A 72089-nucleotide genomic window follows, 5' to 3' on the forward strand; every position below is an offset into this window, starting at 1 on the left:
TACTACTAAATATGACTGGACGACCAGGCTTGTTTTTGGAAGAGATAACCAGTTAGCTCAGGGCAGGCTTGTCGTCTACTGTGATGGACATAAACAGGAAGCAGAGAGGGATGCTGTGAGTGCAAAGACTGCACTACGCTGCACTACGCTGCAGGAGAATGATAAGGAAATGGGATAGTCAGATTTCCCTCTGGGGATGAGCCTAGAGGGGCGTTATAAGAACCACCCGTTGGCATAGGGCCTTGAGCACATTGGAGGATGATGTGGGTAAACAAAACTGCACACACACACACACACACACACACATACACATACACATACACATACACATACACATACACATACACATACACATACACATACACATACACATACACATACACATACACACACACACACACCACTTCAACGTACACCAAGGGGGTTTCTGTTTTCAGTTGTATTTTGTGTGTGGTTATGTGACAGCGTTTATAGAAACTCAATGCCCCACAGAACACTCCAATACTAGATTTTGTGTGTAAGACTTAAATATTTGATGGTCTAGTATGCCATTATTATGGTATAATTTCTCCCAAAATGAAAACGTAAGACTTTGGGATCATAGATAGCTCTTATTGCTTTACAGGATATTTAAAGGTAAAGTACCATAGTGCAGACCTTTCAGTCATAGCAACCTTCCTGTACATAATTTCATTGGATTGGAGATTAACTTTTGTAGAAGGAAAATACAAAACGTACAAGGCTTGCTCTATTTCAGATGTGATCTAATCAATCGCTATCGTGCCAGAGTTGTTGTCAGGTAGATATAGTTCATATTATGAGAAGAGTGTCCATTTTGTTTACGTTGTCTTATCTATTCTCTTCTGACTGCTTCTTTTAGAACTGTCTTGTCTGGCACTTCCATTGTGATTTTACACACACACACAGTTTCATACAGGGAGAATTGAATTCAGCCTGTTGCCTCTGTAAGCCAATAATTCCCCTTAGAGAAAGTCATATTACATAGCAAATGACAGTGTTTTTCAGGTGGACTACTAGTGAGGTATTCATTTCATTCCATTGCGATTTCTGTTCCCCACACACATTCTCAATGGACTGAAATCTATCTGCCTGGTCTAGGCGAATCCGCCAATAAAACCACAGATGATATGCAGCCTCTCTGAGGAAGGAATTAGCTTTCTGCTTTTCTCTCAAATGGAAAAATACCAAGTCATTGTCAACAACTGTGTCCCATGCCAAAAATACCTGTTCAAAGGAAATTAGCTGTTTGGTGGAAGCTGTATGCTGGAATCAATGAATTCATACATCTAGTTCTCCTCAGTGTCATTGTCACAACGTTCACAATGTTTCATTTCATCAAGGAAATGTTTTCTTTTCATTTCTTAAAGTTCTCTTTCTAACCATGTTTTTGTGTTGTCTTCTTCTTTCTATGTAGTGGGATGACATCCCAGTGTGTCTCCCCATCGTTACCTTGTTTAGTCTCCAGAGTTCCTGCTCTCTGTCAGGGGCTAGCCTGCTGATTCCTCTCCACCACCACGTCACGTCACGGGGGGCCGATGCGGCGTTTCGTCTACTGTAAGGTGGTGCTGACCACCTCGCTTGTCTGGGTGCTGGTGGATGTCTTCCTGCTTCTCTACTTCAGCGAATGTAACAAATGTGATGAGAGGAAGGACCACTCACTGCTGCCTGCTCTCAGAGGTGAGCCCTACATTGAATCAACTTTATTAATCCCATGAGGGGAAATTCGGTTTGTCACCAGCAAGACACAAACAACAACAAATGCATACTTGAGACGCATAGACAAAGCATTGATGGTTGGTGAATCAAGCACAACTCATGACTTCAATAGAAGCCAATGGATTTAATACTATAGACTTAAAACCTAATCAAACATACATTATAGTGTTTTCTCTGTAGATATGGGTTGGTGGGTTGGTGGCCCTGTGAAGCAGTCACCATGACTCAGTCTAGATAGACATTTTATTTGACACAGATTTGCCAACTCTACACAGTAGTCCAATACAAACAAGTAATTGTCCAATGTAAACACAGTAGTCCAATACAAATGACACTATTCTCATGCTATTACTTTTGGGAATCAGTTTGGAGAACAAACACCAGAGTAAACTTCAAAGAAAAGCAATGGAGTTACTAATAAACTTGTTGAATCTCAGACTAAGTGCACAATTAAGAGAAAAACACTTGTCCTTGAGAATGAGAAAATAGTTGATTCTCAATGGCACCCTATTCCCTATATAGTACACTACTTTTGACCAGGGTTCATAGGGCTCTGGTCAAAAGTAGTGCACTTTATAGGGAATAGGGTGCCATTTGGGACACATCTGCCTTGATCCAACTGTCCCGAGTGGCGCAGTGGTCTAAGGCACTGCATCGCAGTGCTAGCTGTGCCACTAGAGATCCTGGTTCGAGTCCAGGCTCTGTCGCGACCGGGAGACCCATGGGCGGCGCACAATTGGTCCAGCGTCGTTCAAGGTAGGGGAGGGTTTGGCCGGCAGGGATGTGGGTTTGTTTCCCACGGGGGGCCAGTATAATAAATAAATAAATAAAATATATTTAAAAAAATATAATAAGAAACATTTTTTTTATGCATTCGACTAACTGTAAGTCGCTCTGGATAAGAGTGTCTGCTAAATGACTAAAAATGTAAAAAAAATGTTAAAGCAGCTGTTAAGTAGGAAAAGAGAGCCTTTGGCTATACATCCGTATCCCTGGTTAATCATGCGTATCCACTGGAGTCTCCTTTCCTTCTTTGGCCCAGTATTCCCTTACATGTCCTTTCCAGTAAGCAGGTTTACAAGTGACCCGCTAAGCTGCTTTCAAGGTTAGAATTGGGGAGAAACCACCGCCAGAAAGAGGCTAAAAAGCTATGTGGCCTTCTCGATTCCAGACTCATTTCCATCACAACAGTGCTGAAGTTACATACGAGTTACTTATGCTCTTAGTTTAATTGAAATGGTGTTATTCGGTTTGGCACATGCACTCAGCATTGAGGTCATTTTCAGACTAAATATGTCAGTGTAAGCTTTTGGGAGAATTAATGGCTTAGGCTTTTGGCAGTCTGTCACCCATTCTCTCTGTTGCTTTAAGAGGCTCCAATGAACATTGTCAAAGATATTTGCTTGGCCTAATGGTCTTTGATCCTTGTATTACATATGTTAATATTATTTAGTTTAGGCCTTTTTTGACATTCTTAAAGGGATAGTTCACCAATATGTCATTATGTAATTTGGGTGAATCCCTTTAATAAAGTACAAGTACACTGAGTATACCAAACATTAGGAACCCACAGAACAGCCTCAATTCGTCGGGGCATGGACTCTACAAGGTGTCGAAAGCGTTCCACAGGGATTCTGGCCCATGTTGACTCCAATGCTTCCCACTGTTGTGTCAAGTTGGCTGGATGTCCTTTGGGTGATAGACCAGTCTTGATGCACACGGGAAACTGTTGACTTTTGCAGTTCTTGACACAAACCGGTGTGCCTGGCACCTACTACCATACCCTGTTCAAAGGCACTTCAATCTTTTGTCTTGCCCATTCACCCTCTGAATGGCACACATACACAATCCATGTCTCATTTGTCTCAAAGCTTAACAATCCTTCTTTAACCTGAATCCTCCTCCCCTTCATCTTACACTGATTGAAGAGGATTGAAGTGGATTTAACAAGTGACATCAATAAGGGATCACAGCTTTCACTTTGTCAGTCTGTCATGGAAAGAGCATTCTTAATGTTTGTTTACTCAGTGTATGACTACAATACATTGAAATACTGCAGTTTCTTTGTAGTGTTGTATAATTTATATTCTACTGTGAAGCAAAACATGGCTTTTACACGTGTTGGTTTTAGATTGGATGATTACTTATAATATCCATTTGTTTGAATTATGCAACCAAATGTATTACATCAATATACAAGCCTTACAACAATATTATACAACCATATAATCACCATGCTACGACTAAGGAATTGCAACCTATGAAGTTATACAGTAAGCCATATGGATTGGATCAATCTCATTGCATTATATCTCATTTGGACAAGTGGACGCCGATTCCAGTGTACATAATCTAGTCAATAATGGACTTTTAAAGAATGTTTGCGTTTGATTCCAGATGAGGGCAGGTACACCTCAGCGGTGGCTCGGTCTGTATTGGGTACTGCATTAAACATATGGTCTGACCATAAAGTTATGTTTCAAGTTTTATTAGTCGTGCCGTATGTACAGGATATACATGGTATACACCGTCCAATGAAATGCTTACTTGCAGGTTCCTTCTCGACGATGCAACAAGAAATAAAAGATTCGAATACGAACATAAAGTAATGGGTGCCATTTGACGTTAAACCCAACAAAAAGTTTCCATTACAAATGGGATTCGATGAAAGCTGTGCAAGAGGGTAAGCGTTTGGTAATGGGTAAGCCATTGTAGCAGATGTCAGAAGTATACAGTAGTTACCGAAATCTCCTACTCACTAAACAAATAGCTTATTGATTTTATTAATAATTTATGTATATGTAGTCAGCATGTCAACATTGCTGGTTCCCAGAACATTCTGTGCCATTTCTGGGTGTACAGTAGAACTGAGTAGCTCCTCCTATAAAGAAGATCCTCTATTTTAGACAGCTTCAAAAACAGAAATACATAAAACATTTCCGACCACATTGTGTTTCAAACCTTCTATAATCTTGGAATTGAAGATATACAAAAAAAATGCTATTTTTCCTATCAGTATGTTTTTGTGTAAGCACTACATTTACATTTACATTTTAGTCATTTAGCAGACGCTCTTATCCAGAGCGACTTACAGTTAGTGAATACATATTTTTTTTTTTTTTTTTTTTTTTTTTTATACTGGCCCCCGTGGGAATCGAACCCACAACCCTGGCGTTGCAAACGCCATGCTCTGTCAACTGAGCTACATCCCTGCCGGCCATTCCCTCCCCTACCCTGGACGACGCTGGGCCAATTGTGCGCCGCCCATGAGTCTCCCGGTCGCGGCCGGCTGCGACAGAGCCTGGATTCGAACCAGGATCTCTAGTGGCACAGTTAGCACTGCGATGCAGGGCCTTAGACCACTGCGCCACTCAGGAGACACTAAGCCAGCAGTGTCAACCTCACTTCGTGGAGGTCAGTGGGCCTACTGGTAATTGTTATTTCCTTTTAAGTCGTGCCCAATTAAGACCTAGACAACCAAGTGAGGGGAGTTCCTAACTAATTAATGACCTTAATTCATCAATCAAGTACAAGAGAAGAGCGCAAACCCACAGACACTCGGCCCTCCAGGAATTGAGTTTGACACCCTTGCACTAAGCCAATTGAGAGTGAGTTCACCGAGTGCTAGCCCTGAAACAAACAGTAGCATTGCGTTGTTGTACTGTTATGAAGCTGATTTGGGTTTGGGCTCTTGTGATGTCCTGGCAGCTAGGTCAAACAGGGAAGCAGGAGGCAAGGGAGAGAGAGAGGACAGGAGCTGCCCCCAAAACAGAGTCTTTGTCCCGAATGGAAGCCTATTCCCTTTATAGTGCACTACTTTTAACCAGAGCCCTACGTCCAGTCTCTTAACTCAGCAACCTTGTACAGGCCACAAAGTCCCCTTCCACTCTCCTCTGCAAAGTAAAAAAAGCATAGAAATGGCTTGAGGATGTTGGAAACCAAGCTAAGATAATCAGATAAGATAATCATAGCCGCCTGCAGATCAATGTAATATCCCACATGGATTGAGCTTTTGCTCGCTCTTGATAAGCAGGCTTCCCAGCCTTTCTGGAGAGAATCAATCAGTCCAATTTGAGTTTGAAAATCACATTGGGAACTGCTGATGGAAACCAAAAGAGCACAGTTCTTTTGAAATGGAAAACAAAATCTAAAATGACTTACATTTCCATTTTAGTCATTTAGCAGATGCTCCTATACAAAGTGACTTAGTGCATTCATATTAAGGGGGGGGGGGGGGGGGGGGGGGGGGGGGTCTGCTGTACTAGCTTCAGGGGGAAGCTGGTTCCACCATTGGGGTGCCATGCCAGGACAGAGAAGAGCTTGGACTGAGTGGGAGTTTCCTTCCCGTAGGGGTGGGAGGACCAAGAGACCAGAGGTGGCAGAATGGAGTGCTTGGGTTGGGGTGTAGGGTTTGAGCATAGCCTGAAGGTAGGGAGGGGCAGTTCCTCTTGCTGCACTGTAGGCAAGTACCATGATCTTGTAGTGGATACAAGCATCAACTGGAAGCCAGTGGAGTGTGCGGAAGAGCGGGGTGACATGGGAGAACTTGGGAAGGTTGAAGACCAGGTGGGATGCAGTGTTCTGAATAAGTTGCTGGGATTTGATGGTACAAGCAGGGAGCCCAGCCAACAGCGAGTTGCAGTAATCCAGATGGGAGATGACCAGTGCCTGGATTAGGACCTGCGCTGCTTCCTGTTTGAGGTAGGGTCATACTCTACAGATGTTGTAGAGCCTGAACCTGCAGGAGCAAGCCACTGCTTTGATGTTTGCAGAGAAGGACCGGGTGTTGTCCTGGGTCACGCCAAGGTTCTTTGCACTCTGGGAGGGCGACATTGTGGAGTTGTCAACGTGATAGAGGTCTTTGAGCGGGCAGGCCTTACCCGGGAGAAAGAGAAGCTCAGTCTGGTTGAGGTTGAGCTTGAGGTGGTGGGCCGACATCCAAGCTGAGATATCTGCCAGGCATGCAGAGATGCGTGTCACCACTTTGGTGTCAGAAGGAAGGAAGGAGAAAAGTAGTTGAGTGTCATCCGCATAGCAATGATAGGAGAGACCATGTGAGGATATGATGTAGCCGAGTGACTTGGTGTATAGAGAGGGCCTAGAACTTATCAATGTGTCAAGCTCATTGAGGAACTCTCCCAGGGCACCTGGTGGGCGATAGTTGACATCAATGTTAAGCTTGAGTGGACAAGTGACAGTGACAGCATGGAATTCAAATGAGGAGATGGACAGGAGAGAGGGAGTAAAGAGAAAATCTCCTGTTATGAGAAATTAGTAGCCCTGTGCCACCACCGCGACGACCAGATGCTCTTAGACTATGAGAGAAAACGTAGTCAGATGGAGAGCAGATGGAGTAGCAGTGTTCTCTGAGGTTATCCATGTCTCCGCCATGGCCAAAAAAAATCCAGGGACTGAATGGCAGCATAGGCTGAGATGAACTCGGCAGTTCCAAATGCTGCCAGAGACCCGGAATTCCACAGAGGTTGTGCGCGCAGGCTACACTAAATTAGAAGGTTTGTAGCCAAGGTGTGGGGAGTGTCTGTAAAGCCTTCTGTGAGAGGAGTGTACAGATATAGAAAACACATACTGTAGTTACCAAAACTACAAAAAAGCAAAATGAGATCATCAGAAAATAACTAGGTAAGATACTCAAGCGTGGAGCCTTCCTGTCTTTCCTTCCTCCAACAACTTGACAGAGCGGTCTTTGTTTCGGTGACGAGACCACCACTGACACAGCAACCACTTAGAAACCAGGGGAGACTGAAGTACAAACACTAATTGCTAATTGCCTAGCAGAGGTGAAGAGCACACCTCCCTGTACCAATTGCTGTTTGCCTAGGAGAGGAGAAACCACTCCCCCTCCATTACAGCCACTGATTACCAAAACAAGTCACAAATTGCCCAACCTCAACCCTGGTTGATGTGTCAACAATCTTCTGCAATTTATGAGCAGTCAGCAGTTCACACACCAAGTAGGCTACTGGGAAGACAGGCAGCACTTAAAGTAGATGGCCCTAGCTAGCAAAAAGACAGTACTAGACAACAACAGATAAAGACAAATATATCAGGAGTCCTCTAGCTATAAAATGAAGCACTTACATAGCCACTGTTGCAATAAGCTCTGTCACTTGTGGATTGCAATACTGTATTCATACTTATTTGTCCATTTAAAATACATATTTAATAACTCATCAAAAGTTTAGGTAGGCTAATCGATTAATCTCCATTATTTTTGTCCCCCCCCCCAAAAAAAACTGTAAAGATATGTTTTACAGGAAACAGGTTAAAAGAATAGAGCACTCTTGTTTTTGCTCAACACTATTGAACATCTCTACAGACCCATTGTATATGAGTGTGAAGACCATATAGCAGTAATTGCTGACAAAGTCACTGGACAAGGACTAGGGCAGAAGACCTATGGGCATTAGGATGGATTTGTTGGGCTGAAGAGCCAGAGAAAGGGCAAATACCACAGTCTCGTTATTTATTATTTATAAGCCTGAGGATACTATTGAGCAGTTCAATTGAACTTGTGAGGATACTGTACATGTTTTCATATAGAAATCACAACATTGGTGGGTGAATGGTCACCTGGATCAGTTGGAGGCATTATCTCTCTCTCTCTCTCTCTCTCTCTCTCTCTCTCTCTCTCTCTGAACAACACTGTCGTGAAAAGGGCACGACAATGCCTCTTCCCCCTCGGGAGGTTAAAAAGATTTGGCATGGGCCCTCAGATCCTCAAAAAGTTATACTGCTGCACCATAGAGAGCATCTTGACTGGCTGCATCACCACTTGGTATGGCAACTGCTTGGCATCCGACCACAAGGCGCTACAGAGGGTGGTGCGGACGGCCCAGTACATCACTGGGGCTGAGCTCCCTGCCATCCAGGACCTCTATACCAGGCGGTGTCAGAGGAAGGCCCAAAAAAGGCTCAAAGACTCCAGCCACCCAAGCCACAGACTGGTCTCTCTGCCACCACACGGCAAGTGGTGCCAATGCACCAAGTCTGGAACCAATAGGACCCTGAACAGCTTCTACCCCCAAGCCATAAGACTTCTAAACAAGACTGCTAAATAGCTAATCAAATGGCTACCTGCAACTCTGTTGCACTGGACTTTACCCACAGTCTCACATATACTTACACTGACACCCCAACACACACACACACACACACACACACACACACACACACACACACACACACACACACACACACACACACACACACACACACACACACACACACACACACACACACACACACACACACACACACACACACACACACACCACATATGCTGCTGCTTCTGTCTATTATCTATTCTGTTGTCACTTTATCCCTACCTATATGTACAGTACAATTACCTCGTACCCCTGCACATCAACTCGGTACTGGTACTCCCTGTTATTTTCTACTCCCTATATATAACCATGTTATTTTCTACTCTCTATATATAGCCATGTTATTTTCTACTCCCTATATATAACCATGTTATTTTCTACTCTCTATATATAACCACGTTATTTTCTACTCCCTATATATAACCATGTTATTTACTACTCCCTATATATAACCATGTTATTTTCTACTCTCTATATATAACCATGTTATTTTCTACTCTATATATAACCATGTTATTTACTGCTCCCTATATATAACCATGTTATTTTCTACTCTCTATATATAACCATGTTATTTTCTACTCTCTATATATAACCATGTTATTTTCTACTCTCTATATATAACCATGTTATGTTCTACTCTCTTTATATACTCTCTATATATAACCATGTTATTTTCTACTCCCTATATATAACCATGTTATTTTCTACTCTCTATATATAACCATGTTATTTTCTACTCTCTATATATAACCATGTTATTTTCTACTCTCTATATATAACCATGTTATTTTCTACTCTATATATAACCATGTTATTTTCTACTCTATATACAGTCATGGCCAAAATTGTTGGCACCCCTGAAATTTTTCCAGAAAATGAAGTATTTCTCACAGAAAAGTATTGAAATTACACATGTTTTGCTATGCACATGTTTATTTCCTTTGTGTGTATTGGAATAACACAAAAAAAAACAGGAAAAAAGCAAATTTGACATAATTTCACACAAAACTACAAAAATGGGCCGGACAAAGTTATTGGCACCCTTTCAAAATTGTGGATAAATAAGTTTGTTCCAAGCATGTGATGCTCCTTTAAACTCACCTGGGGCAAGTAACAGGTGTGGGCAATCTAAAAATCACACCTGAAAGCAGATAAAAAGGAGAGAAGTTGACTCAGTCTTTGCATTGTGTTTCTGTGTGTGCCACACTAAGCATGGAGAACAGAAAGAGGAAAAGAGAACTGTCTGAGGACTTGAGAACCAAAATTGTGGAAAAATATCAACAATCTCAAGGTTACAAGTCCATCTCCAGAGATCTAGATGTTCCTTTGTCCACAGTGCGCAACATGATCAAGAAGTTTGCAACCCATGGCACTGTAGCTAATCTCCCTGGACGTGGACGGAAGAGAAAAATTGATGAAAGGTTGCAACGCAGGATAGTCCGGATGGTGGATAAGCAGCCCCAAACAAGTTCCAAAGAAATTCAAGCTGTCCTGCAGGCTCAGGGTGCATCAGTGTCAGCGCGAACTATACGTCGAAATTTGAATGAAATGAAACGCTATGGCAGGAGACCCAGGAGGACCCCACTGCTGACACAGAGACATAAAAAAGCAAGACTACAGTTTGCCAAAATGTACATGAGTAAGCCAAATTCCTTCTGGGAGAACGTCTTATGGACAGATGAGACCAAGATAGAGCTTTTTGGTAAAGCACATCGTTCTACTGTTTACCGAAAATGTAATGAAGCCTTCAAAGAAAAGAACACAGTACCTACAGTCAAATATGGTGGAGGTTCAAAGATGTTTTGGGGTTGTTTTGCTGCCTCTGGCACTGGGTGCCTTGACTGTGTGCAAGGCATCATGAAATCTGAGGATTACCAAAGGATTTTGGGTCGCAATGTAGGGCCCAGTGTCAGAAAGCTGGGTTTGCGTCCGAGATCATGGGTCTTCCAGCAGGACAATGACCCCAAACATACTTCAAAAAGCACCCAGAAATAGATGGCAACAAAGCGCTGGAGAGTTCTGAAGTGGCCAGCAATGAGTCCAGATCTTAATCCCATTGAACACCTGTGGAGAGATCTTAAAATTGCTGTTGGGAAAAGGCACCCATCCAATATGAGAGACCTGGAGCAGTTTGCAAAAGAAGAGTGGTCCAAAATTCCGGGTGAGAGGTGTAAGAAGCTTATTGATGGTTATAGGAAGCGACTGATTTCAGTTATTTTTTCCAAAGGGTGTGCAACTAAATATTAAGTTAAGGGTGCCAATCATTTTGTCCGGCCCATTTTTTGAGTTTTGTGTGAAATTATGTCAAATTTGCTTTTTTCCTGTTTTTTTTGTGTTATTCCAATACACACAAAGGAAATAAACATGTGCATAGCAAAACATGTGTAATTTCAATACTTTTCTGTGAGAAATACTTCATTTTCTGGAAAAATTTCAGGGGTGCCAACAATTTTGGCCATGACTGTATAACCATGTTATTTTCTACTCTCTCTATACAGTGGGGGGGGGGAAAGTATTTAGTCAGCCACCAATTGTGCAAGTTATCCCACTTAAAAAGATGAGAGAAGCCTGTAATTTTCATCATAGGTACACGTCAACTATGACAGAAAAATTGAGATTTTTTTTCTCCAGAAAATCACATTGTAGGATTTTTAATGAATTTATTTGCAAATTATGGTGGAAAATAAGTATTTGGTCACCTACAAACAAGCAAGATTTCTGGCTCTCACAGACCTGTAACTTCTTCTTTAAGAGGCTCCTCTGTCCTCCACTCGTTACCTGTATTAATGGCACCTGTTTGAACTTGTAATCAGTATAAAAGACACCTGTCCACAACCTCAAACAGTCACACTCCAAACTCCACTATGGCCAAGACCAAAGAGCTGTCAAAGGACACCAGAAACAAAATTGTAGACCTGCACCAGGCTGGGAAGACTGAATCTGCAATAGGTAAGCAGCTTGGTTTGAAGAAATCAACTGTGGGAGCAATTATTAGGAAATGGAAGACATACAAGACCACTGATAATCTCCTTCGATCTGGGGCTCCATGCAAGATCTCACCCCATGGGGTCAAAATGATCACAAGAACGGTGAGCAAAAATCCCAGAAACACACGGGGGGACCTAGTGAATGACCTGCAGAGAGCTGGGACCAAAGTAACAAAGCCTACCATCAGTAACACACTACGCCGCCAGGGACTCAAATCCTGCAGTGCCAGACGTGTCCCCCTGCTTAAGCCAGTACATGTCCAGGCCCGTCTGAAGTTTGCTAGAATGCATTTGGATGATCCAGAAGAGGATTGGGAGAATGTCATATGGTCAGATGAAACCAAAATATAACTTTTTGGTAAAAACTCAACTCGTCGTGTTTGGAGGACAAAGAATGCTGAGTTGCATCCAAAGAACACCATACCTACTGTGAAGCATGGGGGTGGAAACATCATGCTTTGGGGCTGTTTTTCTGCAAAGGGACCAGGACGACTGATCCGTATAAAGGAAAGAATGAATGGGGCCATGTATCGTGAGATTTTGAGTGAAAACCTCCTTCCATCAGCAAGGGCATTGAAGATGAAACGTGGCTGGGTCTTTCAGCATGACAATGATCCCAAACACACCGCCCGGGCAACGAAGGAGTGGCTTCGTAAGAAGCATTTCAAGGTCCTGGAGTGGCCTAGCCAGTCTCCAGATCTCAAGTTGAAAGTGTTGAAAGTCCGTGTTGCCCAGCGACAGCCCCAAAACATCACTGCTCTAGAGGAGATCTGCATGGAGGAATGGGCCAAAATACTAGCAACAGTGTGTGAAAACCTTGTGAAGACTTACAGAAAACGTTTGACCTGTGTCATTGCCAACAAAGGGTATATGACAAAGTATTGAGAAACTTTTGTTATTGACCAAATAGTTATTTTCCACCATAATTTGCAAATAAATTCATAAAAAATCCTACAATGTGATTTTCTGGAGAAAAATATTCTCATTTTGTCTGTCATAGTTGACGTGTACCTATGATGAAAATTACAGGCCTCTCTCATCTTTTTAAGTGGGAGAACTTGCACAATTGGTGGCTGAATAAATAATTTTTTCCCCACTGTATAACCATGTTATTTTCTATTCTCTATATATAACCATGTTATTTTCTACTCTCTATATCTTACCATGTTATTTTCTACTCTCTATATATAACCATGCTATTTTCTACTCTCTATACTGTGCCTTGCAAAAGTATTCATCCCTCTTGGTGTTTTTCCTATTTTGTTGCATTGCAATATAGAAATATCAGAAACTTTGAACATCCCACGGAGCACCATTAAATCCATTATTAAAAAATTGAAAGAATATGGCACCACAACAAACCTGCCAAGAGAGGGCCGCCCACCAAAACTCACGGATCCAGGCAAGGAGGGCATTAATCAGAAAGGCAACAAAGAGACCAAAGATAACCCTGATGGCGCTGCAAAGCTCCACAGCGCAGATTGGAGTATCTGTCCATAGGGCCACGTTAAGCCGTACACTCCACAGAGCTGGGCTTTACGAAAGAGTGGCCAGAAAAAAACCATTGCTTAAAGAAAAAAATAAGGAAACACGTTTGGTGTTTGCCAAAACGCATGTGGGAGACTCCCCAAACATATGGAAGAAGGTATTCTGGTCAGATGAGACTCAAATTGAGCTTTTTGGCCATCAAGGAAAACGCTATGTCTGGCGCAAACCCAACACCTCTCATCACCCAGAGAACACCATCCCCACAGTGAAGCATGGTGGTGGAAGCATCATGCTGTGGGGATGTTTTTCATCGGCAGGGACTGGGAAACTGGTCAGAATTGAAGGAATGATGGATGGCGCTAAAAGTCTTCCAGAGATTTGAGACTGGGACAGAGGTTCACCTTCCAGCAGGACAATGACCCTAAGCATACTGCTAAAGCAACACTCGAGTGGTTTAAGGGGAAACATTTAAATGTCTTGGAACGGCCTAGTCAAAGCCCAGACCTCAATCCAATTGAGAATCTGTGGTATGACTTAAAGATTGCTGTACACCAGCGGAACCCATCCAACTTGAAGGAGCTGGAGCAGTTTTGCCTTGAAGAATGGGCAAAAATCCCAGTGGCTAGATGTGCCAAGCTTATAGAGACATACCCCAAGAGACTTGCAGCTGTAATTGCTGCAAAAGGTGGCTCTACAAAGTATTAACTTTGGGGGGGGTGAATAGTTATGCACGCTCAAGTCTTCTGTTTTTTTGTCTTATTTCTTGTTTGTTTCACAAGAAAAAATATTTTGCGTGTTCAAAGTGGTAGGCATGTTGTGTAAATCAAATGATACAAACCCACCAAAAATCCATTTTAATTCCAGGTTGTAAGGCAATAAAATAGGAAAAATGCCAAGGGGGATGAATACTTTCGCAAGCCACTGTATATAACCATGTTATTTTTACTCATTATTCTTAATCATTATTCACTGTGTATTTATTCCTTGTCACTATTTAAATGTTTTATTAAATGTTTTGTCTTGTTGGAAAAGTAAGCATTTCACTGTTAGTCTACACCTGCTGTCTACGAAGCATGTGTCAAATAACATTTGATTGATTTGATTTGATCTACTGTCTCATGAGAAAGAGAGAGGAGGGAGAGACTATATGAACAATGTTCTTTCTCATAAGTCCCTCAGTTGAAGCTGAAATTTTTCTCACCTCCTTATACATTTAGACCCATTTTCAATCAGTGAGGTTGCAAATATAGTATGTTTCAGACAGTATAGCTGGCCTTCAGTTCTTTGTGCACCATATATCTATTGTAGTATCTGTGCAAATAGATTAATGGATGATCTGAGTGGCTGTGGGGAGCATGTGTTAGATGGACAGTTCATTGAATAATCCAGCTCAGCTCTCTCCGCAAGCCCATCAGGTTTAAGCCAATGTCCTAATGGAGGGTGTCACCACCGAGAAGAACCTCGATCAGATCAGAGTCTAAACCTCCACTAGCCCAGCATTGAATCTCCAGAAGGGTTGAATGGGGATGCGTCCCAAATGGCACCCTATTCCCTTTATAGTGTACTACTTTTGACCAAAGCCCTATGGGCCCATTCCATTTGGAATGCAACATGGGAATCCTCTTTCTTGTTTTATTTTTACTTAACCTTTATTTAATTAGGAAAGTCAGTTAAGAACACATTCTTATTTACAATGACGGCCTACCAAAAGGCAAAAGGCCTCCTGCGGGGACGGAGTCTGGGATTAAAAAATTAATAAATATACACTACCAGTCAAAAGTTTGGACACACGTGCTCATTCAAGTGTTTTTCTTTATTTTTTACTATTATTTACATTGTAAACTATGAAATAACACATATGGAATCATGTATTAACCAAAAAAGTGTTAAAATTTCAAAATATATTTTATATTTGAGATTGTTCAAATTGCCACTCTTTGCTTTGATGACAGCTTTGCACACTCTTGGCATTCTCTCAACCAGCTTCATGAGGTAGTCACCTGGAATGCATTTCAATTAACAGGTGTGCCTTCTTAAAAGTTAATTTGTGGAATTTCTTTCCTTCTTAATGCGTTTGAGCCAATCAGTTGTGTTGTGACAGGGTAGGGGGGTATACAGAAGATAGCCCTATTTGATAGAAGACCAAGTCCATATTATGGCAAGAACAGCTCAAATAAGCAAAGACAAACGACAGTCCATCATTAGTTTAAGACATAAAGGTCAGCCAATACGGACAATTTCAAGAACTTTGAAAGTTTCTTCAAGTGCAGTCGCAAACACCATCAAGCGCCATGATGAAATTGCCTCTCATGAGGACCGCCACAGGAATGGAAGACCCAGAGTTACCTCTGCTGCAGAGGATGAGTTACCAGCTTCAGAAATTGCAGCCCAAATAAATGCTTCACAGAGTTCAAGTCACAGACACATCTCAACATCAACTGTTCAGAGGGGACTGTGTGAATCAGGCCTTCATGGTCGTATTGCTGCAAGGAAACCACTACTAAAGGACACCAATAATAAGAAGAGACCTGCTTGGGCCAAGAAACACGAGCAATGGACATTAGACTGGTGGAAATCTGTCCTTTGGTCTGGGTACAAATTGGAGATTTTTGGTTCCAACCGCTGTGTCTTTGTGAGACGCAATGTGGGTGAACGGATGATATCCGCATGTGTAGTTCCCACCGTGAAGCATGGATGAGGAGGTGTTATGGTATGGGGGTGATTTGCTGGTGACACTGTCTGTGATTTATTTAGAATTCAAGGCACACTTAACCAGCATGGCTACCACGGCATTCTGCAGCGATACACCATCCCATCTGGTTTGGGCTTAGTGGGACTATCATTTGTTTTTCAACAGGACAATGATTCAACACACCTCCAGGCTGTGTAAGGACTATTTTACCAAGAAGGAGAGTGATGGAGTGCTGCATCAGATGACCTGGCCTCCACAATCCCCCGACCTTAACCCAATTGAGGTGGTTTGGGATGAGTCAGACCGCAGAGTGAAGGAAAAGCTGCCAACAAGTGCTCAGAATATGTGGGAACTCCTTCAAGACTGTTGGAAAAGCATTCCAGGTGAAGCTGGTTTTGAGAAGGCCAGGAGTGTGCAAAGCTGTCATCAAGGGAAAGGGTGGCTATTTGAAGAATCTCAAATATAAAATATATTTTGATTTGTTTAACACTTTTTTGGTTACTACATGATTCGATATGGGTTATTTCATAGTTTTGATGTCTTCATTATTATTCTACAATGTAGAAAATAGTAAAAATAAAGAAAAACCCTTGAATGAGTAGGTGTGTCCAAACTTTTGACTGGTACTGTATATATAAATATAGGACCAAACTCACATCACAACAAGAGAGACAACACAGCACTACATAAAGAGAGACCTAAAACAACAACATAACATGGCAGCAATACACGACAACACAGCAAGGTAGCAACCCAAAATGAAAACAACATGGTAGCAACTCTTAACCTGGGGCCTGGAGCAAATGTGAATTGTCCCCCATGGATATCACTGCCTCTGGTTTAAGAGATTATTGGAGAGCGGAGCATAAATCCACTGGAGATTATTTACCTTTGGATAATTGTGAAGCATTGTGGAGCAGTGTGCAGCAGAGGCTGCTTGTCCTCAAGGCTTTAATGGATCCTCAGTAATGCTGATTGATCAGAAATATGAGCTGATATTTTTAAACAGCACAGAGGGCTGCTGTTTTAATGCTCTCACTCCTTCCTCATTCATTTTTTATAATGTTTTTATTTTTATTTAACCTTTATTTAACCAGATAAGCCAGTTGAGAACAAGTTCTCATTTACAACTGCGACCTGGCCAAGATAAAGCAAAGCAGTGCGATAAAAACAACATCACAGAGTTACATATGGGGTAAACAAAACATAAAGTCAAAAATACAACAGAAAATATATATACAGCGTGTGCGAATGTAGTAAATTATGGAGGTAAGGCAATAAATAGGCCATAGTGCAAAATAGTTACAATTTCGTATTAACACTGGAATGATAGATGTGGAAAAGATGATGTGCAAATAGAGATACTGGGGTGCAAATTAGCAAAATAAATAACAATATGGGGATGAGGTAGTTGGATGGGCTAATTACAGATGGGCTGTGTACAGGTGCAGTGATCGGTAAGCTGCTCTGACAACTGACGCCTAAAGTTAGTGAGGGAGATAAGAGTCTCCAGCTTCAGAGATTTTTGCAGTTTGTTCCAGTCATTGGCAGCAGAGAACTGGAAGGAATGGCGGCCAAAGGAGGTGTTGGCTTTGGGGATGACCAGTGAGATATACCTGCTGGAGCGCATACTACGGGTGGGTGTTGCTATGGTGACCAGTGAGCTAAGATAAGACAGGGATTTGCCTAGCAGTGATTTATAGATGACCTGGAGCCAGTGGGTTTGGCGATGAATATGTAGTGAGGGCCAGCCAACAAGAGCGTACAGGTCACAATGGTGGGTAGTATATGGGGATTTGGTAACAAAACGGATTGCACTGTGATAGACTACATCCAATTTGCTGAGTAGAGTGTTGGAAGCTTTTTTGTAAATGACATCGCTGAAGTCAAGGATCGGTAGGATAGTCAGTTTTACGAGGGCATGTTTGGCAGCATGAGTGAAGGAGGCTTTGTTGCGAAATAGGAAGCCTATTCTAGATCTAACTTTTGATTGGAGATGCTTAATGTGAGTCTGGAAGAAGAGTTTACAGTCTAACCAGACACCTAGGTATTTGTAGTTGTCCACATACTCTAGGTCAGACCCGCCGAGAGTAGTGATTCTAGTTGGGTGGGACGGGTGCAAGCGGCGTTCGGTTGAAGAGCATGCATTTAGTTTTACTAGTGTTTAAGAGCAGTTGGAGGCTACGGAAGGAGTGCTGTATGGCATTGAAGCTCATTTGGAGGTTTGTTTTACACAGTGTCCAATGAAGGGCCAGATGTATACAAAATGGTGTCGTCCGCATAGAGGTGGATCCGAGCGTCACCACCAGCAAGAGCAACATCATTGATATACACAGAGAATAGAGTCGGCCCGAGAATTGAACCCTGTGGCACCCCCATAGAGACTGCCAGAGGTACAGACAACAGGCCCTCCGATTTTACACATTGAACTCTATCTGAGAAGTAGTTGGTGAACCAGGCGAGGCAGTCATTTGCGAAACCAAGGCTATTTAGTCTGCCAATAAGAATGCGGTGGTTGACAGAGTCGAAAGCCTTGGCCAGGTCGATGAAGACGGCTGCGCAGTACTGTCTTTTATCGATCGCGGTTATAATATCGTTTAGGACCTTGAGCGTGGCTGAGGTGCACCCATGACCAGCTCAGAAACCGGATTGCATAGCGGAGAAGGTACGGTGGGATTCGCAATGATCGGTGATCTGTTTGTAAACTTGGCTTGCAAAAACTTTAGAAAGGCAGGGCAGGATGGATATAGGTCTGTAACAGTTTGGATCTAGAGTGTCACCCCCTTTGAAGAGGGGGATGACCGCGGCAGCTTTCCAATCTCTGGGGATCTCAGATGTTACGAAAGAGAGGTTGAACAGGCAAGTAATAGGGGTTGCGACAATTTTGGCATCTACTTTTAGAAAGAAAGGGTCCAGATTGTGTAGCCCAGCTGATTTGTAGGGGTCCAGATTTTTCAGCTCTTTCAGAACATCAGCTGTCTGAATTTGTGTAAAGGAGAAGCAGGGGGGGGGCATGGGCAAGTTGCAGCGGAGGGTGCAGAGCTGGTGGCCGGGGTAGTGGTAGCCAGGTGGAAAGCATGGCCAGCCGTAGCAAAATGCTTGTTGAAATTCTTGATTATTGTAGATTTATCGGTGGTGATAGTGTTTCCTAGTGCAGTGGGCAGTTGGGAGGAGGTGCTCTTATTCTCCATGGACTTTACAGTGTCCCAAAACGTTTTGGAGTTAGTGCTACAGGATGCACATTTCTGTTTGAAAAAGCTAGCCTTTGCTTTCCTAACTGATTGTGTATATTGGTTCCTGACTTCCCTGAAAAGTTGCATATCGCGGGGGCTGTTCGATGCTAATGCAGTACGCCACAGGATGTTTTTGTGCTGGTCAAGGGCAGTCAAGGCTGAGGAGATCCAGGGGCTATATCTGTTCTTAGTTCTGAATTTTTTGAATGGGGCATGCTTAATTAAGATTGAGAGGAAAGCACTTTTAAAGAACAACCAGGCATCCTCTACTGACGGAATGAGGTCAATATCCATCCAGGATACCCGGGCCAGGTCAATTAGAAAGGCCTGCTCGCTAAAGTGTTTTAGGGAGCGTTTGACAGTGATGAGGGTTCTCATCAATGAGAGAGAGGAGGGCTCGCCCTAAATCTCTGGACAAATCCAGGATTTTCCAACAGGCCCAGATGATGCTTGACAAGGAGGACATGACTGTATGGCAGATGATACGAATAGTAGTTAATGAATCCAGAATGCTTGGTGAAGCTGCATCAGTGTCAGACTGATCAGCATGTCATTGGCTGGAAGGGACATTTTAATGACCTCAGCGTTCAAAACCTGATGATGTGGCATATTCCATTTTACACTGATCTGAGGCCAGTCTTTCTCTGTTAGACAAAGCCTGATGATGTGGCATATTCCATTTTACACTGATCTGAGGCCAGTCTTTCTCTGTTAGACAAAGCCTGATGATATGGCATATTCCATGAAAAAAATATATATACACTGCTCAAAAAAATAAAGGGAACACTTAAACAACACAATGTAACTCCAAGTCAATCACACTTCTGTGAAATCAGACTGTCCACTTAGGAAGCAACACTGATTGTCAATACATTTCACATGCTGTTGTGCAAATGGAATAGACAACAGGTGGAAATTATAGGCAATTAGCAAGACACTCCCAATAAAGGACTGGTTTTGCAGGTGGTGACCACAGACCACTTCTCAGTTCCTATGCTTCCTGGCTGATGTTTTGGTCACTTTTGAATGCTGGCGGTGCTTTCACTCTAGTGGTAGCATGAGACGGAGTCTACAACCCACACAAGTGGCTCAGGTAGTGCAGCTCATCCAGGATGGCACATCAATGCGAGCTGTGGCAAGAAGGTTTGCTGTGTCTGTCAGCGTAGTGTCCAGAGCATGGAGGCGCTACCAGGAGACAGGCCAGTACATCAGGAGACGTGGAGGAGGCCGTAGGAGGGCAACAGCCCAGCAGCAGGACTGCTACCTCCGCCTTTGTGCAAGGAGGAGCAGGAGGAGCACTGCCAGAGCCCTGCAAAATGACCTCCAGCAGGCCACAAATGTGCATGTATCTGCTCAAACGGTCAGAAACAGACTCCATGAGGGTGGTATGAGGGCCCGACGTCCACAGGTGGGGGTTGTGCTTACAGCCCAACACCGTGCAGGACGTTTGGCATTTGCCAGAGAACACCAAGATTGGCAAATTCGCCACTGGCGCCCTGTGCTCTTCACAGATGAAAGCAGGTTCACACTGAGCACGTGTGACAGACGTGACAGAGTCTGGAGACGCCGTGGAGAACGTTCTGCTGCCTGCAACATCCTCCAGCATGACCGGTTTGGCGGTGGGTCAGTCATGGTGTGGGGTGGCATTTCTTTGGGGGGCCGCACAGCCCTCCATGTGCTCGCCAGAGGTAGCCTGACTGCCATTAGGTACCGAGATGAGATCCTCAGACTCCTTGTGAGACCATATGCTGGTGCGGTTGGCCCTGGGTTCCTCTTAATGCAAGACAATGCTAGACCTCATGTGGCTGGAGTGTGTCAGCAGTTCCTGCAAGAGGAAGGCATTGATGCTATGGACCGCCCGTTCCCCAGACCTGAATCCAATTGAGCACATCTGGGACATCATGTCTCGCTCCATCCACCAACGCCACGTTGCACCACAGACTGTCCAGGAGTTGGCGGATGCTTTAGTCCAGGTCTGGGAGGAGATCCCTCAGGAGACCATCCGCCACCTCATCAGGAGCATGCCCAGGCGTTGTAGGGAGGTCATACAGGCACGTGGAGGCCACACACACTACTGAGCCTCATTTTGACTTGTTTTAAGGACATTACATCAAAGTTGGATCAGCCTGTAGTGTGGTTTTCCACTTTAATTTTGAGGGTGACTCCAAATACAGACCTCCATGGGTTGATAAATTTGATTTCCATTGATAGTTTTTGTGTGATTTTGTTGTCAGCACATTCAACTATGTAAAGAAAAAAGTATTTAATAAGATTATTTCATTCATTCAGATCTAGGATGTGTTATTTTAGTGTTCCCTTAATTTTTTTGAGCAGTGTATATATATTATTTATTATTTTACCCCCTTTTTCTCCCTAATTTCGTCATATCCAATTGGTAGTTATAGTCTTGTCCCATCGCTGCAACTCCCGTACGGACTCGGGAGATGTGAAGGTCGAGAGCCATGCGTCCTCCGAAACACAACCCCGCCAAGCCGCACTGCTTCTTGATACAATGCATGCTTAACCCGGAAGCCAGCCGCACCAATGTGTTGGAGGAAACACCGTACACCTGGCGACCGTGTCAGCGTGCATGCGCCCGGCCCACCACAGGAGTCGCTAGAGCGCAATGGGACAAGGACAACCCGGCCGGCCAAACCGTCCCCTAACCCGGATGATGCTGGGCCAATTCTGCGTCGCCTCATGGGTCTCCCGGTCGCGGCCGGCTGCGACACAGCCCGGTATTGAACCAGGATCTGTAGTAACGCAGCCTGATGACCACTGCGCCACTCAGGAGGCCCCCGGCATATTCCATTTTACACTGATCTGAGGCCAGTCTTTCTCTGTTAGACACACTCTATTTCAGGGATATTCAACTCTTACCCTACGAGGTCTGCTGGTTTTCTGTCTTACCTAATAATTAATTGCACACACCTGGTGTCCCAGGTCTAAATCAGTCCCTGATTAGAGGGGAACAATTAAAAAATGCAGTGGAACTGGCTTCGAGGACCAGAGATGAGTTTGAGGGCTCTAGTCTATAACATGGTTCATTTGCTCACGGTTCATTTTAGGTTTATTTGCCTTCCACAGTACTATACCTTTAATAATAGATACGCTATAATAGTTCTAGCTACATTTAGCAGATTTCAGTAGCTGAATTTGTATGTGTGACCTCCCGCTTCCATTGAAATAACAGTGAAATATAAAATATAACACAGATGTATAAAATATGCAACATGTCTCCCTATTGGTTTGCAGCAGTCATGTCACGAGCCCACGAGGGCCCAGGCGAGATGGGGAAGGCAGTGGTTATTGCAAAGGACGAGCAGGAGAAAATGAAGGAGCTCTTTAAGATTAACCAGTTCAATCTGATGGCCAGCGACATGATTGCTCTCAACAGGAGTCTGCCGGACGTGAGACTGGACGGGTGAGTGAGCTTGGCCTTTTCCCAGACACACACTGTGAATTACACTACTGACCTCTTTACTCGGCACACCACCCACTTTAACAACACTGTATCCTACCACCACTACTCCTCAGAAGCCCTAATACCTCCACTTCACTTGGCAACATGCTCCGGTTCTCAAAAGTTCTGACATTTTGAATCTACTTTCTGCCTTTTTCACTAGTTGTTGTTTTTAGTCTAGAAACTTCAGCTGAAGTCACTGGAAACCGCACAACGCTGACAGCACAACGTTGAGAATTACAGCATGTTGTTTAATTTTAGGAGCAGCCTCAGGCGGATTATTAACAGCAATGAGAAGCAAAAGAGACTATCTACCAAATAACTAAGGTCCAACAGAACGTTTTTATATAGTTTGTAATAAACCAGTTTGTTAACTTTGATTAAAACACCCATTAGGACAGAATGAAAGGAGATCTTAAAGGCTTCACTCTGCGCCTCACCCCTTTCAAGTCCTCGGACTCCTCAGGGTTCATTCCATTATGTAACATACTCTAATTCAGTTGTTGCTGGTGAGGGGACGAGGGCTCATAGGAATGACTGGAGTGGAATAAATGGAGCGGCATCTAACTCATGGAAACCATGTGTTCGATGTTTTTCATACCATTCCATTCATTCGGTTCCAGCGATTACAATGAGGCTTTTACAGTGAGATTTTAAAGTGCCACCAGACACCACTGCTCTAATTGAAGAACATTAGACTTAAAGAGATTATTTGCTCGTGTTGGATCCATCACATTCTTCGGGTGTTTACATCAGCCGTGACGGTCTGAATGGGAGAAGGGCTTTGTTTAATGTCGCCCAAGACCAACTAGAGCTGGATAATGAAAACCCAAAGAGCAATTTGTGTGAAAATATCTTAAGCAGCTGATCTAGAGGCAGTCTTCTCGCCTGGAGACAACCCAGTGATTTCATGTTTATGTATTCCTACAGAACATTACTTATCAACTGTTCTTTAGAAAGTGCTCTGCACTGCAGTCCAATATATCTCCTGTTGGAGGAAAATAGGAACATTTTCAATACAACAATATAAAAAGTGATGCAGAGAATATACAGTAGCAGTCAAAAGTTTGGACACACCTACTCATTCAAGGGTTTTTCTTTATTTTTACAATTTTCTACATTGTAGAATAATAGTGAAGACATCAGAACTATGAAATAACCCATATGGAATCATGTAGTAACCAAAAAAGTGTTAAACAAATCAAAATATATTTTATAGCCACCCTTTGCCTTGATGACAGCTTTGCCTGGAATGCTTTTCCAACAGTGTTGAAGGAGTTCCCACATACAGTGAGGGAACAAAGTATTTGATCCCCTGCTGATTTTGTACTTTTGCCAACTGACAAAGAAATTATCAGTCTATAATTTTAATGGTAGGTTTATTTGAACAGTGAGAGACAGAATAACAACAACAAAATCCAGAAAAACCCATGTCAAAAATGTTATAAATTGATTTGCATTTTAATGAGGGAAATAGGTATTTGACCCCCTCTCAATCAGAAAGATTTCTGGCTCCTAGGTGTCTTTTATACAGGTAACGAGCTGAGATTAGGAGCACACTCTTAAAGGGAGTGCTCCTAATCTCAGCTTGTTACCTGTATAAAAGACACCTGTCCACAGAAGCAATCAATCAATCAGATTCCAAACTCTCCACCATGGCCAAGACCAAAGAGCTCTCCAAGGATGTCAGGGACAAGATTGTAGACCTACACAAGGCTGGAATGGGCTACAAGACCATCGCCAAGGAGCTTGGTGAGAAGGTGACAGCAGTTGGTGCGATTATTCGCAAATGGAAGAAACACAAAATAACTGTCAATCTCCCTCGGCCTGGGGCTCCATGCAAGATCTCAACTCGTGGAGTTGCAATGATCATGAGAACGGTGAGGAATCAGCCCAGAACTACACAGGAGGATCTTGTCAATAGGAACATTGGGCGGCGCACAATTGGCCCAGCGTCGTCCAGGGTAGGGGAGGGAATGGCCGGCAGGCCTGTAGCTCAGTTGATAGAGCATGGCGTTTGCAACGCCAGGGTTGTGGGTTCGATTCCCACGGGGGGCCAGTATAAAAAAAAATATATGTATTCACCAACTGTAAGTCGCTCTGGATAAGAGCGTCTGCTAAATGACTAAAATGTAAATGTAGAATGTCAATGATCTCAAGGCAGCTGGGACCATAGTCACCAAGAAAACAATTGGTAACACACTACGCCGTGAAGGACTGAAATCCTGCAGTGCCCGCAAGGTCCCCCTGCTCAAGAAAGCACATATACAGTCCCGTCTGAAGTTTGCCAATGAACATCTGAATGATTCAGAGGAGAACTGGGTGAAAGTGTTGTGGTCACTAACTGTAAGGCGCTCTGGATAAGAGCGTCTGCTAAATGACTAAAATGTAAATGTTAATGGTCAGATGAGACCAAAATCGAGCTCTTTGGCATCAACTCAACTCGCCGTGTTTGGAGTAGGAGGAATGCTGCCTATGACCCCAAGAACACCATCCCCACATTAAGGTCCTGAAGTGGCCTAGCCAGTCTCCAGAACTTAATCCCATAGAAAATCTGTGGAGGGAGCTGAAGGTTCGAGTTGCCAAACGTCAGCCTCGAAACCTTAATGACTTGGAGAAGATCTGCAAAGAGGAGTGGAACAAAATCCCTCCTGTGATGTGTGCAAACCTGGTGGCCAACCACAAGAAACGTCTGATCTCTGTGATTGCCAACAAGGGTTTTGCCACCAAGTACTAAGTCATGTTTTGCAGAGGGGTCAAATACTTATTTCCCTCATTAAAATGCAAATCAATTTCTAACATTTTTGACATGGGTTTTTCTGGATTTTGTTGTTGTTATTCTGTCTCTCACTGTTCAAATAAACCTACCATTAAAATTATAGACTGATCATATCTTTGTCAGCGGGCAAACTTACAAAATCAGCAGGGGATCAAATACTTTTTTCCCTCACTGTATGCTGAGCAATTGTTGGCTGCTTTTCCTTCACTCTGCGGTCCAACACATTGTGGAGGCCAGGTCATCTGATGCAGCACTTCATCACTCTCCTTCTTGGTCAAATAGCCCTTACACAGCCTGGAGGTGTGTTGGGTCATTGTCCTGTTGAAAAACAAATGATAGTCCCACTAAGTGGAAACCAGATGGGATGGCGTATCGCTGCAGAATGCTGTGGTAGCCATGCTGGTTAAGTGTGCCTTGAATTCTAAATAAATCACTGACAGTGTCACCAGCAAAGCACCCCCACAACATCACACCTCCTTCTCAATGCTTCACGGTGGGAACTACACATGTGGAGATCATCCGTTCACCTACTCTGCGTCTCACAAAGACACGGCGGTTGGAGCCAAAAATCTCAAATTTGGACTCATCAGACCAAAGGACAGATTTCCACCGGTCTAATGTCCATTGCTCGTGTATCTTGGCCCAAGCAAATCTCTTCTTAATGTTGGTGTCCTTTAGTAGTGGTTTCTTTGTAGCATTTTGACCATGAAGGCCTGATTCACGCAGTCTCCTCTGAACAGTTGATGTTGAAATGTGTCTGTTACTTGAACTCTGTGAAGCATTTATTTGGGCTGCAATTTCTGAGGCTGGTAACTCTAATGAATTAATCCTCTGCAGCAGAGGTAACTCTGGTTCTTCCATTCCTGTGGCGGTCCTCATGAGAGCCAGTTTCATCATAGCGCTTGATGGTTTTTGCGACTGCACTTGAAGAAACGTTCAATGTTCTTGACCTTCATGTCTTAAAGTAATGATAGACTGTGTCACGATCGTCAGGGAGAGACCAATGCGCAGCGTGATGAACGAACATGTTAACTTTATTATCTTTAGTGATAATAGAAACAATAAACAAAACAAGAAACGACTCGTGAAGTCCACGGTATCAATGACCGAACACGGAACAAGAACCCCCAAACACAAAGGGAAAACAGACAGTTTAAATATGGCTCCCAATCAGAGACAACCAGCCAACAGCTGACACTCGTTGCCTCTGATTGGGAGTCACTCAGGCAAACATAGAATAAAACAAACTAGAACCCCCAACATAGACATATAACACATAGAATAAACACACCCTGGCTCAACAAATAGAGTCCCAGAGCCAGGGTGTGACAGTACCCCCCCCTAAAGGCGCGGACTGCGACCGCGCCTCAACTAAAGCAAAACAGGGGAGGGCTGGGCGGGCATACCTCCTCGGCGGCGGTTCTGGCTCCGGCCTTGACCACCACCCTCCAATAAACCCCCCATAGCGCCCCTGGTCCAGTCTGGCCCCGCTGGCTGGAGCTGAACTGGACGTAGCAGGAGCGGTTAGCTTCAGCTCCGTAGTGGAGCAGTTGACCGGTACCTTCCCAGGCACCGGTGACCCAGGCACGGGTTGTGCCGGACTGACGACGCGCACCCCTGGCCTGGTGCGTGGAGGAGGTACGGGCCTTACCAGGCTGACGACTCGCACCCCTGGCTTGGTGCGTGGAGGAGGAACGGGCCTTACCAGGCTGACGACTCGCACCCCTGGCTTGGCGCGTGGAGGAGGGACGGGCCTTACCAGGCTGATGTCTCGCACCCCTGGCTTAGTGCGAGTGGCAGGAACAGGCCGGGCCGGGCTGGCGACGCGCACCGTAGACTTGGTGCGAGTGGCAGGAACAGGCCGGGCCGGGCTGGCGACGCGCACCGTATACTTGGTGCGAGTGGCAGGAACAGGCCGGGCCGGGCTGGCGACGCGCACCGTATACTTGGTGCGAGTGGCAGGAACAGGCCGGGCCGGGCTGGCGACGCGCACCGTAGACTTGGTGCGAGTGGCAGGAACAGGCCGGGCCGGGCTGGCGACGCGCACCGTAGACTTGGTGCGAGTGGCAGGAACAGGCCGGGCCGGGCTGGCGACGCGCACCGTAGACTTGCTGCGAGTGGCAGGAACAGGCCGGGCCGGGCTGGCGACGCGCACCGTAGACTTGGTGCGAGTGGCAGGAACAGGCCGGGCCGGGCTGGCGACGCGCACCGTAGACTTGGTGCGTGGAGCAGGGACAGGCCGGACTGGGCTGGCGACGCACACCGTAGGCTTGGTGCGTGGAGCAGGGACAGGCCGGACTGGGCTGGCGACGCACACCGTAGGCTTGGTGCGTGGAGCAGGGACAGGCCGGACTGGGCTGGCGACGCACACCATAGGCTTGGTGCGAGGAGCAGGAACAGGCCGAACCGGGCTGTGGAGACGGATAGGAGACCTGGAGTGAAGAGCGGCCACAACCCGTCCTGGCTGAATGCCTACCCTCACACACTCTGTGTGAGGCATCCGCACAGGACGTACAGGGCGGTGTACCCGTAACCTGGTGGCCTTCTGAATCCGCCCCTTTTCTGCCTCCGTCAGCCCCGTCGTCCATGCCGTGTGCCCCCCCCTAAAAATGTTCTGGGGTTGCCTCTCGCCTGTCCGACGTTGACCCGTTTGGCGCCGCTGCTCCTCTCTACGGCGCGCCTCCACCGTCTCTTCCCACGGACGCCGATCCATCCCGGCCTGTATCTCCTTCCAAGTCCAGGATCCTTTCCCGTCCAATATCTCCTCCCATGTCCAGGATGCCTGCTCCTGGACACGCTGCTTGGTCCTTGTATGGTGGGTTTTTCTGTCACGATCGTCAGGGAGAGACCAATGCGCAGCGTGATGAACGAACATGTTAACTTTATTATCTTTAGTGATAATAGAAACAATAAACAAAACAAGAAACGACTCGTGAAGTCCACGGTATCAATGACCGAACACGGAACAAGAACCCCCAAACACAAAGGGAAAACAGACAGTTTAAATATGGCTCCCAATCAGAGACAACCAGCCAACAGCTGACACTCGTTGCCTCTGATTGGGAGTCACTCAGGCAAACATAGAATAAAACAAACTAGAACCCCCAACATAGACATATAACACATAGAATAAACACACCCTGGCTCAACAAATAGAGTCCCAGAGCCAGGGTGTGACAGACTGTCGTTTCTCTTTGCTTATTTGAGATGTTCTTGGCATAATATGGACTTGGTCTATCTTCTGTATACCACCCCTGCCTTGTCACAACACAACTGATTGGCTCAAACGCATTAGGTAGGAAAGAAATTCCACAAATTAACTTTTAAGAAGGCACACCTGTTAAATTTTATGCATTCCAGGTGACTACTTCATGAAGCTGGTTTAGAGAATGCCAAGAGTGTGCAAGCTGTCATCAAGGCAAAGGGTGGCTACTTTCAAGAATCTCAAATATAAAATACAATTTCATTTGTTTAACACTTTTTGGGGTACTACATGATTGCATATGTGTTATTTCATAGTTTTGATGTCTTCACTATTATTCTACAATGTAGAAAATGGTAAAAAATAAAGAAAAACCCTTGATTGAGTATGTGTGTCCAAACTTTTGACTGGTACTGTAAGCATATGCCAATGCTGTAAACATTGTCTATATTGTTTATATATTGAATATACATTGGTACCTACTGCCTTGAAACTCAATTGTATGACTGTCCCCCATGGGGCTTACATTACTATAACATTTTATATGAAAAGTTATCACAAAAAGGAACATTTTCAATATATGTGAACACTGCATGCACTCCATTTCACACATGTACCAGGATTGTGCTAAGTTTAATGCTTGTAGATTTAGCTAATTATGAATTCCACTTGAATGAACTAGTCATATAGTATATTGAAGAATTTGTACAAAATGGAGAGCAAACAAACAGTAAATCTAAATTGTGATCTATTGATTTTATTTCACCCCTAGAGAGTGCAAAGCTGCATAATCATACTAATTGCATCTCTATATTTTCCTCAGTACACCTTGGAACGTTATTAAAGAAATAAGCTTTGCTTTGCAAGACTGTGAGAGAGAGATATTGTTGTGTGGTGTAGTAGCCAGTGGTTGAAACAAATAAGATCATCGCTCAGTGGCTAGTAGCTAGCTACCCTGCTGCTCCCATTCTGTCAGTCTGTCCTGTCACCCGTAGTGGGGTGAATGGGATAACCCTACTGTCTGCTCCACTCACCTGTCGCCTCCTGTCACCTCCCACTTCCACCCCGGCTGCCTCCTCTCTATCTCTAATGCACCACCCTCATACTTTATTTAACATTACAATCTACACTACATGACAGGCTTCCCCTGCCCTTGGTCTGTATCTCTGGGAGTATGTGACTACGTCCCAAATGGCACCCTATTTCCTGCAGTGCCTTCAGAAAGTATTCATACCCTTTGACTTATTCCACATTTTGTTGTGTTACAGCCTGAATTCAACATTTTTCTCAACTATCTACAAGCAATACCCCATAATGACAAAGTGAAAACATGTTATTAGATTTTTCAGAATTTAAAATGAAATACAGAAATATCTAATTTAGTCAATACTTTGTACAAGCACCTTTGGCAGTCTTTCTGGGTAAGTCTCTAAGAGCTTTCCACACCTGGATTGTACAACATTTGCCCATTATTCTTCAAGTTCTATGAAATTGGTTGTTGATCTTTGCTAGACAACCATTTTCAGATCTTGCCATAGATTTTCAAGTAGATTTAAGTCAAAACTGTAACTAGGCCCCTTGGGAACATTCACTGTCTTCTTGGTAAGCAACTCCAGTGTAGATTTGGCCTTGTGTTTTAGGTTATTGTCCTGCTGAAAGGTGAATTAATCTCACAGTGTCTGGTGGAAAGCAGACTGAACCAGGTTTTCATCTAGGATTTTGCACCATTCAGTTTATTTTTTTTATCCAGAAAAACTCCCTAGTCCTTAACGATTACAAGCATACCCATAACATGATGCAGCCACCACTATGCTTGAAAATATGGAGAGTGGTACTGGATTTGCCCCAAACATAACACTTTGTATTCAAGACAAAAAGTGAATTGCTTTGCTACATGTTTTGCAGTACTACTTGAGTGTCTTGATGCATGTTTTGGAATATCAATTAGGTTAGTATTATGGAGTAACTACAATGTTGTTGATCCGTCCTCAGTTTTCTCCTATCACAGCCATTAAACTCTGTAACTGTTTTAAAGTCACCATTGGCCTCATGGTGAAATCCCTGAGCGGGTTCCTTTTTTAGATTTTACCCATCTACCAGTAAGTGCCCTTCTTTGTGAGGCATTGGAAAACCTCCCCGGTCTTTGTGGTTGAATCTGTGTTTGAAATTCACTGCTCGACTGAGGGACCTTACAGATAATTGTATGTGTGGGGTACAGAGATGAGGTAGTCATTCAAAAATCATGTTCAACTCTATTATTGCACACAAAATGAGTCCATGCAACTTATTATGTGACTTGTTAAGCACATTTTTTCTCCTGAACTTATTTAGGCTTGCCATAAAAAAGGGGTTGAATACTTATTGACTAAAGGCATTTCAGCTTTTCATTTTTAATTAATTAGTAAAAATTTCAAAAAACATCATTCCACTTTGACATTATGGGGTATTATGTGTATGTCAGTTTTTTTAAAAGTTCAATGTAATCCGTTTTAAATTCAGGCTGTAACACAACAAAATGTGGAAAAGGTGAAGGGGTGTGAATACATTCTGAAGGCACTGTATATGGGCCTTGGTCAAAAGTAATGCTCTATATAAGGAATAAGGTGCCATTTGGGACACAGCCTGTGGAGCAGCATGCCATTTAGCAGAGCACAGTGTTTCCCCTATATACATGTCATTTCTAGACGCGCTTTTAAATGGATTGTCATTTAATCAATGACTGGAAATCTATGGGAAAACCTAGCATGTCGTTGTGCTAACGTCTAGTAGCAATGCACCCCCCTCTACCCTTGCCACCACTGCTAGGGGAAACACTAGGGGAAACACTGGCACATTTACATTTACATTTACGTCATTTAGCAGACGCTCTTATCCAGAGCGACTTACAAATAGGTGCATTCACCTTATGCCACAGCGTATACTCAGTCTTGTCAACTTTGGCTTTGTTTGAAAGCAGTTAATTTTGTTACAATGCTCTGAGGTAAATTTCAGCCACAAATTGTACACCCACAAGCATGTCACACAACTATGCTCACTGTTGATAGAACTCTACTGTAGACAAGCATCAGGAGTAGCAGCACATTTTGATCTCTCAACCAGAACTCTTGTTGTCTGTCCATTAGTTGCAAGACGAAGGTGTATTCGGATGATCTCCCCAACACAAGTATAGTGATCGTGTTCCACAACGAGGCGTGGAGCACCCTGCTCCGCACTGTCCACAGTGTCATCAACCGCTCGCCACGGCACCTGCTGCAGGAGATCCTACTGGTGGACGACGCCAGTGAGAGAGGTACTGTAGCTGGGTCCAGCCTAAACCTAAACCATCAACTAACTAGCTTCACTGGGTTTAAAGGGGCACTCTGGGATTAATACATGCAGTTCTTAGTATTGGGTGATAATATCTACCACATTAAAGTTTGAAAGACAATCGGCCCTTGATAACTGTGAATTAATAGGAAAAACAACACTGCATAATGAAGTTCTATGGGAGTTTGAAACATGTCTGTTTAACCATGCAATTCTTAGTATTGAAGGATAATAATATACCACATTTGAAAGGAAATCGGCCCGTGTCTTGATAACTGTGAATGAACGCGGAAAAACACCAAAAAATTAAGTTATTTCGCCGTTTGAAACATGTCCTCTCTGATGTGTCCTCTTCTGTCAGACTTCTTGGGAAAGAAGCTAGAGAACTATGCTCGGACCCTGGAGGTTTCTGTGCGGGTCCTGCGGATGGAGCAGCGAACGGGGCTGATCCGGGCCAGGCTGAGGGGGGCAGCTGCCACACGGGGACAGGTTATCACCTTCCTGGACGCCCACTGTGAATGCACCGTGGGCTGGCTGGAGCCTCTGCTGGCCAGGATCAAAGAGGACCGGTAAGGAGATTCACCATCACCCCTCTCAATGTAAATGGAACACACAGCACTGGATAGACATGGGTGGTGCTGATGCTCATAGCAAATCATCTCCTCTCTGTTCTCTTCCTGTTGCCTCATTGAGATGCTAACTCATTAGCATTCCGCTTGTCTTCTGTGTCATCTGAAAACCGATCTGATGTTAATGGTAGACACTATCTCGACTTTATAGCAGACAACGACACCAATGCCCGTGACAGCTGTTGTGCCTCTTTTCAAAGGCAGCCATAGCTGAGTGGCAGCTTGTTTTGTCATGATGCTGTCTGTCACTTCTTTATACCGTAGTAGATACAGTTGAATGTGATTGCACTGAATCTGTTGATGATGGCTATTTTAAGTGACAGCATGGCTTAAAACCTATTATTTGGAATCTGTGGTTATTTTAATAAAGTAATAGTGTGGTAATTCTAATCCTGTTTCAGGATTGCACTTGCATGTTCGGTGGGTGAAGGGTTCCTTCTACATAAAAGGGAGAAAATGTAGATGGACTGAAAATTAATTTGCCCCTCCTTGTATCTCTCTTATCTGGTGTCAGACATTTACCCATTTTGCCTCAGGTGCCAGGCAGAAATTAGTTTTGTATTACAGAGGAGATTATATTATAGAGCCATTATACTTTTATGACCCTGCACGTTTATTGATGTGTAAAAGTATGTGCAGGAGCATAAAAGTGCACAAAGACTGATTAGATTTAGACCAGGAAGTGAAGTGGATGCTGAGTGAAGGGGATGTGTTGAATGAATTCCCTGCAGCACATAGAGCCTGAGTCCCAAATGGCACCCTATTCCCTACGCAGTACACTGGCTTTGACCAGGGCATTTCCTTACATAGTGCACTACTTTTGACCAGAGCCCTGGTCAAAAGTAGTGCACTAGGGAATAGGGTGCCATTTGAGATGCAGCCTTAGGGTTACCTTCAGCTTTACTATAAAACTCCTACTGAAGAAAACAGTCTGAGCCCATATATCCATATACTGTATTGTCATTGTCAACATAATCTACATGCATATAATCCATTATGTTACCTCCGGTCAGTGTTGTTATGCTAATAGATATGTTTATAATGGGTATGGACCAGCCGATGATTTACTAATATTGAAATAATCTCATAATGAAGCTGGGGATAATGCCACCGCTATAGAAATGCATGGTCAGCAGTTAGCTATTTTCATCTCTCACGGCGCTCACCTGAAGAATGAACAGTTATGGCACCATTAGTTTAGTAAATTATGATTCATTTATTATTTATTTTGTTGATGAATTAATGCTGTTGGCTCTGCCAGCCAAGCAGTTTAATATAACCAGACATGGAATATTATTATCGGAAATAACACACATTTTTGGGGTTTAAGGGAAGAAAGTTAATTAATTGTAGAGACTGCATCACAGTTCTACAAAGTAATTTTTTTAGGGATTTCTTTCACTATTTCCTGTAAAACTAATGCTTTCGATTCCTCCATGGTTGTTTAGGCTCTCTCTGTATTTCTTGTCAAATGAATGCCTTATATTTCTTTCCATGGTTGTTTAGGAGATCTGTGGTGTGTCCTATAATCGATGTGATCAGCGACGAGACGTTTGAATACATGGCAGGCTCAGACATGACCTACGGAGGATTCAACTGGAAGCTGAATTTCCGTTGGTACCCCGTGCCTCAGAGAGAAATGGACAGGCGCAAAGGGGACAGGACATTACCTCTCAGGTACACACAAGACACATACTGTACATGCCTTTATCTGTGCCCGAGTTGAAAAGAGTTTATTTGGCACCCTATTCATTTTATAGTGCCCTACTTTTGTAAAAAATAGTGCACTATAAAGCAGGGGTGCTCAACTCTTACCATACGAGGTCCGGAGCCTGCTGGTTTTCTGTTCTACCTGATAATTAATTGCACACACCTGGTGTCCCAGATCTAAATCAGTCCCTGATTAGAGGGGAACAATGAAAAAATGCAGTGGAACTGGCTTGGAGGTCCAGAGTTGAGTTTGAGGGCTATAAAGGGAATAGGGTACCATTTGGGATGCATACTTTGTTATCACTGTGCAGTGCTGTCAAGCCAGGGGCTGGTGAGTCAGAGGCAGCAGGGGGAGGACTGTAACATTAAAGAACAGTTTACTGAAAAGACTCATAAGACAACAAATGTTAGCTCTAGCTTTCTCATTTCAGCTGAGAATAGGTTGTTTGTAGTGCTGGGAAGTTGCAGAGCTGACATCATTGGTGTGGATTTCTTTAGAAGCGCTCTTCTCCGATAGCTGTCAAAGCTGTCATCATTTAGAGATAGCAATAGATTGGATATCTGTATTATACTGGCCTAGCTGCGAGGCAATTTTTTATGGTTTGTTATTTGATACAGTAGTTGTAGTTTCATGGTGTAGCTTGTTTCATTTTGGAATACAAAGAAATACTAAAGAAGGACTTGCATCAATGGAGCTGGTGCTGCAAAAATATTGACAAAGTTCTCCATCAATTATATTTTATTGGACAGAGCAACAACATGGTATTATGATGGTGTCACTCAATGCTTCATAAATCAGATTTTCATTATCTTAAAAGAAGATAATCATCTCCAAGACCTAGCTGTGTCTGTTTGCTTCTCTTTAGCAGAATGGAAACGGCAGAGAGTGGATCAAAGAATGAAATAGTCATTTTTGCACTGAGATTGTCAGTCTAGGTCAGGTTTTTATTGTGTGAAATAGTAGTGTCCAAAGTGCTAATTTGTTTGATGAAGAGCTAGGCGATTAATCATATATTGCTGTCTTATTTCCGAAGCAAATAAAAGCAGAGATTCTGCCCCCAGACATTGAGCAATATTGTTCAGCAATATTACTGTATGATATTGATTATTTGTAAGCTGATCTGTTTCTCACTTTGTAAGAAAGGTGTCTCTTGTAAAATGTATTTCTTTATCCACTCTCATTGTTTTTCTCTTACAGAACCCCTACTATGGCTGGAGGGTTATTCTCTATTGACCGGACATATTTTGAAGAAATAGGAACATATGATCCAGGGATGGACATTTGGGGTGGAGAGAACTTGGAGATGTCTTTCAGGGTGAGTGGTTAAGAATAGAGGGCTCTGCTGGGTTATTATGACAATGATTGTGTGTGTGTGTGTGTGCGCGCGTGTGTACTTGCATGCATTTGTGTATGTGTGTGTGACCACTTGTGTGTGTGTGACCACTTGTGTGTGCAGATCTGGCAGTGTGGCGGCTCGCTGGAGATTATAACATGTTCCCACGTGGGTCATGTGTTCCGGAAGGCCACCCCATACAGCTTCCCTGGGGGAACGGGCCAAGTCATCAACAAGAACAACAGGCGATTGGCTGAGGTGTGGATGGACGGCTTCAAAGACTTCTTCTACATCATATCACCAGGTATGCTACCACGCTTCCATTTTAACCTGTTGTCTCTCAGCGGGTGGGAATGCATATGGAGTGGGAATGCAAACCTGGGTTCAAATACTATTTGAAATCATTTAAAATAAGCTGGGATTGATGGACCCACTGGGCACAGACGTCAATTCAACGTCAATTTCATGTTGGTTCAACGTCATTTCATGAAATGACGTGGAAACAACGTTGATTCAACCAGTGTGTGCCCAGTGGGGAGTTTCCTGGCGCAATGGAACCAATAGAATTATAGGAAAACGTCAAACCCCGCCCACCTGGCACTCCAGGCAGACTAAAGCAAACTTTAAAGCGTTGTAAAATATTTCAAATACTAGTTAAACTCAGGTCTGATGGAGTGGCAATGCATATGGTCTCAGTGTAAATCGCTGAGCTCTGAGCAAGTACTTTAAGGTGAAATCAGCCTCTAGCTATCATTTTGGGTATAGACTGGTTGGTTGTTTAGCAACAAAATCGACTGGTGAGCAACTATGGGGCAAAACAGACTGGGTTGGCTAAGATTGTTGACATGTAAACTCCCAGCTAGCACATAACGTTCTGAGAACCATATGTTTCTTAGAGTTTGGTGAGAGTGTGGTTGTCCTATGGTTATTTTGCATACAACCTTCCCACAACGTTCTGCGTATGGTGCAGGATGCCCAGCTCAATGACGCCATGACACAAGAAAATATTAATGTGTTTGGATGATTAATGCCTAAGCAAATTAATTTCCATGTGTCCTATGTGTGCTTGGAGTTCACAGTTAACCTAAGCTAGCAGTGTTATTAAAAGTCTAATTGAAACATGTTCTCAGAACGTTATTTAATTACCTTCAAATAACCTTTAATTTCCTGTCTTATAATGTTAATAAAACCTCCCAGGAAAACTTTCAGGGAACCATAGTAAAACTTTTTCTGCAACCTAAAAATTCACGTTCCCAGAACAGGTGAAATGTTCACTTCCGTTCTCAGAACAATTAAAAAACGTTCAGTTTTACTAGTCAGGAAACACGTCTTCGTTCCCAAAACCAATGGGAAACTAAAAACGTACAGTACGTTCCCACAACTTCCAAGGAACCAAATGTGATAGCTGGGCTATATTTAGTCTCAATGTTTATTGAAAACATAAATACATTTGCACAATGAGCGCTTGTTGTCTCTCATGCATTGTTACAGTTGTTGGTTAGCTAGCTAGAGAATTTGAGCCATACAGTGGCTTGCGAAAGTATTCACCCCCCTTGGCATTTTTCCTATTTTGTTGCCTTACAACCTGGAATTAAAATCGATTTTTGGGGGTTTTGTATCATTTGATTTACACAACATGCCTACCACTTTGAAGATGCGAAATATTTTTTTTTTGTAAAACAAACAAGAAATAAGACAAAAAAAAACAGAAAAATTGAGCGTGCATAACTATTCACCAATCCCCCCCCCCCCCCCAAAGTCAATACTTTGTAAAGCCACTTATTGCAGCAATTACAGTATCAAGTCTCTTCGGGGTATGTCTCTATAAGCTTGGCACATCTAGCCACTGGGATTTTTGCCCATTCTTCAAGTCAAAACTGCTCCAGCTCCTTCAAGTTGGATGGGTTCCGCTAGTGTACAGCAATCTTTTAAGTCATACCACAGATTCTCAATTGGATTGAGGTCTGGGCTTTGACTAGACCATTCCAAGACATTTAAATGTTTCCCCTTAAACCACTCGAGTGTTGCTTTAGCAGTACGCTTAGGGTCATTGTCCTGCTGGAAGGTGAACCTCCGTCCCAGCCTATAATCTCTGGAACACTGAAACAGGTTTCCCTCAAGAATTTCCCTGTATTTAGCGCCATCCATCATTCCTTCAATTCTGACCAGTTTCCCAGTCCCTGCCAATGAAAAACATCCCCACAGCATGATGCTGCCACCACCATGCTTCACTGTGGGGATGGTGTTCTCTGGGTGATGAGAGGTGTTGGGTTTGCGCCAGACATAGCGTTTTCCTTGATGGCCAAAAAGCTCAATTTTAGTCTCATCTGACCAGAGCACCTTCTTCCATATGTTTGGGGAGTCTCCCACATGCCTTTTGGCGAACACCAAACGTGTTTGCTTATTTTTTTCTTTAAGCAATGACTTTTTTCTGGCCACTCTTCCGTAAAGCCCAGCTCTGTGGAGTGTACGGCTTAAAGTGATCCTATGGACAGATACTCCAATCTCCGCTGTGGAGCTTTGCAGCGTCATCAGGGTTATCTTTGATCTCTTTGTTGCCTCTCTGAATATTGCCCTCCTTGCCTGGATGCGTGAGTTCTGGTGGGCGGCCCTCTCTTGGCAGGTTTGTTGTGGTGCCATATTCTTTCCACTTTTTAATAATGGATTTAATGGTGCTCTGTGGGATGTTCAAACAACTTTGTCCCTGACCTGTTTGGACAGCTCCTTGGTATTCATGGTGCTGCTTGCTTGGTGGTGCCCCTTGCTTAGTGGTGTTGCAGACACTGGGGCCTTTCAGAACAGGTGTATATATACTGAGATCATGTGACAGATCATGTGACACCTAGATTGCACACAGGTGGACTTTATTGAAGTAATTATGTGACTTGTGAAGGTAATTGGTTGCACCAGATCTTATTTAAGGGCTTCATAGCAAAGGGGGTGAATACATATGCACGCACCACTTTTCCGTTAATTATTTGTTCGAATAACAAGTTCTTTTTTTCATTTCACTTCATCAATTTTGACTATTTTGTGTATGTCCATTACATGAAATCCAAATTACAAGTTGTAATGCAACAAAGTAGGAAAAACGCCAAGGGGGATTAATACTTTTGCAAGGCACTGTATCACTTATAGGAATATCCTCCAGATTTTTAATTCCACAGTCAATTCCTCATTACTGTACTGTATGCCATGAGCTCTGTAACTAGAGTATATGTAACAAAATAGTTTGAAAGGGAAGCAACCTGTACTGTATCTTGCTATATTTGACCTCCCTACTCTGGCTCATGTTGCTTCTCCTCATGGTCTCACTGAGTCTCAAGTACAGTATGTCTTTGCTCTACTGTTCCTTGCAATAGTCTTCCATTAAGTTCTATGCTGCTCTTGACATGCCAAACAAGGCAGGGCATTGTCCTATGTTCAACTGCATTTCTCCACACTTTCTCTGATCTTTTATTCATTGGAAAGCACTGTACTAAGTATCTTTCAAGATGTTCGACTGAAGATTTCCTGAAATTGCGTTCACATATTCATGGGAGACGTTGCTGTTCATGATCTCATGGGAAGCTCAAACAATGTTGTCACCACAGCCTAGCGACGCAATAGGATTGGCAAGAGATTGGCAGCTGAGTATCCAAGTAATGTTGGAGCCAAGTTATGAGATTAGATTTATGCAGTGCCTCGCCATTATCTAGTTACATTTTGCATGAAAGGCACCCTTTCCAAGTTTCCAGAATGCTCTTTAGTCTGTCTTCTGAGGAATAGGGGTGGGGGCCCAGTACCCTAAGTGATTCCTGAAAAAGCATACTCGCAGTATCCTCTGAAGGCTGCAGGCAGGCAGCAGAGAGAGAGAGAGAGAGACAGTACTGGGGCTGTGATAGATGAGCCTCCCTGTCTAATTTAGCCCGGTTGGCATTGAGTGTCTGCTCCTCCAGGATATTACAGGGGATGATCAGGTCAGGCCAGCTCCACTGTTAAGGTGTGTCCCAAATGGCACCCTATTCCCTTTATCAGGAGTGGGCAAACGTTTTTTGCTTGCAGGACAGAAAAAGGGCAGTTATTTGAAAATATATAGGTCCATTATCATTTCTACATAATTTCTATCTATTCTGAACAAAAATGTAAACGCAAAATGCCAAAATGTCAACGATTTTACTGAGTTACAGTTCATATAAGGAAATTGAAATAAATTCTATGGATTTCACATGACTGTGCAGGGTCGCAGCCATGGGTGGGCCTGGTAAGTCATAGGCTCACCCACTGGGGAGCCAGGCCCAGCCAATCAGACTGAGTTTTTCCCCACAAAAGGGCTTTTATACAGCCAGAAATACTTCTCAGTTTCATCAGCTGTCCGGGTGGCTGGTCTCAGACGATCCCGTAGGTGAAGAAGCCGGATGTGGAGGTCCTGGGCTGGTGTGGTTACACGTGGTCTGCGGTTGTGAGGCCGGTTGGACATATTGCCAAATTCTGTAAAACGATTTATGGTAGAGAAATGAACATTACATTCGCTGGCAACAGCTCTGGTGGACACTCCTGCAGTCAACATGCCAATTGCATGCTGCTTCAAAACTTGAGACATCTGTGACAAAACTGCACAGTGGCCTTTTACTGACTCCAGCACAAGGTGCACCTGTGTAATGATCATGCTGTTTAATCAGCTTCTTGATATGCCACACCTGTCAAGTGGATGGATTATTTTGAAATAAGCTTTTTGTGCGTATAGAACATTTCTGGGATCTTTTATTTCAGCTCATGAAACATGGGACTTTACACTTTACATGTTGCGTTTATATTTTTGTTCAGTGTATTTTTAGATGTTCAAGTGTGGCCTGGAGTGTTTTTTTTAACCCAAAATAACATTTTTGCTTTTTTTCACTCCTGCCGGTCGGATTGAATGGGCTTGCGGGCTCTTCTCTCACCGATGGTTATGCTGAAAACAAAACCAATGTTAGCACTTTCTCTTTTAATAACCCTTTTTTGCAGTGGGCTAATAAAGGGACAAGCAGGAGTGGGCAAACGTTTTTTGCTTGCAGGACAGAAAAAGGGCAGTTATTTGAAAATATATAGGTCCATTATCATTTCTACATAATTTCTATCTATTCTGAACAAAAATGTAAACGCAAAATGCCAAAATGTCAACGATTTTACTGAGTTACAGTTCATATAAGGAAATTGAAATAAATTCTATGGATTTCACATGACTGTGCAGGGTCGCAGCCATGGGTGGGCCTGGTAAGTCATAGGCTCACCCACTGGGGAGCCAGGCCCAGCCAATCAGACTGAGTTTTTCCCCACAAAAGGGCTTTTATACAGCCAGAAATACTTCTCAGTTTCATCAGCTGTCCGGGTGGCTGGTCTCAGACGATCCCGTAGGTGAAGAAGCCGGATGTGGAGGTCCTGGGCTGGTGTGGTTACACGTGGTCTGCGGTTGTGAGGCCGGTTGGACATATTGCCAAATTCTGTAAAACGATTTATGGTAGAGAAATGAACATTACATTCGCTGGCAACAGCTCTGGTGGACACTCCTGCAGTCAACATGCCAATTGCATGCTGCTTCAAAACTTGAGACATCTGTGACAAAACTGCACAGTGGCCTTTTACTGACTCCAGCACAAGGTGCACCTGTGTAATGATCATGCTGTTTAATCAGCTTCTTGATATGCCACACCTGTCAAGTGGATGGATTATTTTGAAATAAGCTTTTTGTGCGTATAGAACATTTCTGGGATCTTTTATTTCAGCTCATGAAACATGGGACTTTACACTTTACATGTTGCGTTTATATTTTTGTTCAGTGTATTTTTAGATGTTCAAGTGTGGCCTGGAGTGTTTTTTTTAACCCAAAATAACATTTTTGCTTTTTTTCACTCCTGCCGGTCGGATTGAATGGGCTTGCGGGCTCTTCTCTCACCGATGGTTATGCTGAAAACAAAACCAATGTTAGCACTTTCTCTTTTAATAACCCTTTTTTGCAGTGGGCTAATAAAGGGACAAGCAGGATGTGTTTTGGAAGTCTTAAATTGGGTGTGATACAATAATCTGGCACTGATTATTTGACTTTGTTGATAAAATTATGAGTCATTCTCCAAGAATTCACATTCCTCTATGGATGATACTTTTTGCAAAACATCAAACATAACCTTGACAATTGAAGTGCAGGGCTTTTCATTTTCTAGACTATTGTCAGCCACTGAACATGTATTGATGGAGAGAGTCCCTCTAGTGTACAGCTTTGGCGTTGCAGCCACAGCTGCCACACCCACCAACCAAAAGGGTGTTGCTTGTAAGCAGTAAGGGTTCTTGTTGTCTTTTGCTGATATTTCAATGCATGTGTCTCTGTACTTGAACCAGGTGCTGTACGTATCAAGCATCTCAAAGTAGAAGTGCTGATCTAGGATCAGGTCTCCTCTGTCCATTCATTATAATCTAAAAATCTGCAGCACTACCAGTCTGACATGCTCGATACATATGGCCCCTGGTCTTGGTTTGTGTTGCAGGTGTGGCCCGGGTGGACTATGGAGATGTGTCCTCTCGTAAGACCCTGCGTGAAGCTCTGCAGTGTAAACCCTTCTCCTGGTACCTGGAGAACGTCTACCCCGACTCTCAGATCCCCAGGAGATACTACTCACTTGGTGAAGTATGAAGTCTTTCAGATACTGCAGCCCAATGCACCTCTCATGACCCTGGATAAATCCCAAATGGCACCCTATTCCCTATACAGTGTACTACTTTTAACATGGGCCATAGGGAATAGGGTGTCATTTGCAACGCAGATCATCTGTTTGATATCAAAAGTGAGTCAGAAGACCTGGATATTCCAACCATTGAAACTCGACGATAAATAACCTAATGTGTTTAGTTGTGGTTTCAAACCCAAGCACAGGATAGAGTTGGCTAACAACATTCTAGATAACAGGTTAGCACCAGGCAAAGAGGGGAATGGTCTTGATAACATACAGTATGCCAATAAAAAAGGGAGGCCATGATTGATAGAGAGCATGTAAAATAATGTGACTGGTTGGGAGTTTGGAGAGATGAGGTTGTAATCCCCAAGTTGAATTCTGCTGAGGCTTCAGGATTTTACAGCCTACATCCAATGTACTGCAGTAAAAGCTGTCTATGGCATGGAACTACAGCAGCAGCAGCAGCACCCTCAGTCTTCCCTTCCCCTCTCCTGCCCTCCCGCCGTCTGCTCCATGATTGACTCACTCCGTAGCACACGTCCCACTTTTAACAGCCCTAGTCATTAGCTTTTATATCATTTAATTAGGAACGATACCATTCCTGCATAGTAAGCAGGTTATACAACACCTAGCATATAGAGCATGCCCAGCCTCTAGGAGTATGTTAGTTAGATATTAGATGGCTCATTAAATAATAATTTGGGGTGGGAACTTGCGGTAATACTTAGATCACCACAGATCTGATTTATGCAGCCATTTGCGTTGCTAAGCACGGTCCCTAATTATGACTTACATCACTGGTGAAATATAGGTAATGAGTTTAGATTGCTTGTTTTATTGAACAGTAAATATTTAATTAGATTTGACATCTGGGCCACAGAGACAAGAAGCAGGGGCTTTTAATTTTGTCACCTGGAAATTAAGTGCCAGTGTTTGATGAGAGGGACGCCATTTCTTCTTCCTCTATAAGCAGTGGCTTTTGTTAGCTGTAAATATTCCAGGGTGGATGGAAGGATGGTAATTATGAATCCAATGTTTTTTTTACTCCTTTCTACCCCTAGATCAGAAATGTTGAAACGAACCAGTGTGTGGACAACATGGGTAGAAAGGAAAACGAGAAAGTTGGCTTCTTCAACTGCCATGGCATGGGTGGGAATCAGGTAAGGAGACCGCAGAAAGAGGAGAGAGCTATAGAGTTAGTCTTGCAAAATACCTTTCCCAAAGTTCCTAGGTTTTCCAGAAATCCCAATTGGAGGATTCACTGAATCAGGAGGGAATTAGCAGGAAATCCACAATCCTCAAGCAAGGATTTCTAGAAAACCTCAGAATTGTGGAAAGTTACCAGAATTAGGCCTGTCTGAATCTGCCATGTCAGTCATTTATGCTAGTTAGGAAGGTTATTATCCCAGCCCTAAAAACCTACTGTTGTCTGGCAAACTCCCAGGTCCTCTGATAATACTTATCCCGTGCAAATCGTCATCCCTGTGTTTTGAGGGATATTACAGAGTTTAATAGGTGCTGCACCCAGTTTGGGTAAGAACATGGGAACAAATTGATGCTTAAAACAAAATGCTATGCACGTAGCCTACAGACGAATGATCTGTTTTGTCACATATCAACGTTCCAGTGCCATACTTCTCTTTTAAAAGATGAAGTGGATGATATTGTGCCAGTGAAGTGATAAATTGCCAGATACGTCAGGCAATTAAATGTCTGCATAGGTTAGAGTTCAGGGTTCTTATTGACATGCATTATTATTTTGATTTTCACCGAACTGAAGGCCATTAGGCCAATATTAGGCTATCCCTAGACATTTGAAATATCTTCACGCCTAGAAGAGCCTCCAGGATTCTGTCATAACGGTCAATTTTGAATAAGGAAAAAAAAAAAAAAAAACAGGGGCAGTTTGGTAAAACTAATCCTGTCCAAATCGTCTACTGGAAAAACGGACATGCTGGGGTAATAATTACAGAACCAACGTTCTATAGTAATACTAGCCCGGTGCGAATAGGGCTTAGGAGAGAGACTAGTAGGTATATGACCGTCTCGTTTTCTCTGCCAGGTGTTCTCGTACACGGCTGATAAGGAGATCCGGACAGATGACCTGTGTCTGGACGTGTCTCGTCCCCATGGCCCTGTGGTCATGCTGAAGTGTCATCAAATGAAGGGGAATCAGATGTTCGAGTATGACGCAGAGGTAAGACCAAGACTCCTCCTGTATTGTCCTGTGTGAGTCTTGACAGGAGTGTTGTAACTGGGATTATGAAGCCTTTGCTACACACTGATTGTCCTGAGGAATTTCTTCACTATTACATAGCAAGAGATTTCATATTTATAATGACACACCTGTACTAATACATAAAAAACGTATTTTGTAAAAAATGTTATGATTGTTTTGAGCCACCAGAGGGTGGTGCATGTCAGGAGTTGGGCTTCTGTTCAAATCCTGAACAATAGTCATCATTCTGTTACGCTGTGCACATTGCAGCCCATAATATTCCCCATTTATTAAAAATGTTCTTATCTCATGTAGTATGTTGGCAAGTGGGAATATGATTTTGAGGTAAGCTTGCTGACCTGGTTCTCATGAATGTTGTCATCTAGTTAAGGTAGACTGTGTATATACTGTAAGTCCTGTGTTTGGTAGGTAGTAGTATCTTGTGCTTAGTGGTTGTAAGGCCAGTGTTTCTCTCATTAGTCTGTGAAGTCCTGTGTGACGTTATGTTAGTAGTCAATAGGAGTGTTCATGTTAATGCACTGGGGTATGTGACCTGTTAGCCAGACCAGGGGACCGATCAGACTCCACTGTCCAGTTATGAACCTAATGAAATGTGAGTCCCACACTGCACTCCACTGACTCAGCCATAGTTGCAAAATTTCAGTAACTTTCCCAAAATTCCCTGTTTTTTCAGAAATCCTGGGTGGAAGATTCCTGGAATTCTTGGGAATTTTGGGAAAGTTACTGGAATTTTGCAACCAAATGACAGTAATGTTAGACACTACTGAATGGCCCATTATATTCCAACAGATTGGTTTTCATTTCAATGATCCAGAACTGAATAGTACACTCCTAGATACAGTTGAAGTCGGAAGTTTACATACACCTTAGCCAAATACATTTAAACTCTGTTTTTCACAATTCCTGACATTTAATCCTAGTAAAAATTCCCTGTCTTAGGTCAGTTAGGATCACCACTTTATTTTAAGAATGTGAAATGTCAGAATAATAGTAGAGAGAATGATTTATTTCAGCTTTTATTTCTTTCATCACATTCCCAGTGAGTCAGAAGTTTACATACACTCAATTAGTATTTGGTAGCATTGCCTTTAAATTGTTTAACTTGGGTCAAACGTTTCGGGTAGCCTTCCACAAGCTTCCCACAATAAATTGGGTGAATTTTGGCCCATTCCTCCTGACAGAGCTAGTGTAACTAAGTCAGGTTTGTAGGCCTCCTTGCTAGCACACGCTTTTTCAGTTCTGCCCACAAATGTTCTATAGGATTGAGGTCAGGGCTTTGTGATGGCCGCGCCAATACCTTGACTTTGTTGTCCTTAAGCCATTTTGCCACAACTTTGGATGTATGCTAGGGGTCATTGTCCATTTGGAAGACCCATTTGCGACCAAGCTTTAACTTCCTGACTGATGTCTTGAGATGTTGCTTCAATATATCCACATAATTTTCCTTCCTCTTGATGCCATCTATTTTGTGAAATGCACTAGTCCCTCCTGCAGCAAAGCACCCCCACAGCATGATGCTGCCACCCCCGTGCTTCACGGTTGGGATGGTGTTCTTCGGCTTGCAAGGCACCCCCTTTTTCCTCCAAACATAACGATGGTCATTATGGCCGAACAGTTCTATTTTTGTTTCATCAGACCAGAGGACATTTCTCCAAAAAGTACGATCTTTGTCCCCATGTGCAGTTGCAAACCGTAGTCTGGCTTTTTTATGGCGGTTTTGGAGCAGTGGCTTCTTCCTTGCTGAGCGGCCTTTCAAGTTATGTCAATATAGGACTTGTTTTACTGTGGATATAGATACTTTTGTGCAGTGGGGAAAAAAGTATTTAGTCAGCCACCAATTGTGCAAGTTCTCCCACTTAAAAAGGTGAGAGAGGCCTGTAATTTTCATCATAGGTACACGTCAACTATGACAGACAAAATGAGAAAAAATATCCTGAAAATCACATTGTATGATTTTTTATGAATTTATTTGCATATTATGGTGGAAAATAAGTATTTGGTCAATAACAAAAGTTTCTCAATACTTTGTTATATACCCTTTGTTGGCAATGACACAGGTCAAACATTTTCTGTAAGTCTTCACAAGGTTTTCACACACTGTTGCTGGTATTTTGGCCCATTCCTTCATGCAGATCTCTTCTAGAGCAGTGATGTTTTGGGGCTGTCGCTGGGCAACAAGGTCTTTCAACTCCCTCCAAAGAATGTCTATGGGGTTGAGATCTGGAGACTGGCTAGGCCACTCCAGGACCTTGAAATGCTTCTTACGAAGCCACTCCTTCGTTGCCCGGGCGGTGTGTTTGGGATCATTGTCATGCTGAAAGACCCAGCCACGTTTCATCTTCAATGCCCTTGCTGATGGAAGGAGGTTTTCACTCAAAATCTCACGATACGTGGCCCCATTCATTCTTTCCTTTACGCGGATCAGTCGTCCTGGTCCCTTTGCAGAAAAACAGCCCCAAAGCATGATGTTTCCACCCCCATGCTTCACAGTAGGTATGGTGTTCTTTGGATGCAACTCAGCATTCTTTGTCCTCCAAACACGACGAGTTGAGTTTTTACCAAAAAGTTATATTTTGGTTTCATCTGACCATATGACATTCTCCCAATCCTCTTCTGGATCATCCAAATGCACTCTAGCAAACTTCAGACGGGCCTGGACATGTACTGGCTTAAGCAGGGGGACACGTCTGGCACTGCAGGATTTGAGTCCCTGGCGGCGTAGTGTGTTACTGATGGTAGGCTTTGTTACTTTGGTCCCAGCTCTCTGCAGGTCATTCACTAGGTCCCCCCGTGTGGTTCTGGGATTTTTGCTCACCGTTCTTGTGATCATTTTGACCCCACGGGGTGAGATCTTGCGTGGAGCCCCAGATCGAGGGAGATTATCAGTGGTCTTGTATGTCTTCCATTTCCTAATAATTGCTCCCACAGTTGATTTCTTCAAACCAAGCTGCTTACCTATTGCAGATTCAGTCTTCCCAGCCTGGTGCAGGTCTACAATTTTGTTTCTGGTGTCCTTTGACAGCTCTTTGGTCTTGGCCATAGTGGAGTTTGGAGTGTGACTGTTTGAGGTTGTGGACAGGTGTCTTTTATACTGATAACAAGTTCAAACAGGTGCCATTAATATAGGTAACGAGTGGAGGACAGAGGAGCCTCTTAAAGAAGAAGTTACATTTACATTTACGTCATTTAGCAGACGCTCTTATCCAGAGCGACTTACAGTTAGTGCATACATTATTCTTTTTTATTTTCATACTGGCCCCCCGTGGGAATCGAACCCACAACCCTGGCGTTGCAAACGCCATGCTCTACCAACTGAGCTACCTCCCTGCCGGCCATTCCCTCCCCTACCCTGGACGACGCTGGGCCAATTGTGCGCCGCCCCATTGGTCTCCCGGTTGCGGCCGGCTACAGCAGAGCCTGGATTCGAACCAGGATCTCTAGTGGCACAGCTAGCACTGCGATGCAGTGCCTTAGACCACTGCGCCACACTGTCTCGTGAGAGCCAGAAATCTTGCTTGTTTGTAGGTGACCAAATACCTATTTTCCACCATAATTTGCAAATAAATTCATAAAAAATTCTACAATGTGATTTTCTGGATTTTCTTTTCTCAATTTGTCTGTCATAGTTGACGTGTACCTATGATGAAAATTACAGGCCTCTCTCATCTTTTTAAGTGGGAGAACTTGCACAATTGGTGGCTGACTAAATACTTTTTTCCCCCACTGTACCTGTTTCCTCCAGCATCTTCACAAGGTCCTTTGCTGTTGTTCTGCGATTGATTTCTCTAGGAGACAGAACGCGTCTCCTTCCTGAGAGGTATGACGGCTGCGTAGTCCCATGGTGTTTATACTTGCACACTATTGTTTGTACAGATGAACATGGTACCTTCAGGCGTTTGGAAATTGCTCCCAAGGATGAACCAGACTTGTGGAGGTCTACCATTTTTTTTCTGAGGTCTTGGCTGATTTATTTTTATTTTCCCATGATGTCAAGCAAAGAGGGACTAAGTTTGAAGGTAGGCCTTGAAATACATCCACAGGTACACCTCCAATTGACTCAAATGATGTCAATTAGCCTATCAGAAGCTTCTAAAGCCATGACATCATTTTCTGGAATTTTCCAAGCTGTTTAAAGGCACAGTCAACTTAGTGTATGTAAACTTCTGACCCACTGGAATTGTGATACAGTGAATTATAAGTGAAATAATCTGTCTGTAAACAATTGTTGGAAAAATTACTTGTGTCATGGACAAAGTAGATGTCTTAACTGACTTGCCAAAACTATTGTATGTTAACAGGAAATGTGTGGAGTGGTTGAAAAACGAGTTTTCATGACTCCAACCTAAGTGTATGTAAACTTCCGACTTCAACTGTATCTCCATAATATATCTATCATGCAAATCATCTATTCTAGTACAAGTGCCATTTTGATGTGCATCAGACTTTGAAACAGGTAGCACCAACAATAAAGCATTTGAATTCCCATAGGGAAAATGTAGGCCATGACAATCGTGTATTCTCAAAGTAGCCTTAATATGAACAATTAATAAAATATATTTCTTCCACTGGGACACATTCATATGTTCTACCTGCTCGATTATGGTGTCACCTGTCAGTGATTAAGATCTCTCATGTCACTGTTAACTTTGAAAAGCTCCCATCTATTCCTGTACAACCCCTGGGAGAGATCCAGCTATTACGCTTTTTACTTTAGTTATATATGTAATATGAAACATGAATAATTCATGTCCCTGACATATACAGGGGTGGGGTTTCAATGCCACTGTCAATGGCCTGGTTATTTTTAGCAACAGTGTGATGGGCGATACTGCTGATCCCAGCTGTACCATTAACATTTCATATGGTCATAAATTTCAGCATCGTAGAGAGAGAAATACCTGACTTTTACATATTCTCCATATTCCAGCTGGTCAGAGCCTGTGCTTGAAGTGGACTGAATTAGGTGTCAGTACTCACTTTGGGTACTCGTTTATATTAAGGTGCAAAAACGCTGCAATATTTTAAAGCCAGTACTCAAGCAGTAGAACATTTGACTTGCCGGTACTCAGTACCAGTGTGTACCGGACCAATTCAAGCACTGGTCAGAGCCATCTCTCTACTCACCTCTATTCTCAATACCTCCCTGCTCATCTTTTAGGACTGTAGAATATCAGTCCCACCACACCACAAGTCCCATCCACTTCTATCAAACTAGGAAATCTGGTTGAAGATTTTCTGATTGTTGGCAAAGTTGGTTCCATTCTGAGCAACACTCCAACATGGTCCAACTGTAACCTTTGTCCTCCATTAGATGGGTTGTGTAGCATTGTGTTTTTTTTGGAATGGAAGTATACAGTACTGTTGATGATCTTGTTGGTCCTGCCTGGCCTGAGTCCTGGCTCTGTCCTAGCGATTCTCACTCACTCCCATCTCCTCTTGTCCATCCATGACATGTCCGTCCTCCATCCGGATGTTCATCCGCAGAAGCACACGTTCCTCCACATCATCACCCAGTCGTGTCTGACCATCAGCAGGCTGGAGGACGGTACTTGGGGCCCCACGGTGGAGTACTGTAATAGTAGCCCCTTGCAGACCTGGGTCCTGAGGAACTTCACCCGGCTGGAGGTGTTTAGGAAGCTGTACTACAGCCCAACTGATTACATTCTGTAGGGGCTGTCTTCCTGCATGGGCCACCGCAGGTCAGTACTGTACTATCTAGTGGAGGTCCTAGTGTGTAGTAGCCTAGTGCGTAGTGTGCCAAGAAAATTAGCCCGTCCTGCTATATCTCTGCTCACCAGCCACCACTGGTGTAGTTGGCTAGTGTGTAATCGTCTAGTCTAGTGTGTAGTATCTAGTCTGTAGAGCTGGAGTTGTGTGACTGTGGTGGAATAGGCTGTCACGTTGCTTTAGTAAGCAGCTTTTTACCTCACAGAATGTTTGTTTTCATTTCTTTTGCCTCAGCCTTGACATGCTCTTCTTGGAGCTTGAGCTTGTTGAGATTCTGAACTTTTCCGTTGTTAGTAAAAGTGTGCCATGCAAAGCAGTTTCAAAGGCATTTAGTAGCGATTACCACTGACCTTTTGATATGAATGCATAATGACAGGAACACAGAGACACATAAGGCAAAAGTAGACGTCCCTCGACAGCTCTAGATGGTGCTGTATACATGGCGCTATCTGCAAGACCTTTATCCAGCCTTCTTCCGCACCAAATTAGATGTAATTTTACATTTATTTTCCTACATTAATATTTTATTTTGATACAAAAAAATCACTGGCTGTGGCCCCTCATACAGCGGTCCTCATTAAATGAGAATTGAGGAGACAAGGTCCTTTTTATTTTTAGCTGATTATCTAGCTATTTGATGGGCAGATTGAAATGGGCTCGCCTTTGTTTACAAGTTCCTTTGAAGTGATCCTCTTTCATGGCGCTGGCCTTGGGAAAGTGAGGGCTGCATTTTGAACACACTCCATAACAGCTGTGTTCAGCTTGCAGCATGTTCTCATTGTCTGAGGACTGAATTTCAATCACCACTCCTCATTTCCATTTGACCTATCCATATACTAAATCTAGTCTGGATGCTCGATGCAAGTAACTACAGTCTTCAGTTTGATATATGTATTGTCAGTCCCTTAACTTTAGCCAGTTGCCTCTTTCCAGTACCTCTGTAATTCATTGGAGTTTATTTGTCTGTTAAACAGTCTGTGTTTGCCTGGTAATGACCATATTCATGGCTGTGTGCTCTCCTTTTCAGACTACTGTTGGTTAAATTGGGGGAGTTGCGTTCAGGGTTATTGCTGTTTGTAAACGTGACGGTGCTAGAGCAGCCTGCTGTCAGATGGCCTTATTCCGTGTTCTGTTCCTACCATGTTCACTGTCCTTGAGAGTAGCACTGCAAGACACTCTCTGAACACAATTAGACAGTGGGTGCGTCTCAAATGGCACCCTATTCCCTTTATAGTGCACTACTTTTGACCAAAGCTCTATCAGCACTATAGAGCACTATAAAGGGAATAAGATGCCATTTGGGATTCATCCACAGTTTTCTATCTGATCGTCGCCTGCTCCCTCAAATGGCAAAATGCCAAGAAACACATTTCCATTAAATCTGTTGGTACGGTGTTGATTTTTTGTTACATGCCAGCCTCTGTTTTTAAGCGTTGTTAGTGTCAGCACAAACACACATTTTAAAAGAGATCCTGCATCTGTCAGTGAGTCCGGTCGTCGACTCTTCTTTGTGAATGACAAAGAGGATAAATGTTCTTCACCCTGGGCTGACTCCTAGAAACCATCTTCATTTAATTAGCAGGTCTCAGCTGTGCACACACACGGCACAGAGCTCATGAGCCACTCTCTGGGACTGCCTCTGCTGTAATGGGAGTTTTTACTGCCTCTGGGACTGCCTCTGCTGTAATGGGAGTTTTTACTGCCACTGGGACTGCCTCTGCTGTAATGGGAGTTTTTTTTGCCACTGAGGAGCAATTAAATAATTATAAGCAGAGGACCCCACATTTCTAATATTTTAATTAAATATGGATTGGTTTTCCTCTGTACTTCGTATTCTCTTTTCTGCACTGTAGAATGGTGGGATCTTTCAGAGATGGCAAAAATAGCACCTTCATCATTGCCCTAGCTATGTTCTTATGATTAATAAATAAGCTTTAGTGTAGTGGTTCATACTTGACCTTACCATCAGGTACGGGACTATAATGGCAGATATTACAATTCTGGCTTGATAATGTAATATTATTTGAACAGGTATGGTTTTGAGGACATCAATACATGAATATATTTTATTCATTTAAAAAAGCAGAACATTGTATTATTATTTATTTTTTTAAACCTTTGACTGTTAAGTGCACCAAAACCTGCCTGAGTGGTTTAACTGTAATGCCTTGTTCATCTCCCCTCGAGTGAAGTAATAGTACAAAACACACAGAGAGAACAGAGATAAAGATAGTGGAGAGTGTGTGTGTAATGGTCTCTGTCAGTGGTGCTTTGAATGCAGGTAGAGTTTATTAAGCTTTACCTCACTTCCCAAAAACAAACAGTGGACAATCAGATACATTCAAACCATCTTGATTTGTCCTACCCATTCAAAACATAAAGGCTGAATACAGAACTGAAAACGAACTCTATAATTTCAGGATAATCATTGCCTGAAAGTCAAAGACAATAATTGCTGCAAATTCAATGTATTCAGCTACAGTATGTGGACCATTTTAACATTTTTGATTCAGTGCGTTCTTAGTCATGACTAAAACCTAATGGCCTGATTACAATGAAGACACGGCACCTGCGGGTTACCTCCAGGTTACCGCTGGATTTCTTAATACGCTGCTAACGGGAGATTACATGGTGCTCCGTGCTAAAATAACCCTGGTTGCAATGAAGAAGCAGCGGAATAAAACTAGTAAACCAGCTGATCTGACACTGTTACGGTGTCAAGCCGGCTTAATACTAGACAGCGGAAATGGCATGGGAAATGGTCATTTTCTGCGTTCCCTACTCCCACCCCAATGAAGAAACATCCTATCAGGGACAACAAAATCGAAAGATGAAAAAGATAAATGCAAGAATGTGACATATTACAATGATTCGACTGATGATTATAACTTTGCGAAAATAAAGTAATTGAAGACCAACTTTTAGCACATTGTAAATTAAAGTGATATGGATTGCAGAAACGTGTGATAGACAATTGAAATGTCATTATTAGATGAAGCTCTTTGCATCTATTTCTTTGAATAACGACTTCTAAATAATAAGAAATTACTCTACCTAACACATTTCTTTTCAATTCAGACATTATTTCTTCAATAAAGTACCATGGCCAAGACCATGGCATTGGGTTTATGAACTGATATACAAACAACAATTGACGCATCAATCCATTCTTTTCAATTTAAACTATTATATCAAATTTTCACCACAAAATTAAAGCTCAACATATGGGGCATTGAACAGTCAGCCCTGTGCAGACTCTGCCACGAGGAAACAGAATCAATAGATCATCTCATCAAGTCATAGTCTGTGTTCAGCAGGACCTACAAACAGTACTGTCAAAAGATCTGAAAAACCACGATCAATCAATGGGAAATATGATTATACTCTTAGGTAAAGTATTTATTTTTAGGGCAATCTCAGTAGAAATGGTACAAATAGAGGTTCAAGACCCTTGTAAGATATCATAGTAAAATAGAAGAATGTATTGCAAAAGGAAATAGTAAAATGGTAGTGGACTGGGAAAGATGGGATAGGCTGTGGGTTGAAATTAAGATTGGAGTGAGTGATTGATTGATTTTCCGACACACTTGTAGTCCAGTGTGATTAGGAAATAAACTATGTATGTATGTATGTGCATTTTTATGTTTTCCACCAAGTCCAACCAGGGGAGAGGGGGATAGGGGCATAAAAAATATATACCGGTCAAAAATTTCAGAACAACTACTCATTCAAGGGATTTTCTTTATTTTTACTATTTTCTACATTGTAGAATAATAGCGAAGATATCAAAACTATTAAATAACACATATGGAATCATGTAGTAACCAGAAAAGTGTTAAACAAATCAAAATATATTTTATATTTAAGATTCTTCAAATAGCCACCCTTTGCCTCTGATATAAAGTCGTTTTTTTTTCAAAGTTGACGAAATGACACATGCGTCCACTTATCAGTGCATTCATAACTACTTAAATAACCATTATGAAACTTCTATTAGATCAAATAAGTCTCACGTAGCAAATTCGCAATTCCATTTTTTGTTGACCAAATTCGACGCTCATTGACCGCCATACAAAAATGTGTCACTTTGTGGTCTTATTTTCATGGACAGATTTTGGGCGGCGTAAACCGCTTTGCCTATTCCTCTCTGGTTGCAATCAGGACTAAAAGATAACCCCGACATCCACATTATGGAGCGATAAATCAGTGGTGGATGATGGTTGCAATTAAGATCAGCTGTGCGGGTAATTTTAGCGCGTATTTATGGTTTAACGAAAGATCAGCTGGCGATAATCAAGTGGCCAATGTTAGTTGCAATTGGCCCCATTTAGGCAACTAATGATTTTCCATTTAATTTGATGGTAACAATGCATGTGCTTCTCAGTTACTCTACAGGAAAATCAATCAACCAATCAATGAAAGATTTTATAAAGCACTTTTTACATCAGAAGTTGTCACACAGTGCTTTACAGTTACCTGGCCTAGACCCCAAAGAGCAAGCAAAGCAGAGGTGTGAGCACAGTGGACAGGAAAAACTCCCTAGAAGGAAACTCATTGCATTTGATCCAACCCATTAGCAATAGGACTGGAGAATATGGATTCTAGCATTCTGTCAAACTATGATGCAAAATCAATGCTTAAGTTTAAATGATAAACCAACTCCCTGCGTCATTTGTTTTAGCAGACTGAAGTTAGTGTCACGAATACCGCCAAGGCTGCTCCTCCTCCTTGTTCGGGCAGGCTTCGGCGTTCGTCGTCCCCGGAGTACTAGCTGCCACCGTTTGATGTTTTCGATGTTTGTTTGGTCTAGTTTAGTGCACCTGTTTCGTATTCTGTCCTGACCTATAAGTTTCCCTGTGTTATGTTTTGTAGTTGTGTGTTATTGTCCGCCTGTCGTTTTGTTGTGAGGTTCGGTACTTTTGTTTATGAGTGTTTTACGCATTTCGCGTATCAGTTCGCCTCCGTTGTTTCGAGGCCATTTAGTTTTGTATCTTGTTCAATTACTTCAGTATAGTCGTTTTGACTTATCCGCTGCTGTGTCCTGCGCCTGACTTCACCACCGCATCCACATCAGTATCGTGACAGAATAACACACCTGAATACTATAGAGTCAGCAGGAGCAGCGGCGGGAACCGAGTCGCTTGAGGATCGGGTCAGCTGCCAGGACGCCAGGATCCAGCAACTCGGATCCGCTATGCAAGAAGTAATGAACACCCTGCGCCGATGGGAGAGAGGAGGCTTGCCCACACCTCCTCCTACCGTACCACCACCATCGGTCAGCTCCACCATACCAGCTCCGGAGTCCAGTGGTATTCGGCTCTCGCTCCCGAGGGCATATGATGGCACCGCAGCCGGGTGTCAGGGGTTCCTCCTTCAAGTGGAACTCTACCTGGCAACCATACACCCGGCGCCCTCGGGATACGAGAGCGTTTCCGCCCTCATCCCCTGTCTCTCCGGCAAGGCGTTGCAGTGGGCCAATGCCGAATGGAGGGGAATAGACGTCGCCACCATCAGCTACGCAGAGTTCTCCCGCCGCTTCAGGGCTGTTTTCGATCATCCCCCTGAGGGTAAAGCGGCGGGGGAGCGTCTGTTCCACCTTCGACAGGGGAAGAGGAGCGCACAGGAGTTCGCCCTGGACTTCCGGACTCTAGCGGCGGATGCAGGGTGGAATGAGAGGGCCCTCATCGACCACTATCGGTGTAGCCTGCGTGAGGACGTTCGACGAGAGTTGGCCTGCAGGGACACCAATCTAACCTTCGACCAGCTGGTGGACATGTCCATCCGTCTGGATACCCTGCTGGCCACCCACGGACGTCCAGAGTTGGGGCCGTCCATTCCATCCCCCAGCACCTCCGAGCCGAGCCCTATGGAGCTCGGGGGTGCTGGCGCTAGAGAGAGGAGGAGAGAGATTCCGAGGGAGGCCGTCCCCTGCACCAACTGTGGTCGTAGAGGACACACTGCGGCTAGGTGCTGGGGAGGGTCTCCAGGGGTTCGAGGCAACAGGTTGCGCACTGGGGAGTCATTCCAGGTGAGTAGGCGCCCAACTCACCCAGAGCTCTCTGTTGTTCACTTTTGTATACCTGTAGTATTTCCTCAGGTTGCATCTCAGTCCCAGCATAAGGCGCTAGTCGATTCAGGGCGCAGCTGGGAATTTCATTGATCGTCATTTTTGTGTGAGGTTAGGGATTCCCCTCCTGCCCGTTGATGCACCCTTCCCTATCCATGCCCTAGATAGCCGTCCGTTGGGATCTGGGTTGATTAGGGAGGTCACAGCGCCACTTAAGATGAGGACGCAGGGGGGTCATGAAGAGATTATTCAGTTGTATCTGATCGACTCTCCTGCGTATCCTGTGGTACTGGGGCTTCCTTGGTTAATCGCCCATGACCCCACCATTTTGTGGCAACAGAGGGCTCTCAAGGAGTGGTCTAACCAGTGTGTCGGGCGATGTTTAGGTGTTTCCGTAGGGGCGACCACGGTGGAGAGTCCGAACCAGGTGCCCGCAATGCACATTCCCCCCGAGTATGAGGATTTGGCACTCGTGTTCAGCAAGACTAGGGCGACGCGATTGCCACCTCATAGACGGGGAGATTGTGCGATAGACCTCCTGGCAGGTGCGGCACTTCCGCGGAGCCATGTGTATCCCTTGTCTCAAGAGGAGACGGCGGCTATGGAGACATACATAGCCGAGTCTCTGAGACAGGGTAACATACGGCCCTCCACTTCCCCTGTGTCCTCGAGTTTCTTTTTTGTGAAGAAAAAGGATGGAGGGTTGCGCCCGTGTATTGATTACCGTAATCTCAATCAGATCACTGTTAAATACAGTTATCCTCTTCCTCTGATTGCGAGTATGACGGAATCATTACGCGGAGCACGTTTCTTCACAAAACTGGATCTCAGGAGCGCTTACAACTTGGTGCGCATTAGGGAGGGAGATGAATGGAAGACAGCATTTAGTACCACCTCGGGTCATTATGAGTATCTCGTCATGCCATACGGGTTAATGAATGCTCCTTCAGTCTTCCAATCCTTTGTGGACGAGATCTTCCGGGACTTGCATGGGCAGGGTGTGGTCGTGTACATTGACGACATTCTAGTGTACTCTTCTACACGAGCCGAGCATGTAGCCCTGGTACGCCGAGTGTTGGGTAGGCTGTTGGAGCATGACTTCTATGTCAAGGCAGAGAAATGTCTGTTTTTCCAGGAGTCCATCTCCTTCTTGGGTCATCGGTTGTCCGCGTCAGGGGTGGAGATGGAGATTGACCGTGTGTCAGCCGTGCGTAATTGGCAGACTCCAACCACTGTTAAAGAGGTGCAACGGTTTTTGGGTTTTGCCAATTACTACCGGAGGTTTATCCGGGGTTTTTGACAGGTGGCAGCTCCCATCACTTCCCTGCTGAAGGGGGGCCCGGTGCGTTTGCAGTGGTCGGCTGAGGCGGACAGGGCGTTTGATAAACTGAAGAACCTGTTCACCTCGGCTCCGGTGCTGGCGCATCCGGACCCCGCTTTAGCGTTCCAAGTGGAGGTGGACGCGTCAGAGGCCGGTATTGGGGAAGTATTGTCTCAACGCTCAGGCACGCCTCCTAAACAGCGGAACGAAATTATGACGTAGGGGACAGGGAGCTGCTAGCCGTAGTTCAGGCCCTAAAGGTGTGGAGGCATTGGCTTGAGGGGGCTCAACACCCTTTTCTCATTCTGACTGACCATCGTAACCTGGAGTACATCCGGGCAGCTAGGAGACTCGTCAGGCTAGGTGGAACATGTTTCTGACCCGGTTTGTTTTTAAGCTTACTTACATCCCAGGGTCCCAGAACGGTAAGGCAGACGCCCTGTCCCGGCGGTATGACACAGAGGAGAGGTCCATTGAGCCCACTCCCATACTGCCGGAGTCTTGTCTGGTGGCACCGGTGGTGTGGGAGATCGATACGGAAATTGAGCGGGCGTTACGCACCGACCCTACTCCTCCGGAGTGTCCAGTGGGGCGGACGTACGTGCCGTTCGAGATCCGCGATGGTCTCATATATTGGGCTCACACGTCACCCTCCTCTGGACATCGAGGTATTGGCCGGACAGTGCACTGCCTTAGTGTTAAGTACTGGTGGCCAACATTGGCTAGGGACGTGAGGGTTTATGTCTCCTCCTGCCCAGTGTGCGCCCAGTGTAAGGCGCCTAGACACCTGCCCAGGGGGAAGTTACAGCCCCTGCCCGTTCCACAACGGCTGTGGTCTCACCTCTCGGTAGACTTTGTCACTGACCTACCCCCCTCCCAGGGTAATACCACTATTCTGGTCGTTGTGGATCGGTTCTCTAAGGCCTGTCGTCTCATCCCAATGCCGGGTCTCCCTACTGTCCTACAGACCGCTGAGGCTTTGTTTACCCACGTCTTCCGGCACTACGGGGTTCCCGAGGATATAGTGTCCGATCGAGGTCCCCAATTCACCTCTAGAGTCTGGAGGGCGTTCATGGAACGTTTGGGGGTCTCGGTTAGCTTTACCTCAGGTTTTCACCCTGAGAGTAATGGGCAGGTGGAGAGAGTGAACCAGGATGTGGGTAGGTTTCTCAGATCGTATTGCCAGGACCGGCAGGAGGAGTGGTCGGGATATATCCCTTGGGCAGAGATTGCCCAGAACTCTCTTCGCCACTCCTCTACTAACCTGACCCCTTTCCAGTGTGTGTTAGGGTATCAGCCGGTTCTGGCACTATGGCATCAGAGCCAGATCGAGGCTCCTGCGGTGGATGAGTGGTTTCGGCGCTCGGAGGAGACGTGGAACGCTGCACACGTCCATCTGCAGCGGGCTATCCGTAGACAGAAGGCGAGCGCCGATCTCCACCGCAGTGAGGGTCCAGTATACGCACCTGGAGATCGAGTCTTGCTCTCGACTCGAAACCTGCCCCTTCGCCTGCCCTGCCGGAAGCTGGGTCGGCGGTTTGTGGGGCCATTTAAAGTCCTGAGGAGATTGAACGAGGTATGCTACAAGTTACAACTGCCTAATGATTATCACATTAACCCCTCGTTCCATGTGTCTCTCCTCAGGCCGGTGGTAGCTGGTCCACTCCAGGACAGTGAGATAAGAGAGACTCCTCCGCCCCCACTGGACATCGAGGGGGCTCCGGCGTACTCAGTCCGGTCCATCGTGGATTCGAGACGTCGGATGGGGGGTCTACAATATCTCGTGGAGTGGGAGGGGTACGGTCCGGAGGAACGGTGCTGGGTGCCTAGGAGGGACATCTTAGATCCCTCCCTCCTGACGGAGTTCCACCGTAACCATCCCACGCGCCCTGCTCCGCGTCCTCCTGGCCGTCCCCGAGGCCGGGGTCGGCGCACGGCTGGAGCCGCGCGTCAAGGGGGGGGTACTGTCACGAATACCGCCGAGGCTGCTCCTCCTCCTTGTTCGGGCAGGCTTCGGCGTTCGTCGTCCCCAGAGTACTAGCTGCCACCGTTTGATGTTTTCGATGTTTGTTTGGTCATGTCTAGTTTAGTGCACCTGTTTCGTATTCTGTCCTGATTATGTCACCTATAAGTTTCCCTGTGTTATGTTTTGTAGTTGTGTGTTATTGTCCGCCTGTCGTTTTGTTGTGAGGTTCGGTACTTTTGTTTATGAGTGTTTTACGCATTTCGCGTATCAGTTCGCCTCCGTTGTTTCGAGGCCATTTAGTTTTGTATCTTGTTCAATTACTTCAGTATAGTCGTTTTGACTTATCCGCTGTGTCCTGCGCCTGACTTCACCACCGCATCCACATCCGTATCGTGACAGTTAGTTCATCAAAATACAGTTAATGAATATCACAATGAATTGATCAAGAAGTTGAAGTCAAGACTTTATTGGTTTCTGAAAATAAATAAATATGTAAAACACTATGGAGTTTGATAAACTGCATTGGTACTTGGATTGGAACCGGTGCAATGGTCAGATGACATGAAATTAGAGCTCTTTGGCCACACACACCAGTGGTGGGTTTGACGTTGAAAAACAGAACCATATGCAGAAAGGTACCTCATACCTATGGTACAATATGGTGGTGGATCTTTTGATTCTATGGGGCTGTTTTGCCTCCACTGGTCCTGGGGCCCTTGTTAAGGTCAACGGCATCATGAACTTTACCAAGAACCAGGACATTTGAGCTAAAAACCTCTGCCAGGACACTGACACTTGGCCGCAAGTGGATCTTCCAGCAAGACAATAACCCCAAGCACTAATCAAAATCCACAAAGAAATGAATGCAAAAATCTCTAGACTTGAACACCATTGGAAACCTGTGGTTTGAATGGAAGAGGGCAGTCCATAAGAGCAGACTAAAGATATCGAGGGTCTAGAAAGATTCTGTATGGAGGAATGGTCTAAGATCCCTCCCAACATGTTCTCCAATCTCATTAAACATTTTAGAAAAAGGCTCCGTGCTAGAGGATTGAAAACAGGGGTGCCAATAATGTTTTATTTATTTATATTATTACTTATATTTATATATCTTTCTCTCAGCAATTGTATTAGTATAAAATAATGTAATTTTCCAATTTTTTTGAGCTCAGTATTTTATATTATTGATTTTATACAGTCTTTTTTGATAATCTTTATCAAGGGTGCCAATAATTATGGACCTGGCACCATTGTCCATGTATAGTGCACTACTTTTGACCAGGGCTCAAAACCCAAGTGGATTGAGCTGGAGATTCATTGCATGGAAAACTGTTCTGACACAATACAGCTTACGCTAGCGGTTGGGCCGCTACCCCCACAAAGCTAGATAATTTTTTTATTAATGTAATTTTACAATATGTATGTCGTGGTTCTTTGATAGAAAATTGTATTTTACAACCTCAGAAGTGAAACATGGCCAAATGGCAGGAATTGGATTCTACCCCATCTCTGCTCTGTATGGACATTATGACTAGAGTAGCAACTGGCGACGGAGGTATAAAATGGCAAAGTACAGTACCTCCTTGCCATTAGTCTTGGGGCTTAGGTATCGACACGAGGAAACACTCAAAAGATTATCGACACTCAAAAGATTGATTTCTACAAAACGAATCCTCTTGAGGTAAAAAAGTCCAGAGATTCATTCAAGTGCCTTGATTTTTATCACAAATGTAATGTAGAAAGACTTGACACTTATATAGTGCAATATATATCAGCATAATTTCAATACCCATTGATGATGTTCCAGTAAATGAAATGTAATCCACATTCAACCTGCTGGAAAAGATACTGCAAAATGTGTGGAAGACATAAATTCTGAAATATCTCTCATCTCCCCAGTAACCATCTTTCTGGCTGCAGGTGGAGCAGAGGCCAAGAACCCGGCCTATGTGTTCAGTGCATAATGGTAATTCACCTGTGTGTGTGTGTGTGTGTGTGTGTGTGTGTGTTTCTGCCTGTGTGTGCCTGTTTCTGCCTCTGTCTGCCTGCGCCTCTCTCCCCAGCGGCTGACCCTGCTGCACGTCAATAGTAACCAGTGTCTGGACATGCCTACTGAGGAGGACAAGATGGTGCCCACCCTGAGAGACTGCACAGGCAGCCGCTCCCAGCAGTGGTTCCTCCGCAACATGACACTGACGCTCTGATCTGATCAGAAGCAGGACCTCCACCTTCACTCACCACCACCCTGGCCAGTTTTGCCCCCACCTGAACCGCCGTCCACTTCGCTCCGCTGGTCACTACCTTGCCTTGCTCCACCAGGTATCTTTTATCATGCACACGCTCCTGCCTCCTTCAGCACTCACAGGTGGGGAAGAAGCAGGCAGGTAGCAGCCTGTCGTTTTTTAAAAATCCTGGGGCTTTGGAGGCTCGGTGAGGGCTTTATCTGAGATGCTGCTCCTCTCATTCAATCAATATTACACACAGTGGCTGCCTAGAGGCAGATGTGCACACTCTGTATGGTTGAATCATATGAACGGGTCTGAAGTGACGGTGACATATGGACGAAGCTGGAATCAGAGTGACTATCACACTAACGATACTGTATATGTCCGATGGCTCTCAGGACTGGTCATGTGTGAGTTCAGAGTTCTGACCTTTGTACAGCAGCAGCACCAATAGCAGGACACCATTTCCTAGACAGAGTATTGTAATGTGCGTCTGTGGGGTCTCACAGACTATGTACTCTGGCTCTGTACATAGGTGTGTGTTTAAAGTGCAACCCTGAAAGGAGATGATTCTGTTCTATGACATTGTACAGCCCAAATTCATATCTATTTTGGAGTCACATGTACATCTGAGGGTGAAGGGTAAGGGTTGGTGTTGTTGATGGGTACATATCAAGAGGCTGAAAAAACTCTAAACATTGGAGGTGATATAGAACTCATGCATGGAGGCATATAGCTGTGAAATCTAATTTATTGTTATCCAATTTGCATTACAAATGTAATTTAGGCAGCTTTTTGCTTCCATGCTCATGGCATAAAGGTTTGCACTGTCCCTTTGTATTACAGGAAACAGATACGTCATGTCATAACACTGTTACTGTTTCAAAACATAATTGTATATCTGAGGCCAAAGTTACTTTGATTGATACAGTATGCCTTAAGAGAGTAGTCAGTTATTGAATCGGTCAAGGAATTGAGAGGAAGGAAAAAGCTTGACGAGCTTTGCCTCCAACTCAAGTGGAGTAGTTATCACAGAATGCAGTTATTTGTGAAAATAGTTTTTCCAAAATGTTTCTACTGCACTGTAGCACAGTCTGCTCCCCAAACATTGGATTATGTATGTATCTTTTATTTAGGATACATTTGTCTATTTTAAGGTTTCCTTATTCAACTTATACATTATATCCATCACTTTTATTATAATAGTTTACTCATAGCCTCCCGAGTGGCGCAGCGGTTTAAGGCACTACAGACCCGGGTTCGGTCCCAGGCTGTGTCACAGCCGGCCGTGACCGGGAGCCCCATGAGGCGGCGCACAATTGGCCCAGTGTCGTCCGGGTTAGGGTAGGGTTTGGCCGGCCGGGATTTCCTTGTCCCATCGCGCTCTAGCGACTCCTTGTGGTGGGCCGGGCGCCTGCAAGCTGCTTCGGTGTTTGCGCTGACACATTGGTGCGACTGGCTTCCGGGTTAAGCGAGCAGTGCGGCTTGGCAGTGTTGTGTTTCGGAGGATGCATGGCTCTCGACCTTCGCCTCTCCCGAGTCCGTAGGGGAGTTGCAGCGATGGGACAAGACTGTAAATACCAATTGGCTGTCACGTAAAAGTACAAAAAAATTACAATAATAATCGTTTACTTATCATTTGCACGGTTCTTTATAACATATCATTAGCCCGATCTAAATATAAAGCAAAAATGATCTGTAGACATAAAAAGGTTGTGAGTGCCTTTAGAATGTTAATTTGAATATCAAGTTTCTTGTTTATTGAATTAAGCTATTGTGAAGTCTAAAGATCTCCGAAACATCTCAGCATTGGTGAATAAATCAATATGAACAATGTCAACAGTATAATGAGACTAAAGAAAACTCATCATATTATTTTACCTCTTTACTGTACCATTTTGATCATCAGTCAAACATGCATCCCAAATCGTGCCCTATTGCACTGTTTTTGAGCAGGTCTAACAGGGCTCTGGTCAAAAGTAGTGCTCCATATATGGTGCCATTTGGGATGCATCCAAAATGTCTTGATATGGTCAACATTTTAGAAAATGGATCAACTATGTTTTTCAATGGATTGTCAAACCAGACCAGCTGATATACGGTAGTGTAAATAAATAACGTCATCAAAATGTTTTCATCATCATAGTAACTGTACATACAGAACCAATTATTTTTCTAAGATGCTGTAAAACTTGAAAGCCCCGTTGAAATGTAGAACGTGGCATGGTTATGTAATTTAATGCATTGCTGTGCGCTGTTCAGAAATATACATGAAACTCTGTTAATGCTTTCTAGGGGTTTATGAAATGTGCAATGTGTTTAGAGGTTCATCAGCAAAAACCCACTAACTACCTAATGGACATTACTGTACTAAAACAGATTGAAACTATCTCAATGCTTGAACACTGTCATATCTATGCCTACTGTTTGTTTGGCATTCAGACTCAAATTAAATTAAACTCTCAGTTTACGTTCATATATATTTATTGTTTAGTTTCACCTAGATTATCTTTAGATGTACGGTGAAGTTTCCCATAGACGCATATCCCCCACTAATGGTTAAGGTTAGGATTGGGTGATGGAAGCTGATTCTAGATCTGTACCTAGGGGAAACTTCACCCCGGAGCTTATCTTTACATGCATGGTATTACAATAGGAATGTACTATAGATTGTGTTTGAATTTTGAACTGTTACACTGTACATGTATTGGTCTAAACGGATGTATGTTAGCTGTTTGTACATTTTTGTAAAAACAAAACAATTATAAATGAAAAAAAGTATCTTGATGGAATCTGCCATGCGTTTGATTACTGGGGATGATACGAACGAATGAAACTGTGAACGACAAATCTAATAAATCTGTTGTTGATTAAATGTTTTTAGGGCCCCTGTGTCTCCCATCTCCTCCTTAGCTCTATGGATGTGTCTGAAATGGCACCCTATTTTCTATATACTGCACTACTTTTGACCAGGGCCCATAGGGCTCTAGGGTCCTGGTCAAAAGTAGTGCACTATACAGGGAATAGGGTGCCATTTGGGACTCAACCCTAATATCTACTAGGAGGCTGGCGGCGTTTTAACCATGGCTCAGTAATAGGCTCATTATAGCTGCTAGGTCAGGTCTAGGGTTAGGCTGTGGAGAAGGTCCAGTGTTTGGGGCTGGGATTCAATCTGATTGCCCTTTGTCGACAATGCGTCTTTTAAAGGCAATGTTCCCACGTTCCCATCTTTTAAAGGCAATGTTCCTGTGTTCACGGAGACCGCATTCACGGTAAACGCTGCATAAAAATAAAATATATGTATTTTCCTTCTAGTACTAACTACTTTATTGAGGGAAAATGTACTTGCTATGACTGTGATATGTGGTTGTCTCACCCAGCTATCTTAAGATGAATGCACTAATTGTAAGTCGCTATGGATAAGTGTCTGATAAATGACTAAAATGTAAATGTAAATATGTTGGCTCAATCGGAAACTACCTTTTAAATGGCGCGTTGTCGACAAAGCGCGATCAGATTGAATCTCAGTTGAAAATGGCTTCCAATAAGACTCAGTCTAAGGTTGAGGTCTTGACGACAAACGATTTCACACTAATTTGGTTTATAGAGGCCTTACATTGCTGGATAACTGTCTCAAAACTTATTTGCATAATATTAAAATAATAGCATAACTTAATTGCTGTACTGTATATTTCCCTTTTCCCCTCCCACATCAGAGAATGGGAAGGTTTTGTAAATAAATATTTGTAAACCTCTCCAAGGCAACCACTCCAGTGTAATGAATGACTCCTCATGGGGCCCAAACTGAGTTTGGCTGCACAACACGTCAGCACCTCTGCACAGCAGCAGGCTGGAAGGCAGGCACCCTAAGCCAGCATCAATCAGCCAGGCTCACACCTGCGGGCAGCTGCAGGGCCTGGACAGACAAATCAAGACACATGAGGATAAATAAGATAGCCACACAGGGCTGCCAGTCTATTACAGGGTGAGATGGTTTAAAATAAGAGCATAATGGAAGCCTTATCTGACTGGGCTCGCTGTGGCTCTAAGAGGTACTGCATGATTAGTGCCCCTCACCATGGAGACAGCCAGGGATTTAACGCTTTCACGTCTGTGTTGATTATAGAGACGTTTCACATCCAGTTTCCTGAAGAAACGGCAGTGCATTAGCTACTACAGCACTTGACTACTACATTCACCATCCCCTTCATATGTTCCGTTATTCACACAATTAATTAAATTTTCTTCCCAACATCAACACCCTCACGATTTAATGCATGGGAGGAAGGCCACGGTCCTATACTGTGTTTGTCCTCTCTTTCTCCGTGTGTCTGATACGTACATGATCGTGTGTGTCTGCCTGCCTCTCTCTCCCTGCTAGTGCGCTCGATATATGGGATTCTATTCAGTCGGGGGAAGTGAATCCAATAATGGGGAGAGTGGAAGGATAATCAGTACCCTGGATGGCCCCTTTCTTCTCACACAGGATCAGAGGTCCAGAGGAGGAAGCCGGCCCTTAATTGTTGTGGGGACTTGCGCTTCCACTGCGCCCAGAATGAAAAATAGCTTTCATTAGAGATGGTTTGAGGCAAGACTGTGGGAGACTGGGGAGACTGATCCATTGCCACGGGAGAGGTGTTTGCCTGTAGTAGTACATCTCAAATGTACAGAACTTGACAGTGACCCAAAAGGCATCATATTCCCTAGATGGTGCACTCATTTTTTATGCACTCTCCGGTTAACAGTAGTGCACTATATAGGGAATAGGGTGCTATTTGGGACGCAGGGCCTAGACGATCTGCGGTGACTGCTGCAGAAGCCCTGGTGCAATCTGGATATTGACATGTTTAAGGGAAGTGATCATTTTAAAAAACATTCTATGTGATAATAGCCATTTAGACAGTAAGGCAGTGATTACAAGGAGGAACCCTTCTGCTAACCACAGTAATTGTGTGGGAAACAATCTTCAATCACCAGGAGCCGGTACATTAGCAACAAGCCCTGTTGTGCTGCTATTCTAGACAATGACAACATCCATATAGGACTAACTGTTTCCTGTGTTTATGAAAAGGATCCCTGCTAAATTACTGTATAATAAAGTATGAATTCCTTTGTGTAGTTACTCATTCAGGGGTGTTTATGCCTTGCAATACAGTTTCTAATATTAGTGAAACGGTTTGCCAGTATTTATTAACTCTGACCAACAACCCTTTATAATAATTATACATTATATATATGATTAAAGAAACACTGATCTATATAAGACAATCATCTCAGCTCTTGGACAGATATAATGTTGTTTGATTACCACAAGATGTTGACAGTTTCTTGTGTGCCTCAGTGGCTCTATCAATTTGACCCAGTTGTGATGGATTTTAGATTATCCACTACATGCTCTCATGTTATATGACAGAAGAATGTATGATGGCCTATTATTGTTTCAGTACGGAGTGGCCAAGTGTGCAAATGGCAGAGATCTGGTCAAAAGTAGTGCACTATATAAAGAAGAGGGTGCCATTTGGGATGGAGACTATGTTCCAGATCAAGTTAAAACGCTATCTTTGCTGAGAGGAAATCACAACCCATTTCTTTCATGGACAGAGGATTGTTGAAACCTTGAGCTGCGTTTGGAAATCAATATTGTCACAACAAAACAAGGTTTTATAGTATTTTAAATAGAGGAAAACATCACCAACCTAATATTAAACCATTAGCATGGCCAATGCAGTATCACTGATCGGAAAGATTATAGAGTGAGATTTGAAATGAGAGAAGATCTTGTGAAGTGATTGGCTGTTCTTCCCAGCAAATGACCTCAAGTGCCATCTCTGCTGATACAAAGTGCACGATAAATGCATGTCCCCTACGTCTTTCTGATTAGATTAATAAATCAATCCAAGCCCTTCTATTAGGTCTTGCCCAGGCTATTTTTATGAAATGGATTACACAAGAATGTCAAACTGTGATGAGTGTGATGAAAGGAGTCAGGCGCAGGAGGGTAATCACCGAATACAGAGTTTATTCCTTCGTTGACACACAAATGCGCTCAAATAGCGATCAACGAAACAGGCACAGGGGAAACACTCATCCCTGGCAAATACACTGTCACAGATTCAGCCGAGGCTGCTCCTCCTCCTTGCTCGGGCAGGCTTCGGCGTTCGTCGTCGCCGGAGTACTAGCTGCTACCGATCTATGTTTCTGTGTTCTACTTCTTTGTCTTTATTGTTCACACCTGGTTCCCATTATGTATAGATTTTTTCCCTATTTAACCCTCTGGCTCCCACTGTGTTTTGTGCGTGTTTGTTCATGTTTGGTTGTCGTCTGGTGAGCGGGTTTGTTCCTCCCTGCGTGGAGGTTATGTTATTTACGTTACCTACGAGTAAAGTACGTTTTCGATTAGCTCTGTGTCCTGCGCCTGACTTCGTCCTACCGCATCACACTGACACCCTGACATACACTGTAACGTGTAACGGTAGAATCCAATAATACATAGGCACAGGGGAAAATCTACCCTGGCAACAAAATGTACGAGTAGCTCCACCGAGCTACACTACTCTCACAACTAACAATCACCCACAAGGACAAGGGGACAGAGGGAACACTTATACACAGACTAATGAGGGGATTAGAACCAGGTGTGTGTGATAAACAAGACAAGACAAATGTGATTATGATTGGGGCGGCAGTGGTTAGTAAGCCGGTGACGACGAATGCCGAAGCCTGCCCGAACAAGGAGGGGAGGCAGCCTCGGCCGAAGTCGTGACACAAACTTTCTTCCATCAAGCTCTGATGGGAGACAGTATATTGGCTAAAAGGTATCTTGAGTAGCAATGATGGGAATCTGAAATACCATTCACTTGAAATGGAATAGAAAACCTGATATCATCCTTTTATATGTGCGATCACAACTAGCGAGTGTTTTTCTCTGTCCTCTTTGCAATGTGCATTACTGAACCCCGAACCCCTTCTAGGATAATCTTGAGACAGGAACGAATCTGCATTTATTTGCGGTTTAGTGCACAATGTTGCACAGCTCAACAGTCTTTCAGTGTGTGAACTGTGAAGAAACTCATATCAACCTCTAACCCACATCCTCTATGTACTTTTGAGTGACACATGCAATATTAAACTTAACATGTAAAACTAATTGTGTGTGAGTGTGTGGGTTAAAGGCATTGCTCACAATTAAAGGGATTGTTCAGACAGCATTTTCTAGAGTCCCTTGTGACTGACTGATCTAGCCGGGAGCAGCCATAAATAGCCACGCAATAGCAGACTCCCTTGCACCATATGCCAATGCTATCTGTGCTTTGATTCTGATGTCTGTGCGGTTAGAGTGAATCCACATGGAAACAAGTAGCTGTTTTAATGCTAATGATTTTCACAGTCTGAATTGGACAGAAACAATAAAACAGAGGAGGGTAACACATTACAGTCTTCTTATGACTGTGTAATGAACATCTTACTGTTGAACTATTCTGTACAGTGTAAATGTCATTGCTTGTTACACTGTACAAAGAATAATTGCACAGTAATAAGAACACAACAGGGTAACATAGTGACTCTACACATCGACACTACGTTATCCAGTTAGGCGTATCTACTAAGAGTGCAGACAGACACATTGTCAAGTGTTGTGACCGGGTATGGATGTCTGGCATAAGTTTAGGTGTGTGTGTCTGGAAATGTAGCAATTAAAAAATGTCTAGCTCACAGCACAGAGCAGACTTTGTCCAGCCAAAGCTAATGGCTTCATCTTTGCACAGAAAAGTATCTGTAGCCTCTTCCTCTTGATGAGAGAAGAACACATACAAGGTGACCTGTGTCACCCCATACTCATTATAAAATGACTGAATGCTGCAGTTTGCTTGTGTTCTTCTTCTTCTACCTGGTATAATGAAGGCATTGGTGACTGCTGCCTGGTAAAATCATTCCCTTCCCTCTTTCCCTCGAGAGGTTTGAATTATTACTTCAGACACACGCTGCTATTGGAGGCACATTAAAAGTGTTAGCTGTTACACAATCCTTCATTTGGAAAGTGTTATGTTGGTGTTAGAAAGCCACAGACTGCTGTTTTTAGAATGTGATCATTTGTACTGTACAGACATGTACAGACTTGAGGTGAGATATCAGCAAATGGATGAAGCCGAGCAGTAATGAGACAGGTTCTGTCTGCAAACAAACAGCCTCAACACTCATATTGATCTTGAAGAACCAGGCGGGATACCAACACATGTCAAATTGGTTGGAAGATGATTGAGTGAGTGTATGAGTACACTTGAGGAAAGTGAGAAAAAGTGCAGTGTATTTGAATATCTATATATCTATGAATATATACAGTACCAGTTAAAAGTTTGGACACACCTACTCATTCAAGGGTTTTTCTTTATTTTGACTATTTTCTACATTGTAGAATAATAGTTAAGACATCAAAACTATGAAATAACACATACAGTTGAAGTTGGAAGTTTACATACACTTAGGTTGGAGTCAATAAAACTCGTTTTTCAACCACTCCACACATTTCTTGTTAACAAATTATAGGGCGGCAGGTAGTTTAGTGGTTAAGAGTGTTGTGCCAGTAACCGAAAGGTCGCTGGTTCTAATCCCCAAGCCGACTAGGTGAAAAATCTGTCGATGTGCCCTTGAGCAAGGCACTTAACCCTAATTGCTCCTGTAAGTCGCTCTGGATAAGAGCGTCTAGTAAAATGTAATGTCATGTTTCGGCAAGTCGTTTAGGACATCTACTTTGTGCATGACACAAGTCATTTTTCCAACAATTGTTTACAGACAGATTATTTCACTTATAATTCACTGTATCACAATTCCAGTGGGTCAGAAGTTTACATACACTAAGTTGACTGTGCCTTTAAACAGCTTGGAAAATTCCAGAAAATGATGTCATAGCTTTAGAAGCTTCTGATGGGCATCATTTGAGTCAATTGGAGGTGTACATGTGGATGTATTTCAAGGCCTACCTTCAAACTCAGTGCCTCTTTGCTTGACATCATGGGAAAATCCAAAGAAATCAGCCAAGACCTCAGAAAAAAATTGTAGGCCTCCACAAGTCTGGTTCATCCTTGGGAGCAATTTCCAAACACCTGAAGGTACCACGTTCATCTGTACAAACAATAGTACGCAAGTATAAACACCATGGGACCACGCAGCCGTCATACCGCTCAGGAAGGAGACGCGTTCTGTCTCCTAGAGATGAACGTACTTTGGTGCGAAAAGTGCAAATCAATCCCAGAACAACAGCAAAGGACCTTGTGAAGATGCTGGAGGAAACAGGTACAAAGGTATCTACAGTATCTCACAAAAGTGAGTACACCCCTCACATTTTTGTAAATATTTGAGTATATCTTTTCATGTGACAACACTGAAGAAATGACACTTTGCTACAATGTAAAGTGGTGAGTGTACAGCTTGTATAACAGTGTACATTTGCTGTCCCCTCAAAATAACTCAACACACAGCCATTAATGTCTAAACCGCTGGCAACAAAAGTGAGTACACCCCTAAGTGAAAATGTCCAAATTGGGCCCAATTAGCCATTTTCCCTCCCCGGTGTCATGTGACTCATTAGTGTTACAAGGTCTCAGGTGTGAATGGGGAGCAGGTGTGTTAAATCTGGTGTCATCGCTCTCACACTCCCTCATACTGGTCACTGAAAGTTCAACATGGCACCTCATGGCAAAGAGCTCTCTGAGGATCTGAGAAAAAGAATTGTTGCTCTACATAAAGATGGCCTGGGCTATAAGAAGATTGCCAAGACCCTGAAACTGAGCTGCAGCATGGTGGCCAAGACCATACAGCAGTTTAACAGGACAGGTTCCACTCAGAACAGGCCTCGCCATGGTCGACCAAAGATGTTGAGTGCACGTGCTCAGCGTCATATCCAGAGGTTGTCTTTGGGAAATAGACGTATGAGTGCTGCCAGCATTGCTGCAGAGGTTGAAGGGGTGGGGGGTCAGCCTGTCAGTGCTCAGACCATACGCTGCACACTGCATCAAATTGGTCTGCATGGCTGTCTTCCCAGAAGGAAGCCTCTTCTAAAGATGATGCACAAGAAAGCTCGCAAACAGTTTGCTGAAGACAAGCAGACTAAGGACATGGATTACTGGAACCATGTCCTGTGGTCTGATGAGACCAAGACAAACTTATTTGGTTC

At 43.7% G+C, this 72089-nt stretch overlaps 1 protein-coding gene across 2 annotated transcripts; it reads left to right on the top strand.

The window, feature by feature from the left end:
* Window positions 1-1556: 1556 nt before the first annotated feature.
* LOC311143973 (polypeptide N-acetylgalactosaminyltransferase 13-like) lies at window positions 1557-50282 on the top strand (the record flags this gene model as incomplete). Of its 2 annotated transcripts, XM_084179881.1 has the most annotated exons (12): window positions 1557-1698; window positions 22520-22688; window positions 31831-31997; window positions 32376-32583; window positions 34150-34320; window positions 35552-35669; window positions 35811-35991; window positions 42188-42327; window positions 43435-43533; window positions 44436-44570; window positions 44907-44936; window positions 50097-50282. In XM_084179881.1, 12 exons carry the CDS (start codon window positions 1557-1559, stop codon window positions 50280-50282), a joined length of 1746 nt encoding a protein of 581 aa, XP_084036007.1. The 2 variants fall into 2 exon arrangements, with proteins under 2 accessions (XP_084036007.1, XP_084036008.1); XM_084179882.1 differs by lacking the exon at window positions 44907-44936.
* Between the last annotated feature and the right edge of the window lie 21807 nt (window positions 50283-72089).

The sequence above is a fragment of the Coregonus lavaretus genome (assembly GCF_964263955.1).
Source record: "Coregonus lavaretus genome assembly, chromosome: 16".
Taxonomy (NCBI): domain Eukaryota; kingdom Metazoa; phylum Chordata; class Actinopteri; order Salmoniformes; family Salmonidae; genus Coregonus; species Coregonus lavaretus.